The 63,244-nt window shown below is 43.2% G+C and overlaps 2 protein-coding genes across 3 annotated transcripts in view; both read right to left on the bottom strand.

Annotated features, from left to right (window-relative positions):
• Positions 1-10,104: 10,104 nt before the first annotated feature.
• LOC138742902 (T-cell leukemia homeobox protein 3-like) lies at positions 10,105-31,461 on the bottom strand. Its single transcript, XM_069897792.1, has 3 exons — positions 30,828-31,461; positions 28,769-29,006; positions 10,105-11,201 (listed from the first exon to the last, which is right to left on the bottom strand). Exons 1-3 carry the CDS (start codon positions 31,237-31,239, stop codon positions 10,991-10,993), a joined length of 861 nt encoding a protein of 286 aa, XP_069753893.1. The 5' UTR covers positions 31,240-31,461; the 3' UTR covers positions 10,105-10,990.
• Positions 31,462-50,503: 19,042 nt separating this feature from the next.
• LOC138743479 (ran-binding protein 17-like) overlaps positions 50,504-63,244 on the bottom strand; it is a 726,783-nt gene continuing 714,042 nt past the window's right edge. For both annotated transcript variants that reach the window (XM_069898924.1, XM_069898925.1), the window contains 3 exons: positions 62,557-62,655; positions 52,748-52,875; positions 50,504-50,688 (listed from right to left, as the gene is read on the bottom strand). In XM_069898924.1, the coding sequence (XP_069755025.1) occupies positions 50,586-50,688; positions 52,748-52,875; positions 62,557-62,655 (330 nt within the window). In that variant the 3' untranslated portion in view covers positions 50,504-50,585. The remainder of the gene's footprint in view (positions 50,689-52,747; positions 52,876-62,556; positions 62,656-63,244) is intronic.

Raw genomic sequence — 63,244 nt, 5'->3', positions numbered from 1 at the left:
ATTTTTCCTCCAATCTCCGTCCTGACTGGATGGACTGGCAAATCCCTTCTTCAGTGAGGTCCAGGAGGATGCATGTGCACACTTTCATAGCATTTGCACATCCCTGGGCACAGGGGCATATATAGTACACATCTGCAAAAGCCAGTTATGGAATGCATTGGATTTCTTTAATGGATTGAGACCTCCACTACCATCGCTCTTGCTCTTCTTAGAGTGATGTCTGGTGTCTAAATGTTTGGCATGGGTGGGGGGGGGAGGGGAGGTTTATATTGGAGAGGGTGCTGGTCATCCCAATGTAGCTGCAATCATTATTAAATTACCTTTGTCACTATTGGGCAGTGATGGGCTAAAGACCCATGGCAGGCTTCGTTTCAGCCCCAGCTGTTTCTTTTTCAGGTTGCTTCCTCTCCTTTTACTTTGGAGGTTGGAGTCTTTTGGTGACCTTCATCTTTTTTTAAAAACATCCTAACATGTGGCATGGTTAGTGTTGCAGTTAGCACCACGCTACTCCAGCACCAGCCACTAGGGTCTAAATCCAGCACTGTTATGTGTTTTTACATTCTCCCCGTGTCTGCGTGGGTTTCCTTCAAGGGCTCTGGCTTCCTCTTGCTGTCCAAAATGTACCAGGGTTGCAGGTCAGTTAGGTGTAATTGGTCAGCATGGGCTCATGGGCCGAAAGGGCCTGTTACCGTGCTTTATATCTACATTTAAAATGTAACCAAGATCCCATTTTAGATTAGTTTTGAATTAAAATTCCTCCCAAAGGGCCAATTCCCATGTGACCACCCATACAAATCACTACTGAATGTTACCGCCTAATGATCATCTCCAGTCTCTCATTACAGTATCAGCTGGCGATCCCAGTGGTACAGGGGCATCTCCTACCTTCTTCCTCTGCTGCATAAGCTTTCGTATCCTGTTATCCATTTTATTCATTTGGATCTTACCCTCTGATGACATCCAGTTTACCTTACAGTGAACTTTTTGTCAGCAGGACTAGATATGGCTGATCAACTGCTGTAGCTTTGCATCTTCTTTCTCCTGTAAATATTTTTCAAAGCTTTGGGGTTAGACAACTGCAGGTTATCCTATATACAAAATTACAATTGAGCACTCACTGATTTTTCCTCTTCACGAACCCCTAAATCAACTCTCTTACTCTTTCTTTTGTAGCTACTCATTTTTTTCAGTGCCCTCATTTCTCTTTTTCTTCTCTGCAGTCTTGCCTCAGTGTGGGTCACCGGCTGGATACACTAGGCTATTGGTGCTATTCCTCCTTTTAGGGATACATTGGTGCTGTCCCCCTTTCAGCTAGAACAGCCCAGAGTTCAATTTCCTCTTTCCCCTGTTTTATATAAATCTGATCCCGTTTTAATAGGGATCCTGCCGACTATGTCAAATCGTGTCATGGAAATTAACTCAAATGTAGACTTCAAGATTTACTCTCAGAGTTTATTAACATGATATTATGGAGAGACTACAGCAGCCTTCACCACCATTAGAACATGTGCCAACAAACTGGTACTTTTCCTGTACTTTTTGTTTTGCTTTCCATTACTCATGAGTATTATTTATTTGCTTTGATTTTATTATATTTTTCTCTCTTTATATCCTAATTATATTTAAATTGTTGTTTGTGTGTTTTGTGTGTCTGAGAAGCTGCAGCAAAAAAGACTTTCATTGCATCTGTTCATTCATTCATTCATTCATTCTCCAGGAAGCTATAGCCTTAATTTCCCACCTTGCTCGCTCAGTATAATGTTACTAGACCGAAACATCTCCACCTTCAAGCCCTCCCATTGCTCAATGACAGTTTCGCCTGCCAAACTTTTGTTTCCGTTTACATGGACCATTTCCAACATATGGGACAAAAAGGAAAACGGATTGAAATTGGTCCCTCTCTTTCTCCGGTATGTTAATGCTATCCCAGTCTGTATTTGGATTATTACTTCAGCACACTTCTGCATTTTTCCTGTAGAAATGTGCAAAGACTGGTTGCCAGTCCACAGAATATTCCCATGGTGTATTCAGATTTCTATTGTTGCTTATTACTAATCAGCATTGATCATTTGAAGACATCAATACCCACCACTGCAGTTATATTTTTTCTTAATCAAAATTGCCAGTCCTCTCAGTAGACACCTCAGGAGAGAATAACAGAGTTAATTAGGAAAACTGGAAATTGCAGGAAGCTGAAGAGATGGTGTGAAGTCAGGTCATGCTAATACCTGACACCTGGTTGGTGTTAGTGGGGGAATGTAGGTGCAGTCATTTTCCAGCTAAGACATTTATGTAGTGCTAGGAACATTCCCACTATTCCCAACACTGAGACACTGTGTACCGGATACAGTCTGGTAAACAAATAAATGTGGTTAAAGTGATAATGAAAACCAGCAAAAATGTGAAAGAATCAAAAGAAGCAAATTTAGTAGATGGGACATGTGGGAATACCTCAAGGTTCAAGAATAGTTTCTTTCCAACATCTATCAGGCTCTTAAACCTCTCCTTGATACACCTATCATGGACTGTTTGTACTATTGCAGGACATTTATTCTGCGCTAGGATTACTATGAACATATCTATCTTAAATGTTCACTCTCTCATTTCATTTCATTCAGTTAGTTTACTGTTATAGCTCTTCTTTACAAGCATCTGTTCAGCTGCACCAAGTAAGAATTTCTGTGCATTTGTACATTGTACAATGTGTTTGACAATTTTAAAATCCCACAAATGGATCTAGGAGAGGTAAATCTAGCCCTGATTTTACTTATATATTAATGAAATCATATTGTATGTTTCTGCCTTTATATAAAAAAAAACAAATGTAAGAGGAGAGTTTTTTTATTTGTGTGGGACTGTCACTTTAAGAGAATAAATTCTGCACAGCCCTCCAGGCTTTTGGAAAATGACTATAAACTGACAGCAGGCTTTGAACAGTATTTTCCTAAATTAGATACAATTGTAGAGTGAGGAAAGAAGCTCTGGAAATCCCAAGTACAGAGACAATGTGACCAGCAAATTAAAGTAGTGTACAGTTTGCTCAGGGGGCCATTTTAAGGATACAGCCCAGGAGCAAGGAACTCTTGGATGAAGTACTGTGCTGGATTGGCTTCATATGTGGCAATATATAATCTGTCTGATTTCCTCCTTTTGTTATAGAGGAATGAGACATCCAATCTGTGACCAAAAGAGTGAAGGTCACTTTTGTTCAGTTATTCCATGAAAAGGGTTCTGAAAGCAGAAGAAATACTGCATTTGGATAGTGACCAGAGTGAGGACCGCTTGAGTTTTGGCTGACCCATGAAAAAGGTTCTGGAAACTTTGTGTCCATCACTTGCTTTGTGTCCCCTTTGCCAAAGAAGAGGGGAGTTTTGGTTGTAACTCATCTATAAAGAACATTTCGTTGGAAGCACCCAAACAAGGGTTTTGTGAGTTATAAACTCCCCCAGTCTCTTTCACCCACCTCATGAAATGCTAATTTCATCTAAGGCCTGTGTATCGCCTCCATCTAAAGCCTGTGTATCGCCTCCATCTAAGGCCTGTGTATCGCCTCCATCTAAGGCCTGTGTATCGCCTCCATCTAAGGCATGTGTATCGCCTCCATCTAAAGCCTGTGTATCGCCTCCATCTAAGGCCTGTTATTGCCTCCATCTAAAGCCTGTGTATCACCTCCATCTAAGGCCTGCATGTTCCATCAATTTCGAGCCTATGTGACATCACTGAATTTCTGAAACTGAACTTTGAACTGCCTTCTGAGATGTCATCTTTCTTCAGAAAACATGGATTTTCTTCCACCACCATCAACTTGGCCCTCAGCTGCATATCCTCCATCTACCCCCATGCACAACAAGCACAAGGACAAGATTTCCCTTGTCCTCACCTACCACCCTAACAGCTTCTGCATCCAACATATCCTCCTGTCACTTCTGCCACCTACTGCATTAGGTGATCCCACCACAAGACACATATTCCCCTCTCCTCCTCTCTCAGCCTTCCACAGGGACCACATCATCCATGAGCCCCTTGTCCACTCCTCTCTTCCCACCAATTGCCCCTTTAGTACCGACCCCAATGACCACAAGAAATGCTACACTTGCGACCACACATAGGAACATAGGAAGTAGGAACAGGAGTAGGCCAAAAATGGCCCATCGAGTCTGCTCCGCCATTCAACACGATCATGGCTGATCTAATTTATGACCTAACTCCACCTACCTGCCTTCTCCCCATATCCCCTAATTCCTCTATCATGTAAAAATTTATCAAACCGAATTTTAAATATGTTTAATGAAGCAGCCTCAACCACTTCCCTGGTTAGAGAATTCCAAACATTCACTGCTCTCTGGGAAAAACTATTTTTTCTCATCTCTGTCCTAAATCTACTCCCCTGAATCTTGAGACTGTGTCCTCTGGTTTTAGTTTCCCCGGCCAGCTCAGAAAACCTTCCTACATCTATCCTATCCATACCCTTCATAATCCCATATGTTTCTATAAGATTTCCTCTCATTCTTCTGAACTTGAGCGAATACAATCCTAGATGATTTAATCTTTCATCATAAGTCAACCCCTTCATCCCAGGGATCAACCTAGTAAACCTCCTCTGGACCGTCTCCAAAGCCAGTATATCCTTCCTCAAATATGGAGACCAGAACTGGATACAGTACTCCAGGTGCAGTCTCACCAGTACCTTGTACAGTTGCAACTTGACCTCCCTACTCCTGAATTCAATTCCTCTAGCGATGAAGGCCAACATTCAATTTGCCTTCTTAATAACCTGCTGCACCTACAACCTAACTTTTTGCGATTCATGCACAAGCACTCCCAAGTCCCTCTGCACAACAGCATGCTGTAGTTTTTCACCCTTTAAATAATATTCAGCTCTTTTATTTTTCTTGCCAAAGTGGATAACCTCACACTTACTAACATTGTACTCCATCTGCCAGACCTTTGCCCACTCATCCAGCTTAACTATATCCCTCTGCAGACTGTCCACATCCTCATTACAATTTGCTCTTCCACTCAATTTGGTGTCATCCACAAACTTGGCTACACCACATTTTGTCCCCTCCTCCAAGTCATCAATGTAAATGATAAACAGTTGTGGGCCTAACACCGACCCCTGCGGCACCCCACTTACCACTCTCTGCCAACCTGAAAAACTCCCATTTATCCTGACTCTCTACCTCCTGTCAGACAACCAATTTTCAATTTGCTGTAACTTACTGATAAGTTAGTGGCACCTTATCAAACGCTTTCTGGAAATCCAAATATACAACATCAACCTGTTCCCCTCTATCCAACGCATCCATTATATCCTCAAAGAATCCTAACAAGTTTGTCAAACAAGATCTTCCCTTTCTAAAACCATGCTGGGTCTGCCTGATTGAACCCTTACGTTCCAAAAGTTTAACTATTTCATCTTTAATGACGGCTTCAAGCATTTTTCCAACTACAGATGCATATCATCAGGACCAGGTGATTTTTCTGGCTTTAGTCCCATTAGTTTCTCCATCACTACTTCCTTTGTAACTCCTCCTCCCTCACTACCATTCGGCGCTCTAAATAGTCCTTCTAAGTGAAGCCACACCATGTAAATCTGCAGGGGTCATCTCCAGTGCCCCATTGTGGCCGGAGAGACTAGATGCAGACTGTGAGATTGCTTCGTTGAGCATCTTCACTCTGTCCACAGCAACAGTGCAAATCTCCCAGTGGTCACCCATTTCAGTTCCCTGCCCCATTCCCAAGCCAACATGTCTGTTCATGTTCTCATGCACTGCCAGACTGAGACCACCTGCAAATTGGAGGAACAACATCTCGTATACCATCTCGATTATCTTCCATCCAAATGATATTGATAGTATTAACATCAACTTCTCCGGTTTTCGTTAGCACCCCCTACCCTTCCTTTTTCTCCCCTTCCCCTCTCCCTGTATTTCCTCCAGCTGTCTCTCTCTCTTTCCCTATCCCTATGTCTCATTCCTCCAACTCTGCATTGGCAGAGCCAACTCCCTCCCTGATCAATTCTCACTTTTCCTCTCATGTCTTCATATCCATGTCCAATGATGGCCTTTTTCCTGTTGGCCTGTGTTCATTCCACCCCCCCCCCTCCTTTTTTCCCCCTACTCCCACAGTCTTTTTATTCAGGCACCCATACCTTGAAGAAGGGCTCAGGCCTTCTTTACCTTCTATGGGCCAGCTAAGTTCCTCCAGCAATTTTTTTGTTTAATGTGATATAGCAACTCTCGTGGTGTATCTGTTGCTTTGGCGGCTGAATCCCACCAGAGGGCAGTATTTAGCTGGATTTTCGACCTGACGCCCAGAACCTTGTTACCACTTCAGCAACACAGACCAGGGGGGGGGGGGGGGGGGGGGGAACTAAACTCACTCATGTTATCTTGGAGTTTCCCTGTCACTGTAACCCGGGAGAAATTTTTAAAAGAGGTATGCTGAAGAATTGGAAATGTGCTAACATGATGAATAAAAATTGAACAAAGAGGTGATAATGTTCAGGACAGATTGAAAGAGGAGTCCTCCACACCCAGAAAGGAAGGGTGGCCTGACAGATGTTCATACATTTATAAAGGTCAACACAGACAAGACTATAAAACTTTAGGGAGGCCCAAAATATAGTTATTAAAAGGTCAGAGAGCGAACACAAGAACATAATAGTAGAAATAGGGCCAGGAGTCGGCCATCTGCTCCGTTGAGCCTGCTACACCATTCATAAAATCATAGTTCATCTGGCTGTGGATTCAGCCTTTTCTCCCCAAACCGTAATTCCCCTACTGTGCAAAATTGACCGAACTGTGTCTTAAATATATTTAATGAGTCAGCCTCTCCTGCTTCCTTGGGCAGAGAATTGCCCGGGTTCACCACTCTCTGGGAAAAGCAGTTACCCTTCATCTCTGCCCTAAATTTACTCCCCCAAATCTTGAGGCTGTTGTTCCTTAGTTCTAGTCTCACCTGCCAGTGGAAACATCTTTCCATCCCTTTCATAATTTTATGTTTCTATAAGAGCCCTTGTCATTCTTTGAATTCCAGTGAGTATAGACCCAAGTGACTCAATTTCTCCTCATAGGGCAATCACCCCCAAATCTGGAATCAACCTGGTGAACCATTTGTTTGGTTATGGAGCCCATAGGACTCTGATCAGTTTATGGGTCCCCTTCCCTGTGAAGCAGTCAAGCTTAGTTGTTCTCTACTGTACTCTTCTACTGACTACATAAAAAACAAAAATAAATTTAGGATTTCAGTCCATGCCCCCACCCACCCTATTTTTTTGAATATTTTATTTATGATTTTCCAGTCTCGAACTCAGTTATCAACATTATGTATCAATATTAACATGGTCAGCACTGACGATAATTTACAATTGTCCATTTCATACAGTTTCTGCAGAGTTCAAGCTTTTTTTTAATCTCCCTACCTCCCCAACCCCTTAGTAATCACACTTAACACAGGACAAGTTCACAACAAAGGGATGAAACATACTCTCAGGAACTTGTGGGTTTCTCACAGCACGAAGGCCACCCCACCTCCTCACCTTTAAATGTATTGTGGCCCCCCCAGGGAGTTGAGAATGCCAGTTCCAGAGCAGACTAAGAAAAAGGAAAAGGTGTTAAGTGTTTCAGAGGCAGTTAAGTCCCCAGGGCCTGATGAGATGCACTTTCTGCTGCTACAGGAGAGGGAGAAGATAGCTAGAGGGTTGGAGATTTTAAAGGATTTATTGGCTACAGTTGAGGTGCCAGTAAAAACAAACTTGCTCACTGCACCTTGAGTGTTGAAACCACATCTTTATTCAAGGGAGGCAGGTACCATTTTGGAGGAAAATTATTGGGAAAAAAAATCCCTGAAAAGCAGGATCAAACTACAATGGAAAGGTAGAGATTGATCAAGGTTCAGACTTGTTGGTGAGTGATCCCCTCCGACTGTCTGTTGAAAAGGTAATAAATATGTAGATGATGGCAATGCAATTGATATGGTATATGTGGACTTTATCAAGGGCTTTTACAAAGTCCCACAAAAGTCATAGCCCATGGAACCCAAAGCAAGTTAGTAAATTGTATCCAAAATTGGCTTTCAGATATGAGAATAAGGACGATGGTGAGTAATTTCTAGTATGACTGGAAGTCTGTGATTATTGTGTACTGTCAAGAAAAGGTCCTATTAAGACCCTTGTTGGCTTTTTTTTAATGTATACAGTATTAACAACTTGGGTGTGACTGCAGAAGTTCAGGCTAGAAAACTTGCAGAATACTTGAAATAAGAGTATTGGGGGGAGGGGGGAGGGGAATGTTCTCAGTCAGCACAATATCGGACAGCTGGTGAGTTGGGTAAGGCAATGCAGGTGGAATTTAATTCAAATAATCTGGAGCTGATACATTTTTGGAGTCTAAAAACAATTAAAAAATCATACCCTCAATATCACTTGAATTCAAACAAAAGAGGACACATTAAACATTTTGACCCTTCTCTTGACAAGATCAGATGACAGTTCTCAGATTCCTTTTCTAATTTACCCCTTGAGCAGGACCCTACAACATACCTATCCCCCTGCCATACTAGTTGAAATTCTCACAACAGCACTAACAAACAATTAGTCCAAGACATTGATTCCAGTCCAGTCCAGGTGGAGACCCTTCAGTTTGTACTGTCCCACAGGTTCCAGCACACTGGTCAGGAAACATGCTCATCCTTGTTATTCTGCTTTTCCTACTCAGACCAGCACATGGCACAGGTAGTAATATGAAATGACCAACTTTGAGGTCCTTTTTAACTTGAGCTCCCAAGGTTCAGGTTGTAGAACCTCATCCCATTCATTCCCCAAATCAGTGGTGTAAACCCCACTCCTCCCCTGGTGTAACATCCTCTAGGTGTGACCCCCTTTCCCGATGCTGCCCCACCCCTAGTGTAACCCCTCCCCTCACCCCCAGTGTTGAGCTCCGTACGGGTGAGGGAGCGCCTGCGGGTTACGGTGAAGGGTGAACAGGTTCAGGGTATGTTCGGACCGAAATCAGTTCCGATTCTAACCGGCGACGGATTGGAACAAACCCGGGTGGCAAACGAAGATAATTGACCCTACCTCTGCTGCCGCCAGGAGTTGTGTCCACAGGTGACAGGGGTCGGGCCAAAAAGCGGTCATTCACACTTCGCAGGGTCATTGGCCTCGGACTCTCCTCCCTCAGGTTGCGCCGTTTCTGTGAACTTGCGGGACCATTCGGTCACGTGGGTCGTGGCTGGAGTCGGGGCGCCGGGGTCAGGGCCGGTGTCGGGGCACCGGGGTCAGGGCTGGAGTAAGGGAGCCGGTGTTAGGATCGGGGCTGGAGTCGGGATGCCCTGAGGTCGGGTTCAGCGAAGGGCGCCCTGGGGTCGGGATCAGGTGTGGGGTCGGGTTGCCCTGGGGATGGTGGTCGGGTCGCCAGAGGGTCAGGGTCAGAGCTGGGGTCGGGATGCCCTGGGGTTGGGGGCCGGGTCGCCAGGGGTCAAGGTCAGAGCTGGGGTCGGGATGCCCTGGGGTCGGGTCGCGGGGGGTCAGGGCTGAGATCGGGAGCCTGGTGTCAGGGTCAAGCCGCAAGCCTTCACGTAGAGCCAGGCCACGACAGTATTCCTTGAACTCAGGAGAATCATTGAAATGAGTTCGGATGGTGTCGACTGCTTCATTTGACGAGACGCCGCTCAGTGGGGCGGATGAGGATTGGCCCGCATTGGACTCGTTAAAGCGTCCGTGTCAAGCACACTGCTGTTCTCTCAACGTCTGAACATCTGGGCTCGTTTGCTGAACAAACGAGACGGCGACGAAGCCAAGGATCATGCCCCAGTCAACATCTGGAAAGAGGGCGATCTGTTGGTGGGATGTGGCTCTCTCCAAACATATTCATTATTATTTTTGAGATCTCCCAACACCCGAAATTATTTTATCCTGTGTATTGTTTTGGTGTCAATTCAACGAGGGGAGTGATGGGTGCAATGTTGCAGTTATTTGGTTTAACATCCGTGGAGACAGATGCCGGGGTCGGGAGAGAGCCGCAGAGCACATTGGGGGAGAGTAGATATGGAGCAAGTTTCGAAAAGTAAAACCATTGCGTTTTTTTAATGAAAACAGACTTTTATTTACATATTTGTAGGTACAAAGTAATAGTGTACAATGCTTGCTATATACATTATATTCACCGTCACAAACCTATAGCCGATGGCGTTATATGTACCCATACATTTAAAAAACGCTCTGGCGCATGCTTCTCATTACACAAAGGTAGAGAATGCCCCCCTGCCGCAGTTGGGATTGAAGCCGGTTAACAGTGAACAAGAGGGCGTCCAAATAAAGGCGATCACTCCAGTCGTTAACTAAACTGGAGGACGGCTGTGGTTCTGCTCGCGGATTAAGGTACGATAATAAAGTCCATTGAATTCTCACATTTTCCAGTAATATCTAGTTCAGGGTTCCTTCCCAATTTGCTTAAGGGTCGGAGGGAACTGGCGGCTCCGCCGATCCCCACAGTGGCGGGACCGGAATGAACAGCGTTGAGACCGTTCAGCCCTTGTGGCCCCCAGGGTGGGAGGACACAGTCACGCCACACGCAGGCCGGCACCCAACCAGACCAGCCACGCCCAGGGGCAGAGGTTAACCCTTCCAGAATTAGTCTTCGAGTGCATCGAGGGAGCATTTTTTAAAATATTTGCTTTTTAATGGTTCTTTAAAAATATAAGTATTAACGAAAGGGAGCTGTTAAAATTGCCGGGAAGTTTCAATGAATCGAGTATGGAAAGAATCTCTGAACGCGCTTTCCCGTCCTTTGGCCGTCTGAGAGGGATTGGCCTTTCGCGTCTCTAGGATAATCCGGGCGGCTGGTTCAGTGAGAGCCCTCGATCCCCGTCCGTAATTCGTCCAATGGTCCTATTCTCTTTCCACCTCGTGATTTAAAGAAAACAAAAAAAAAACACGAATGAACGTCCTGGAGAATCCCGTCTGTCGTGGAGCCCCCTCGCAGTCTCACACTAAAGACGTGACAACTGGGATCTTGCTGTTCTCCTCGGCCCAGGGTTGCAGATTCTGCAGCGCGTAGAGCGACGAGTTGTGGAGGCAGAGGGGGTCAGGCTGGATGGAGTCGTTGAGGGATTTGTGGAAGGCATCGTGCTGAAGCTGTAACATCAGTCTGTTGGCCTGTTGTCTCTCGGCTTCTCTCTCTTCCGCCGTCTGCCGTCTGCGTGGATAAAGACACAACAACGCCGTTAGATCAGAAACCTTGCACTCAGTCGAAAGCAGTGGTTCTCGCCCTTTCCTTTCCACTCGTATGCCACCGTAGGTAATCTCACAGAGCATAGAGACATCTTCTAAAAGGGCTTGGTTCATGCAATAGCTGTTCTGTGGTGAGGAAGAGATGACTTAAAGCGGTATGTGAGTGGGAGAACGAAGTTTGAGAACCACTGGCCTAAGGAAGGGAAGGGATGGAACCTCCCCTGAGTCCACTCACTGAGCTCCCGGCTTCGCCCCAGATTAGCTCCGGCAATAGATTCTGCTAAATCTCAACGTGGCCGAAAACAATTTCCCCTCGCGGACGTGTTTAACAGTCCAAGCGAGGTGGGGGGGGGGGGGGGGGTAGGAAGGAAGGTTCGGGCGTTGCTGACCCATGTGGGATCTGGTGGGGCCCCGGGATCAATGATGGCGCTCTGCATCCCTTTAAATCCCGTCATTGGCCAGCGCCCCACGGCCACGCATTAAAACTCCAAGTTGCTCTTTTCCTGAACAACGTTTCGTCAACACGGAGCGGACTGCAGCAGTTTCCGGGGGTCTGCGACTTGGGTCGACGGCCCGCTCCCTGATACCAACGTCGGAGCTGACAGGGAGGGAGACTTGGCACGATTTTGCCTTAGTTGTTGAATGAGCTACGAACAATAAGAAGCGATTCCCGTTGTCAGGCGTTATCAGCTCCCACATCAATGAGTAACGGGGATTCCTATTGAAACTTCAAATGCGAGGGTGTGGACATTGGGGGGGGGGGGGGGGGTATATCGTGAAATGCCCAGGTTCACTCACTTCAGTTGGCGGTCTCTTCCAACTGCTCGAGTTAGACACCCCGGGAGGAACCATGCGGGCGTGAAACACGGCAATCTGCAGACGCTGTGATTGTAACTAATACACAAACGTGCTGGAGAACCTCAGCAGGTCCCGCAGCCTCCATGGAAGCCAGATACCTTGGCGAAGCGGGCTCACCCCGAAACGTGCCTCCTGCGGGACTTGCTGAGGTTCTCCAGCACCTTTTGAGCATTAACCATGATCAGCGAGTTTCCAGCCGGTGCCGTCTGCAAGGAGTTTGTACGCTCTTCCCGTGACCCGCTGCGTCTTCTCCGGGTGGCTCCGCTCGCCAAAACGAACGGGGTTGGGAGGTTAATTGGGCGGCATGGGTTTCGTGGACTGGAAGGGCCCTCTGCCGTGCGATATATCTCGTTAAAATTAAGAAAACTAAAACGAATCTCGAGACTTTCTTGTCTGTTGTCCCTTGCCTCCAATACAAATAGTTTTCTCTGAAGATGTTTGTCCTTGACTCAATCTCACGGTCCGGAAGTCCATCCCTTGCCCTCTGTCCCTTTCTTCATCCCCACTTCAGCGTTCCGCTCTCCGGCAACTTCCCACCCTCACGGGTACCTGCTCAAGTCTTCCAAACACACAGCAAGCTGGGGAAAGAGCTCCGCGCCGGCTCACGTTCACAGATTCAGGGTCAAACGCCCCCAGAACCCTCCCCCCCCCAAACTACAAAAGCAGGAAGACTCCAGAAATAAGGACAACACGAAAGTCTGCAGACACCGTGGTTGGAGTCAACAAAGAACGCTGGAGAAATTCAGGCACATAAAAGGGCATAGATGCCCTTTTAAAGGAAGTGGACCTTCTCTCGAAAATTTTCAAAACACTGAATTCCAGGAGGGAACCAGGATACAAGAAAACAGCCACTGGGACTCCTGCTCTTAATAATTCAAATGCATCAGTCCCAGCCACAGCCTTGTTCAACAAGGAAGGTAGACAGAAGGCAGGAAACTACAGGCCAGTTAGTTTATCAACTATTATTGGCAAGGTGTTCGAGTCAATAATCAAAACGGAATTAGTGAGTCATTGAGGAAAAAATATAAATCAAATCTGGTTAAAATGTTTTATGGAAGGTAAATCACTTTTAACAAATTTGCCCAAATTCATTGAAAATGTTACAATGGAGATCGATAGAGGGGAGTCTGTAGATGTCCAATGTCTTTTGGAACTCTAAATCATTACAAGACCACCCAGGTTTGACCTTAAAAAAAGAGTTTACATTCTCTCTGTGACTATGTTGCTTTCCTTACATTTCCTAACCGTTTTCTGGATGGTACGTTCATTGGCCACTAAATTGCACATGGTGTTGTGGGTGAATAGTAGCAGATCTTTCCTGGAACCAACACACCAATGGCATCATGAAGAAAGCCTCTACTTCCTCAGGAGTTTGCGGAGGAGCTACTAGAGTTGTTCAAGTGAACCGGTACAGACTTGAAGGGCCGACGTGGCCTGTTTTCATGCTGTAAACGGTTATATGGTTATGTTACTTGGTGCATAAGTTATTGAAGGAAGCATGTCAGTGTGGACTGAAACTGACTGTCACATTTGTAAACAGAGTTAGAATAAATGCGTCCCTCTCAGTCTGGAGAGGAGTATCCCAGGGATTAATTCATGGCACTCAGTTGTTCAATATTTCCATCAATGACCTGCAGGAGGGAATGAATAAAAAGTTTCCAAATGCAGCAATGATCCAACATATGGTGAGGGCATTGTGATTCTGTGACAGGATGTGGAAAGATTGGGGTGAAAACCTGGAAAATGGAATTTAATGTGTAAGAGGAATCAAAGGGTGGATTATTGTGTCAATGGAGAAAGAGAGTGAAAATGGGTGAAGTTCAGAGGGGTCAAAAGCATCTAGTGCATTAATCACAAGGTCAGCAGGCAGGACCAACAGTAATGAAGAGGGTACTTTGTGCCTCATTATGAAGGGATTGGAGCTGGAGTGGTCTTGTTACAGTTGTACAGGATGTTGGTGAAGCCTCACCCAGAGTAGTGGGCACATTGCTGGTCCCTTTACCTGAAAAAGGGCATATTGACATTAGAGACAGTCCAGAGGAGAGACACCAGGTTAATTCTAAGGATAAGAGGATGATCTCATTAAGACAGTCTATATTACTTTATGTTGAGAAGAATGAGGGGTGATCTTATTGAAACAAATAAGAGGGGTAGACAGGGGAGATTGGATCACTAGCAGGAGAGTCATGAACAAGTGGGGGGAGGGCAAAGTTACAATGAGCAGGTCATTTAAAACCAATGTGCCCAGAAATTGCTTCAGGTATAGGGCAGTAAGTCTCTGGAATGGTCCGCTCCTGAGGGTGGTGGACTGTTATTTGATAGATCAAAAATGGGGGAAGAGTGGAAAAATGGTAGTTGAAGTCTAGGGCAGATAAATTATGGTCACACTCAATGAGAAGACAAATGACTTTTTTTGTATTAGTGGGCATCCAATTATAGAGATAAGACAGAATTGAGGAGATTGCCCCACCACCACCCAATAGCCAGGATAAAAAGAAAATGAGCCTCCTGATTCCCAGTGTGATCTGGGTACATTTGGTTGGAGAGCACTTACAATGGCCTTTGAAGGAGGGGTGACAACTGCCCATGTAACCAGTTCAGCCATGTTGGCAATTTCTCTTCTGAGCCTTCCGGCTCAGGTAAGTAACTGGAGACAAAAAACTGCTGGGTAAAAATCAGGCATCGGCGAATTTCTAAGATGCAATCTACTTTTATATAATCTATTATTAAACATATATTTCTATTTCCGCATGTTTCCCTGGCCTTGCCTTTCCTCTAATTACATCGATTAAAAGAGAATGCTCTGTCCAGGGTCTGCTTTTGCTCATGCCTTGACAACACTATTGAAAGCTTCTCAGTCGATTGATTCAGATTTATTAAATCATAAATACCACACTGAAAATGCACAGATATATTTCTGTTTGGGTTGGGAGACTTGAAAGATTATTTTCAAGAAGCATGTTAGGACACCGCCGAGATGTGAGAAGCTCTCGGAAAACAGTGAGGTAACTGCACTGAAAGGCGATGACTTTACCCCATCTTCATGGCAAAACATAGGCGGAGACAGCGGTGAAGTTCAGGGAACAAAGATAGATTGTTCCCCCCCCCCCCCCCACCTCCATGCCCTTGGGACACTCAAATTCAGCCTATTCACTCTGAAATGTTCCCCAAGAACCCCATTTTTCAGGCAGTAAGGTATGGATCACAGTAACTCGTGAGGTAAATAAAATCCTTAGCAGCCCTTTATGATTCTGTCACCAATGACTAAATCAGAAATTCTGTCACTGCAATCGGAGTTTATTCATTCCATCAAAACCAGACATTATTGAGAAAGCCTCCATAAAACCATGTGTTGATCCTCTAAAATCTGACAGATGCAATCTCTCCCTGTAACTGAGGGACTTCCACACCTCATTTACTGAAACCTCCACACACTTCCTGAAGCGTGTGACCCCCCACCCCCAAGAACTGAACAAGACATCACAACTCACAGCTTAGCGAGCTTTTATTGAGGTTCGAACCCTGTAACTTTTACTAAATTCCAAACTAATTATTTTAAAATATATTTAAAATCTTTACATCTCCAGAAAAAGGTGTGCACAAATGCACCTGAAGGTCTCCTTTCCAAACCACCATTTAGAATTATGCTATTTAGTTTATATTGTTTCTAGTTAAATTCATTGGCCAACATTTTGCTGTTTTGGTGATCAATGTGTTCATCAGTCTGGGCCCCCTGAAGCCTGTTACTATCATCTGCTTTATTGAGTACATTTTTTCTCATCGTTTGCAACTATTGCAAGTATGCCCTGCATACCCAAGTACATTGATATTGTACATAAATATATATAAAAAATAGTAGAGGTCCCAATAACCATTCCTCCAGATAGCACTTATCAAAACTAATCTCTTCTTTCTGCCTCTTGGCCATTTTTTTTGTTCCAATTGTCCATTCTATTTCATGCCCTTTCATTTTGCTAACAGGTCTGTTGTGAGGTCCTTCATCAAATCCTTTTGAAAGTTCGTATTCATAACATTATCTGCACCTCTAATCAACTCTGTCCATTATATCATCAACGCTCAAGCAGTCTCTTCATTTAACCACTACTGAACTTTTTGCATCCGTAACAATCCCCTTTCTGGTGAAAACATAATTCTAAAAGCACATAGACTATGACTCCTGGCTCCACAAACACATTTCTTTAGGTTCTTTTTGGCCTCCTCTTCCTCAAACTACACGTGTACATTGGGTGCTGATGTATGTCCGTACTCGTTGTACAGGTCATCACCGCCTTATTTCAATCTGCTCCCAATTTCAGAGCTCATCTCTTTTTATATCCAGCTTGTTTTTTTACTGTAGTTCTGATCTTTATTATGACTATGAGACTTTTTTTTAACTGCTATTTCTTCAATTACATTGGACACAAAGGTTTTGCTTCCTGACTATTTTGAGTGTATGTAATGGATTTTGGGCTACTGATCATGAAATTCACCTCAAAACTTTCCTACCACATACCTTTGTTTAGACATAACCTGTTTTTGTGATTTCCTATCACATTTTAAGTCTACTTCAAGCGTACAAAACCATGGTATCCAACATGTAATTGAAAATTCACTTTTCTGCATTTCCACTTGGACAACTTCCCTGCTGACCTTAGTGCACTCAGTGATGAACAAGGTGAAAGGTTTCACCAGGATATTGCAGGATATTGCAACCAGGAAAAGTGGTACTAGGGCAATTGGAATCCATCAATGCTGGCCAAGTATTGTTGGACACTGAGACGGGAGGCATCAGATGCTGAGTACAAATGAAAATCAGCAGCAAAAATTTTTTATGTCAGTTGAACCAATGGATGTCCACATCATTATGTGATCAAACATTCTAAATTCAATAAAAGTTAATTTAATGTTTCTTCAGCTTTCTTTGTGATACAGCAAATCTGAAATTATCTTTGTGTTCAGCTTGAAGTTATCTATCATAATCCCCTTTTTTTTTCAGGAAAAAAAATTGTCCAATGTTATCTGGAGAGCTCTTGCTTTGGATGCATTTCCTTCCAACTTCATCTTGACAAAGGGCCCAGACCTGAAGTCTTCACCGGGTCTTTGACCTGATGAGTTCCTCCAGCAATTCTTTGCTCAAGACTTCATTATCTGCAGGATTTGAGTTTCTCTGTAACTGATCAATGCTGGCCTCAACTCTCCAACCCCCTCTGTTCCTCGATCTGTGAAATATTTATCCACCTCCACTTTAAGTATTTCTAATGATCCAGCTTCCACCACCCACTGGGGCAGAGGATTCCAGGCATTCACCAGCCTCTGCAAGAAGTAAGTTCCATGTGCCTCAGATTTTAAAGAATGGCTCTTATCCTGTGGTTCTGTCCCATTTGTTTTGAGAGTTTCCCACTAGTGAAAACATCCCAACATCTTCCCTTTCAATTTTCCTTGGAATCTTAACCAAGTTGGTGTTGACTCCCAAGGGAAGGAAGTTTTGAGTGCCTTTGGGTTGGCTTTTCAGACAGCTGTGGCTGAGCTGAGCAGGGAAATGGCAATTCTGGATTGCAGGCTGAGTAATGAAGGCAGCTGAAAATAAAGGGCAGCACGGTAGCGGTTAGCACAACACTGTTACAGTGTAGCAATCGGGACCTAGGTTCGAATCCCTTGCTGTCTGTAAGGTGTTTGTACATTCTCTCCATGTCTGTGTGGGTTTTCTCTGGGTGCTCGTGTTTCCTCCCACCATTTAAAACATACTGGGGGTTGCAGGTCAATTGGGTGAAACTGGGCAGCATGGGGGTCATGGGTCAAAAGGACCTGTTATTGTGCTATATGTCAAAATCAAAAATTAAATTAAATTTACATTTAAAAAATTACATGTAAGGAACCCCTCGGAGACAGTCATCATAATGTGGTAGAATTCACCCTGCAATTTGAGAGGGAGAAACTAAAATGAGAAGTGTCGGTAGAATTAAGGGGACTAGAGAGATATGAGAAAGGAACTGGCCAAAGTTGATTGGAAGCAAACACTAGAGCAGCAGTAGCTGGAGTTTCTGAGATTAACTCAGAAGGGTCAGGACAAATTCAACCCAAAGGTGAAGATGAGGCAACCATGGCTGACAAGAGAGGTCAAAGCCAGCATAAAAGCCTAAGAGAGAGCATACATTATGCCAAAAATTAGTGGGAAGCAAGAGGATTGGGAAGTTTTTAAAATTTCAACAGAATGCACTAAAAAAGCATGAAGGAGAGAAAAGATGAAATACTGAGGTAAATTAGCCAGCAGGATAAAAGAGGATTTGGTTTCTTCAGATACCTAAAGAGCAAAAGAGAGGTGAGGGTGGAAATTGAACCACTGGAAAATGACACTGGAGAGATAGCAAAGGGGATGAAGAAATGGCAGACAAACTTATTAAGTATTTTGCATCTGTCTTCACTGTGGAAGACACCAGCAGCGTGTCAGAAGATCAAGAGAATGAGGGAGCAGAAATGTGTGTAGATGGTAACTGAGGAGGTTGAAAGGTGTGAAGGTGAATAAATCACCCTGAACAGATAAATTACACACCAGGGTTTTGAAGGAGGTAGCTGAAGGAATTGTGCAGGCATTGGCAGTGAATTTTCAGGAACGGTTCCAGAGGATTGGAAATTGCAAATGTGACTCCACTCTTCAAGAAAGGAGAGAGCAAAAGACAGGAAATTATAGACCAGTTAGCCTGACTTCTGTAGTTGGTAAGATGGCAGAATGTATTATTAAGGAACTTGGAAAAATAAGTTGAAGTCAGCATGTTTCCTGAAGGGGAAATCTTGCTGACAAACCTGTTGAAATTCTTGTTGAAATAACAGGAAGGACAGATAAATGAGCATCAGTAGATGTAGTTTACCTGGATTTTCAAAGGGCCTTTGACAAGGTGCCACACATGAGGCTGTTAAGCATGATGAGGGCCCATGGTATTACAGGAAAGATATTAGCATGGATAGAATTAAACAGGAATGTCTGCAGATGCTGTGATTGTAGTATTCACAAAATTGCTGGAGAAATACAGCAAGTCATGCAACTTTTTTATGTAGCAAGATAAAGAAACAAGCAACATTTTGGGCCTAAGTCCTTTATGAGCAAAAAAACAGCCAGGCACCTGAATAAAATGGTGTGGGGGTGGGGGGAGGTGCAGGTGGAGAAACACAGGCCCATAAGCGAGGTCATATGGGTGGGAGGGCACAAGAGAAAAAAAGATGACAAGTGATAGGGGAAGAGATGGCTCTCTGAATGGATAGGGAAGGGGTGGAGAGCTGGAGGAAAGGAAACAGAGGCATGGAAAGAGAAGGAAACATGTAAAGAAGATTGGGTAAACAGCAGGAGGCAGATAGTGAGGATAAAAGGGGACTTTTTTGTTTGGTTGCCAGTGACCAGTGGTATTCCACAGGGCCCTGGGCTGGGGTCACTTCTTTTCACCTTATATATCTATGATTTGGATGATGGATTAGATAGGTTTATGGCCAAGTTATCAGATGATATGGCAATGGTCAGAAATCGGGTTCAGAAACTTGGGAGCCCTCGTGCAAGTCTCCATAAAGGCCAACTTACACATAGAGTCACTAGTAAGGAAGGCAGATGGAATGCTGGCATTAATTTTGAGAGGGATGGAATATAAAAGCAGGGATATGATGTTGAGTCTTTATAAGGTATTAGTCAGACCACTCAGAATATTGTGAGCCTTGTTGGGCTCAATATCTAAGGAAGGATATGTAGGGATTGGAGATGGTCCAGAGGAGGTTTACAAAAATGATTCCCAGAGGGAAAAGGTTTTCATATGAAGAGTTTTCTTTAGCCCTGGGACTGTCTCGCTGGAGTCTAAAAGAATGAGGGGAGATGTAATTGAAAACTGTCAAACACTGAAAGGCCTGGATAGACTGAATGTGGAGACTAGTTTGCATGACGTGTCACTTACCGCATCATCGCAGGGGCGGGTTCCCCCTTAAATCGCCGGGTTGGCAATTTAATGGGTCTGTCTGCCCTCAGCTTAAGTCCTGGCAGCATCTTTGCCCCACTAAGCGCACCTGAGTCCCAGGAGGGCTACCCAGGTGCTGCAGTTTAAAAACGCCTGGTGCTGCACTATACTAATTGTGCCAATCCACAGTGGGTGCTACCTCTGAATCTTCAATAACATGATCTCTCAGAGGTGCTACAATTATTATGTAATTGAAAGATCACTTTCTTTTCATAATATTTGGTACCAGAAATGTAATATTATTTGTTCTCTCCTTTTTTGACTGATTGTCACTGTATCTTAGACACATGCAAGTGGCTATGGAGTGTTTGATTTTCCTCTTTATGTCCATTTATATATGTTTCAAACATACCTTGGAATGCTTTCTAATTCTCTAATCCGCTGTTTACGAGTTCTGAATTATCCCCTGCTCCTTTGCTATTTTCCTTTCACTGTCAACTTAGAGCCTTGCTTTTTCTCTCTAACATTCAACCATGTTTCCATCCACTTGGTTAACATGATAAATCCTCTCTCGGAACATCCACTGAGATACCAGACAGACATTTTGGTCAGGTTCCCTCTCCTCTAAAGTAAGTCTCCATAGCGCGGGGATCCGAATCCTCCACTTTGTTCTCTCGCCAAACAAGAACTTGCTTCATCCAATAATTTCTCCGCTCCTTAGCCCTTTTCTGCCCCCGAGGACTTCCTTTAAAAACTTGTATCCAACTCTTGAAAATATGACTGCAGGAACTCAAACCATTTCTCACCCTGGTTCCCAAAAGGGCCACATTATCTGATGGCCCTTTACCACATTTCAGTGACATTATTTTCTCATAGAGCAGGAGGGAGGGGACTCTTGCAGTAGTGGCAGTATTGCCCATCTGAAGCTCCATCTAGCAGATTTCCAGTGACTACTGCACCTTTCTGAGTATTATTGTGCAGTCATTTGGTCAACAGGGATGGAAATATACTCTTTAGAGCTTTCCCTAGTGCTACCATCCTCGCTGGCATTTAGTAGTAGAGTGGGAAAAGGAAGGTTGGCTGTGGGACTCTTCAGCCGTGAGATGAAGGTGGAGGAGGAGAATAGAGGGTCTGTGGTTGGAGTGTGTGTGGGATGAGCAGTCAGTAATTGAGATGATGGGAGGAGGTGTGGGTAGGAGATGCAGGTTCAGAATCTTGATTCGAGTTAAAGGGTCAGTGTTATTGAACAGTGGGCAGGGAGCTTGGGTATGGATTTGTCAGTAAGAGGGTGAAAGCAGGGAAGGAGATAGAAGGACAGTGCTCAGGATAAACAGGGTGGGGATAGATCATAGAACAGTACACCCCAAAAAATAGGCCATTTGGCCCTTCTAGTCTGTGCCAAAATATCATTCTACTAGTCTCATTGACCTGCCCCAGACCTCTCCCATCCATGTATCTATCCATGTACCCATCAATCCAGCTCATTCCTCACTCCCACCACTCCCTAAGTGAAGAAATTCCCTGAATGTTTGCCCTAAACCTTTCCCCTTTCACCCTAAAGCCATTTCCTCTCGCACTTATCTCTCCTAATCTAAGTGAAAAGAGCCTACTTGCATTTACTCTGTCTATACCCCTCATAATTTTGTAAATCTCTATCAAATCTCCCCTCATTCTTCTATGTTCCAAGGAATAAAGTCCTAATCTGTTTAATCGTTCCCTGTAACTCAACTCCTGAAGAGGTGATCAATAATTTGGGAGAAGATGGAGTGTTAATATTTGGGCTGGATATTTGTGAGCAGATGGAAAAGCAGTAAGTACTTAAGCTGGATTATGGGGAGGTCCACAAAGTCAGTGGTGTGAGGATAGTTGGTCTCTAATGGGGTAAAGAGGGATCAGTAATGGGATGGAGGAGGAGTGGGGTGGGTCAGAAATGAGGTGGAGTGAGGACTGAGTGCAGTGAGGACTGAGTGCAGTTAGTGGTGTGTATGTGTGTGTGTGTCCATCTGGCTATCTTGAGGATGAAAGACTAATAATAAGTAGTCGCTTTTAGAATTATATAGTGGAAAATGTTGGTTAAAGTGAAAGAAGGTTCCTTGGAAGATGAGAAGAAAAGAAGGATTTAAGTTTGGGTAATGTAGAAATTGCAAAAGATTTAAAGAACTCTTTTATGTCAGTCTTCACACTGGATGACATGTTTAACATGCCAAACCAAGATGCTAAGGCTGTGATGGGAGGTGAAGACTTCAATACAATCTCTATTACTAAAGAGGCAGTCCCAAGATAATTAGTGGGTTAAATGTAGATAAGTCCCCTGGTCCTGATGGAATGCATCCCAGAGTACTGAAAGAAAAAGGTGGAGGTTATAGCAGAGGCATTAGTGATAATTTACCAAACTTCCAGGGACTCTGGGCAGGTCCCAGCAGATTGTAAAAAACACCTTTTTTAAAAAAAGGATGTAGGCAAAAAATAGGTAACTATAGACCATATAGTTGGGAAAATGCTTGAAGCTATCATTAAGGATGAAATGGTGAGATATTTGGATGGAAATTGTTCCATCAGAGAGATACAGCGTGGATTTAGGAAGGCCAGATCATGTCTAACAAATTTACTAGAATTCTTTGAGGATATAATAGACGCAGTGGATAAAGGGAAAAGGGTGGATTTTGCACACTTTCAGTTCCAGAAGCCATTCAATAAGGTGCTGCATGAAAGATTTATCCATTAGATAAAAATGCATGGAGTCGGGGTCAAGTATTAGCATGGATAGAGGATTGGTTAACCAACAGAAGACAGATTTGGAATCAATAGGTGTTTCTCTGGTTGGTAATCAATGGTGAATGAGTGCCTGAGGGGTCGGTGTTGGGCCTGCAACTGTTCACAATGGACATTAATGATTTGGAAGAGTGGACCAAGTGTAATGTACCTAAGTTTTCTGATGACGCTAAATTGAGTGGAAACCCAAATTTTACAGAGGCTGCAGAGTCTGCAGGTTAAATGAATGGGCAATGGTCTGGCAGATGGAGTTCCGTGTTGATAAATGTGGGGTCATCCACGTTGGAAGGAAAAATAGAAGATCAGATTATTATTTAAAAGTCTAAAGATTGCAGCATGTTGTTGCATAGAGGGGCTTGGGAGTGCTTGTGCATGAATCGTAAAAAAATGGTTTACAAGTGCAACAGATAATCAAGAAGGCAAATGGAATGTTGGGTTTCATTGCCAGAGGGACTGAATTGAAGAGCAGGATGGTCCTGCTCCCCCTGAAGATAGGCACCCTGAATTGCCACAGATGAGAATCCTATCTCATGCAAAGCAGCAGGACAACATACATGGCCGGGTGCTGAAGGACCGTGCAGCCCAGCTGATGGAGGTCCTCACAGACATCTTTAACCATTTACTGCAGCAGTCCAGTGTCCTGGCAAGATTCAAGACAGCCACCTTCATCTTGGTGCCCATGATAGTGTCAGTAACTGTAATAAATGATAACCGCCCAGTGACATCTACCTCGACAAACATGAAGTGCTTTGAGTGATTGGCAATGGAATGCATCATATTGCACCTTCTCATGTCATTGGGCATATTCCTGTTTCCCTACTGTCCAAACTGTTCTACAAATGATGCTATAGCCTGACGCTCCTCTCCATCTGATCCACCAGGCTGTTGTTTATTGACCAGCTTGGCATTCATCATGATCATACCTCAGAGGCTGATGGATAAACTGTTCTCGCTTTCTCTCAATACCCCTCTTGGCAACTGGATCCTGGACTTCTTGACCTAAAGACCACAGTCAGTCCAGTTTGGCTGCAGTATCTCAAACCACACCATGCTGGACACTGGCACCCCTCAAGGCTATGTGCTCAGTTCATGCTGTTGACTCACGACTGGAGTGCCAGACTCAGTTCAATCAGAATCATCCAGATTGCAGATGATAAAAGGATAGTTGGTCTAATCGGCAACAACGATCAAGAAACAATGAGGAGGCTCGTTAAAACTACAAGATGTGTCTTAACATGGACAAGACAAAGGAGATTGTGGACTTCAGGAGGATGAAGGACAACCATTCTCCATAACACATCAATGACTCTATTGTGAAGAGTGCGGGGAGCATAAAATTCCTTGGTGTGTTTATAAAGAACCCACAACACCTCATTAATCAGGAAGGCACCACCTTCCTGAAGGCACCATTCCTTGTTTTTACAGGAGTCAAACAAGAAATGTCTGCAGAAGACAGGAGTCTGCAGACACTGGGATTGTAGATGAGGACACAAAAGTTCGAGAAGCTCAGCAGATTAGGCATAGTTTATTTTTATGTAGTAAAGAAATATAACAAACGTTTCATCAGGATATCCTTTTACAGGGGCACAAGTGAGAGTTTTCTGTCACTTCGATCAGGAAGTCTATATTGAGGATCGTCTCAGACGCTTGGTTGCTTTTTCCTTATTACTTGAAGAAGGGCTCAGTCCCTAAACGTCGGAAAAATATCTATCTTATGGACGGTGCCAGAGCGGCTGAGTTTCTCCAGCATCTCTGTGAGCTTTTACTACAATCAAAGCGTCTGCAGACGTTCGTGTTTCACCCCTGTAAATAACAGCAGGGGACTGAAGATCTCAGCGAGCAGGATGGTGGGGCAAAGTGGCCCCAGTGATTATCAACGACGCACGGTCATGATGAACGCCTCCCAATTCTTGTGCAGCCGGAGAAATATTTTGTGGCCAGACTCTCGGGGGAGCTTGCGGTTGTGGCAGAATATTTCTCGGCCAGTGCCCGGTTCACCGTCTCACCCTGGAGCCTGAGCCTCCGGATGCAGAACAATTCCACCCCCACCCCACACATCACATTGTTCAACATCGGGCGCTGGGGATTTAACAGCGTCCGTGGATGGGGAAATGCCAGATAGTTGGATGGCGACGATGTTTCCCAATCCACTTGCAACGTTACACCTGATCCTCCCAACACAGGAGCTGCCTGACCCGCCGAGGGGTTGTTTGGATTCGGTTTTCCAACATCTGCCGTCTAAATCCGTTTACCTCCCAACCTCTCCTTCCGTTCAGAGACTAAAATCGGCGGTAAAAATCACCACTATGTTGAACAGTGAAGGATGAACAAGGCGACCTTGGCACAGCGACACACAGTTCAGTGCAAGTAGCGGCCATTCCCGTCGTTGAAAGGCCGGGAGACGGAAACTACATGCTCCGAATCAAGGTCTCGATCCGATCTTCCCCACAGATGCTGCTCGACCGCCGAGCCCTTCCAGCAGATTGGGGGAAACTCGCATGTTCAAGTCAGCTTATGGAGAATGTACATGAGAAACGTGTGTCAAATAAATGCGTTAAATCAATAATACAGCGATTATACTTTTACTATTTCATGTCGGCGAGTATCTTCTATTTGAGAAAATATTTCTTCTTGGACAAGGCAGAGAGTGAAGTTTAATTTTCCTTCGAATGCGGTGAGGTGTGAAAGATGGCCTTTACTTGCCCGGAATTGTGCCGCCGTTTTAGTGGCCACACCCGAACGCAGATACACTCACACACACACACACACACGGGCACAGACACCGACACGCAAAGTAGATTCGCACACGAACACAAGGAGTCACAATAAACACGGATGCACTCGCACACAAACGCAGGCGAAGGCTCATAAATTCAAACACACTTAATTTAACACATATTTTCTCACATGCCCAACCTTAAACAGTCTCGTTTTCGTTGGAAACACCCCCCCCCCACCACGTCTCAAACACGTTCTAATAATCACATTAACACAATTTCACACACTAAGTTCTAACACTCACACAAACACTTCTCAGCAAGTTCCTCTTTCTCAGACAGAAATAGATTATTTCATATAAATTCAACATTCCTTCATACACAATTTAAAGCGCAGAGCACCCCCACAAAACACACTCATATACTCACACACAACACCCACATACATACACACAAGCAAAGTCTCTCACACACACGAGCAAAATCTCTCTCTCTCACACACAAAGTCTCTCACACACACACAAGCAAAGTCTCTCACACACATTAGCAAAATCTCTCTCTCTCACACACGCAAGCAAAGTCTCTCTCTCACACACACACAAGCAAACTCTCTCTCTCACACACAAGCAAAATCTCTCTCACACAAGCAGTCTCTCTCACACACACAGTCTCTCACACGCACACACAAGCAAAATCTCTCTCACACACGCAAGCAAAGTCTCTCTCACACACACAAGCAAACTCTCTCTCTCACACACACACAAGCAAAGTCTCTCTCTCACACACAAGCAAAGTCTCTCTCACACACACACACAAGCAAAGTCTCTCTCTCACACACACAAGCAAAGTCTCTCTCTCGCACACACAAGCAAAGTCTCTCTCTCACACACACAAGCAAAGTCTCTCTCACACACACACACAAGCAAAGTCTCTCTCACACACACACACAAGCAAATTCTCTCTCACACACATACACAAGCAAAGTCTCTCTCTCTCACACACACACCTACACACACACGAAGACATGTTCCCACTCAGTTTCTCTAAAGTATCATCTGGTGCAAAATCACATGCACGCGCATATTAACGATGCCTTTTTAATAATGAGTCCCAATCTGTGATATTTTCACGACAGAGCGGGTTAAAATCGTTAGCTAACCGTGTGCGGCACCAAATTCCATCACCATTTACTGCAGGCGACGGTGCCAGAGAGGAAAACATTGTAAAAGTGCACTTTGTGGTCATCCATCCTTGCAGTGGCCCAACTCGTCACATTTACAACTGTGGGACACGGAGAAATAAACACAATCCTTTTTTTAAAAAAATCACGGTTCACTGTTTGGCGTTCGAGAAGCCAGTCAGTTTCGATAACAGATTGTTCAATAACATTGTTGCTGATGTTTGCTGGTGTTATTACAAATCCTGTCATCATGTCCAGAATCTATTATGTTTGACAGAGAGCTGTAAGTCCCCACTACCTATATAAATACCTTCTTTATGTCGAAGTATGGTCCTTTTTCTCAATAAACAAAATCTTGAAAAAAAAATCACTTTGCGGATCTCACGTAGGGTCCGTTAAGAGATAGACAGCAATTGTTCCTTCCCTGACCTGATGTTCAACGCCTGCCAACATCCGATGACTTCGTTGTATTATTCAATCAATAACACATTCCCACCAGAAACGAATCCAAAAAATGGGTAAAACGAGTCATACAGACATGGCAAGCATATTTTTTACCAATTGAATGGAGTTTAAAGATAGAGCTGAGAGCGGGGTTATAATTTAAATAACCTTTCCTTAATTTGTCTGATTTATTTATCTCTTAATTGGAACGCCCCTCCTCTTCTCGGAGCCCTTGTTTACAGATTTACCCGATTGTTCAGCCTATTCTTTCTTACATTCTTATTCCAGTTCTCGGAAAGTAATTGTTCCCCATCAAAGAGGTCTTATTACTGGTGGGAAAGTTAATTAAAACAGCCCCTACGGTACAAAGCTAGATTTTACAGACAGTTGGGTCTTATTTAATTATTAAATAAAATGAAAATTGCATACATAAAAAACATGCTGCAGAAAAACACAGCCAAATGGCAGCGACAGTTTGATGCGACATTAATCTTATCCCGAAAAATATGAGCGATAGGGAATCTTTATCGATCTGCCCAGTGGGGGACTTCGCCACGTTTCTCTCCCCTCCCCACAGGAAAAATCCGCCTTGCTTCGGATTAGTCACAGGTTGCCTGGTGATTCGCAGATCACTCCCAACACATTCTCTTCATCTCACAGAGTTGAATGGAATTATATCGCACAACGAACTTTATTGACCTCAGGCCTGGTTAGTAACAAACATGGATTCGACAAAACGAATGTATTCACTTCAACCTTGACAGGTCATAACGGCGCCAATTTAACAGGTTAAAATCCATGTTGGGAAACTATTCGAAGAATATCGGTACCATCTCAATTCTTTGAATTATGAGTTTTATCCCCAACCCTCCAGTAAAATGGTATCTGATACCGTCGCTCTGCCTTGCGGACACAACGCTTCTCCTCACTCATTGGCCATGATATTTTACTGCCCGTCTTCCTCTCCCTGCTCACTCCCAGTGCTTCCCCTCCCAAGTCGTTCGTATTAGAAGGTTTCTCTTCTCTTTACTGGACTGCTAAATATAGCCGCCTTCGCGTTTCCCCCGTGTGCTCTACACGTTCGTCGCGCTTCTGCCCCTGAAGAACGTTTGTAACTCACTTTACGAGATCATTATTGATTTCACCCTCTCGCTGCTTTTTGAATCTACTTATTTCCTTGCCGGTTCCTAGGGTCTCCCTTCACCTGAAGGGTAATGCAGAACTCTCCCTCCCTGCCCCCTCCCACCCCGCGTTATAATTCTATCTGTTTGACCCTCTGACTCCAACTAAACTTCGTCTTCAATCCTTGAGCCCAAGTTCGCTGCCAGTCGCCGACCTGGTCCCTCAGGGGGATGACAACCCGGACCAGGACCGAACCGTTGGCAGCTTTGACCGGCTTGGGTCTGAATGTCATCAAGGCTTCCAATCGACGGGCTACAGGGTCAACGGGTGGAATTAAAACGGAGAGGGGAGCCTATCGTGTGATCTCCAACCCTAAGCGATGTTTCCTTTCTCACCCTTCCTTATCCAGATCCAACATCTTCCCGTTCCAAAGTGCTTGGCCCTCCCCCGTGTCTGTTCGCGTTCGCTCTCCGGCCCCCTGTAGTATTTCGGTCTGCCCCTCACTCACCTCCATTTAGTTCTTCTGTTCTGGAACCAGGTTTTGACTTGAGCGTCCGTCATTTTGAGGGATTTGGCGAGCGCCGCTCTCTCCGCCGATGCCAGGTACTTCTGGCGGTGGAACCTCTTCTCCAGTTCACAGATCTGGATCCTGGTGAAGGACGTGCGCGGTTTCTTTCGTTTGGGAGGTGTCCTGTTCTGGTAAGGGTGACCGATCCGCCGTGTCACCGTGAAAGGCGTCAAGGCGGCTGTCAGAAGGAAACAGAACATCTGAGTGACCTGTCACAAATGGCTCACCGAAATCTAGCGTCGGGAATAGCCCCCATGACTCTCACTCGCGTTGCTTCCCCTTCCTTCCTCTGCGAGGATAAGGAGCATGGCCTTAAACCCCAACATTCAGGAAGTAACAACGTGAACTCGTCGCACGTAACGCAGACACTAAGAAGCCCACACTCAGCACACCGGGGTTCATGGACACACAGGCACCTCACCTTACCAAACATTACAGTTCTTGGCATTAAAATTTGAACCCATAACTAGGCATAAAGAAATATCTGGTACTCTACACCGTCCTTGCAATAAGTTGGAGTTAATGTCATCGGCAGGGCGGACAGCAACTTTGGGCTCTCGTTCTACCAAGGCCTGGGACCCAGGTCCCTGGACAGCTACCAACGTTCTCGCTTTTATTTCTTGATTTTATCCCCACAGGGTGAAGATTTCAGTTCCAGGCCACGGATATAATTTTTTGACTGGTTAAAATTTTTGGTTTTAGTCAGAACGCCACGGCTGGGCAGCAAGGGAGGCTGTTTCCAGCGGGTCATTGCCCCCCCCCCCCCCCCCCCGAGCGGCATGAGGGGCCCGGTCACAGCTCCTTCCCTTCCCCCATACCGAACAATATCCAGGGCTTCAATAGTCTGGTTTCTCCAAGAGTATCACAGACTAATATCAAACAAACCCTATCGAAAATACTCGGTGTGCGTTAACTGCTCGCCATTAACGGAAATCCAGAAGTGAAAGGAAATTCATTAAATTAATCCGGAACTGAAATGAGAGAACTCTGAGCCGGGACCTGTTCTCCCTGGACTGAGACCCGCTCTCCACGAAGACTTAAGACCCAATCTCTCTGGGCCCAAACCTCTTCAGCTTTGTACCTGGTCTCTGTGTTGTTCCATCTGAGCTGCGTCCAGCTCTCTTCTCTTGACCTGGGACCTTTTTTTTTGTTTGGGGACGGCTCCCAAACTCTGGGATAGGAGCAACGACAACAACAAAAAAAAACATCCAAGCCTGCTGGAGGAACTCAGCAGCAATTGATGATCCGGGTTGAGACCGGCTCCGCAACGTTCTTCTAGCAGGGCGAGTTTTGCTCCAGATTCCAGTATTTGGAGTCTCTGACGGGACCCGGACTTTGGGACGCGACCGGACCGGTGTGTGGGACAGGATCTGGTTTCTGGGATGAGGCCTGATCTCTGGGACGGATTCAGAGTTTGGGACGGCGCTCTCTCGGGCTGATCCTATTCTTTTTGTGAGGGGGATGTGTTCGCTTTGAATGTTTGTCAACTTTAACTTCAACAGAAACTTTTACTTTTAATTTGTTTTGATTTGATCTTATTTTTAATCCGAATCGCATGTTCAACAGACGACCCTCTCTTAATTGTCACCTTCGTTCTCAGGGGTAAATACAATCCAGTCAACTGTTCTCATTGTGTGAATCTGAGTAACTGATTATTTCTTGATCAGGTTCAACGGTACTTTGATTCGATTCCTGAATACAAATCTGTTCCCAAATCGCCAAGTCTTTAAACTCGGTTTTCCTACACAACGAGGCCCAATCCACAGCAAAAGACAAGTTCGTTAAAACAACTAGCACCGACTTTAAAGTGTTTCAACGGTGTTTGGGAAGTTTCCCGGTTGTTTGGATTGTTGCTTGAGGCTAAAATTAAACCATATTCTTACCAATAACCTTATCTTCTTCAGAGTGAACGACAATGCAGAGGTAATGTAAGGTTAAGCGGAGAGTTGAACGCGTTCCTCCCACCCCCAGCGCGGGTTTGACCTGAAAACCGACTTACCTGTGAGCCTGTCCTTGGCAAATCTCCGGCTGCTCTCCATCCAGGGGAAGTTCAAGCCTCCCAAGCCAGCCACGCTACCAATACTGGGCACGTTGGCCATTCCAGCCTGCGGGATAGGCCGATGCGCCGGCACTCTGATCACCCCGGCAGAAGCCAAGCCATTAACGTTCATGCTCAGATTAACACTGTAAGATCCGGACAAGCTGTCCTCGTACGTAGCTCCCATGGCGGGGTAGGTAGGGGCGAGGGCGGGGTAGGCGCTGCCGGCCGGATTGGTCAAGTAACCGGTCTCAGACACCCTGGCGCTGGTCTGCAGGCAGCTCTCCTGGTCGGAGCCGCTGAGGATCTGATCGATGCCGAAACTAATGGTTTCGTGTTGAGGTTGAGTCTGTGTGTTTCCCGACTGATCCATTGTCCCGCCCCCAACCAAGCAATGTGTATCCCCCAAGAAGAAAAAAAAGACCTTTTCAGGTGAAGCGCCTCGCCACCACCGCAGATCCACAAAGCATGCTCCTGGTTGGACTGTGCGAGGTTTGGACGGAGCAGGTGGGCTTTGAGCGGGAGCTTGGAGAGGGAGCTCTCATCACTCTAGGACGCTCCCGACTACATGCCCCGGTTCTGCTCTTTCACCACTCACCGCCCCTCACTGGCTGAGAGCGACGAGGGCTTCACCTGCTATTGGCCAACGCTTGGCAAATCCACAGGAAGGGGGAGCCAAGGGGCCGTGTGGATTTGTCAGGAGCCTTAACTAGAGATCTCAATGCAAAATCATTGATAAGGAAGACTATTAACATGAAACGATTTATTCAGCGACGAGTGTTAAATGCAGCAATATTTAAGACTCGGAGCAATCGACGGCCGCGGCCCAGACGGTGTTTGAGCCACGGATCTTTCCCGACTGCAGCGAACTTTTGAATTGGATTGAATAAGCCCCGATCAGTACAACCTCCTCCATTGAAACGGCAGAGTGGCATTTATTGCATGTTGTTTAAAAGTGGACACGCTGACACTCAGCTCGCCCCTCGCCTGATTATATCCTTCTCTTAAAAAAAGACACGGCCGGCAGATGGTTTGAGAAGTCAAATTAGGATTTAAATTCCTGTTCTTCAAACATGTGTACATTATTTACAGAGACAGCGAGGGAAATTAACGATTTTAATAAGTTCAAAGTCTTCCATTATTAGTCCCTATAATCGTTAGTGAATAGACATCGAAATCGGCCGTTTGTCAGGTTTAACTTTCAGGTTACATTTGCATGAATCTGCCGTTGTCCGGTCACATCCAACACACAAGGTCAGCAGAGCAAACTCTTAAAGAGTGAAGTGTACATTCTCGTTTTATTTTGTAATTTGAACACCCGGAGTTTTCTTTTGGAAGAAAGAAAACATGCAATCGCGGATCAGGAAGGAACCCCTTCTCTTCAGGAACCGTGTGGTGGTCGCAACGAATTATGAAGGAGTTGAAAAGCTCCGATTAAGATCAAGTTCGACCCACCTCGAAAACTAATTTACTACGATTCTCTACATATTCTACAAGTTTAAAAATCATAATTTGGTATTTGGCTACGCTCCCTAGCCACGCCCAGTCCAATAAAATATATTAAGTGTAAGGAATCAAACGAGGTTAACCTGCCACGGTCTCGCCATGTAGTCACTTATCTCTCCATAACAGAAATGAAAAGAGGGAATACAATTTTACATTAATAAAATCAGCATTTTATCAGCGTTTGTTAGGAACCATTCCGTGATTTTATAAAAACAGTTACAAGGCGGGGGTTATTAGTTTTTGCAAAGCCTTCATATTCAATTACACAAACATGCTGAATAATTTAAATCACTGCAATAAAACAGCCCAAAACAGCCGGCTTCAGAAGCGATCTTTCTAATTTGCTGATTGCTGTTAGAAGATGCAGTGGAACTGGATAAGTGGTCCTGAAATGTAAGGGCGAGTCCTTTCCAATAGTTTTTTTTTAATCAGCTGGATGAAATGTTGGGCACTTAACAAAGATCGAAACAGATTGTGGGCTCCTCTGCCAGAGAGGCAGCGCCCAGCCCACAATTGGAAAGTCTCGTCTTGACAAAAAAAATAATTTCCTTGCAAGGAATTTTAAATTGCGATTTTTTTCCATTACACATCTTACTAAATTAATTAGGGCGTTTAGTGTTTATTTTTTTCAGAAATGGATCTATATTTGCCTCGAATCTTTTCGAACTCTTTTCAGCACAACGTACATTTCATATAACTTGCTGTGAGGCTCTTTATTTAAAGCGATTTGCACTCCCGATCACATTAATTTAAATAGAATTTGGGCGATTAACGTCAATGAAAAATCCACAAACGAAAGAGATAAATTCCAACATTCAGTTCCTACCAACTGTGCTATAAATGTTCTGGATCAGGTATTAGGACGGATCCGACAGAGAAGCATTGAAGAAGGATGAAACCTGGTTTACCAATGAGGAACGCCATCATTTTATTTTCTGTGGCAGAATCAAACACACAGTTTGTTTGTTTATATGCAAGACTAAGTATCTGCACACAAGATACAAAATGCACACCAACTTATTCAAAATTAACATGTAAACCAAAATTAACGGCCACATGACATTTTATATCCCATCTCTGTCCATTTCTCATTTAAAATGGGCTTCTATTGATAATATTAAACATACACTAACTGTAGTGTTCACTTACATTTACAATATTACATTTGCACTACTCTTGGCTACAAAATTATATAAGAATTAAATCAACCGTTTTCTTCTTATTTTCCAATGTTGCATTTTTTGGGGTAGAATTGCAACTTCACTGAGACGAATGCGGAAGGATTATGGACGAAATCGTGCTTTTCTATACACACAGAGTGAAATAAGGCGGTGATCTTTAGATGAACAATTCGCCCAGTTTCTGATCTAAACTATCTCACTCCTCTAAAGATTTTTCAGACAGGTGATATTTGAGGGGCTGAATATTTTCTGCCGCAGAGATGCGAGCGGCTGCCAGCGAGAAGGCGAAAGGCTTCGGCCGTGGAAGCAACCCCCTCACAGCTTTATATTCATTTTCACAAATGTTCAGGAAATACCCCGAAAACGAACACATATAAATGCGCGCTACTTCAGTCGCGGCGGCCTGAGCCCAATCCAAGAGAAGCAGACACAGCCCCCGGGGTTTTAATAAAAGACTTGAGCGCAGCCACTGAGAAAAACAGTTTAATTTCGTTCGAAAGCAGAATGCAGACTAAAATAAAAGCAGCCGCCCGCCCTTCATCCGTGCCCGATTCCAGGAATCTTCGCTCGGTGTGTCAAAAAAATGGAAATCACTGTTGAACATTTGATGGATTTCTCGCCGGGAGACAGGGATCGCTTATTGTCGGAAGAAAGAATGGATCTCTCTCTCTCTCCCCCCTCCCTCTTCCCTTCCTCTTTCTTCTCATTTCCGATGGACTTTTGCTGTAAATAATACCCACATTGAGTGGCCACGGACCATTCACGGAGGGAGTTTTGTTTGAATACAGAAAGTTCCTCCAGTTCGCTAAATATAGTAGTCACATTAAAATGTGAAACTGTAGCCACAGATTGAGCATTTATTGAGAGGAAACCCCTTACCCTTTCCGATCAGTGAAGGATACCTCAAGGCAGCCAGTGAAGGAAGATTCATTAAAATGGCTAAATAGCCCGCACCGTAATCAGATCACTCAACATTCGGGTTAAACGTTGATTAAAAAGCGGCACCTCGTCTTGGTGGTGATCGACAAGATCACGGTCGAAGACGCTACGAAATTTGGGATAAAAATCCTTCCACCCGACAGATGTTTCACTTTATATAAACCCGTACATTAAATACACACAAAAATTGTGTTCAACATTTTACAAATGCATATAAAAATTTGAAATTCTTGCCAGAAATTATTTTATACATGAAATAATTATTTGTATTCTGTACACACATGAGCATATTTTGTGTTAAACAGAATATAAGAATTTCTACTCATGCCGGTGTGTATACCCAAATATTTGGCGCCCTTTAACATTAGCTTTAGTTTTATTTGTCCCTTTTAACAATTAGGGACGAAAATTTGTTGTATTGTACATTTATCTTAATTATATGCTATGTATATGTTATCATCCTGCTTCGCTTTATCAATATAACTTGTATATGGATTATTATGTTAAACTCAATAAAAAATATTTTTAAAAGAAAGACCGTTTCTTCGTCACAAAATACCCAATAAAGCGAGAAAGATTCTTCTGTGAACAGACTAACATACTTTCTCTCACATTCAAGCAGCCGCGTGAAGAACACAGTTACAGAGGACAGGATTTCAATGAAAAGACACAGTAATTAGCACCAAGCATGAGAGGACGTTATGGGTTTCAATCAGGAACAAATTTTAAAAATCTGGGAATTACAGAAACGACATATTATGCAAATTTTTAATTTAACTCGTGTCTTGAGTTTTCTCTTTGTATATGTTTTGAACATTAATACGCAAACATTATTTGTAATCATTCATTTTAAAAAATTACATACTCTATTTATGATCGTTAATACAGACAGCCAACACCTAATCCACTTTAGACGTGTTGAAATTGTTATATATAGCGTATCTTAATTTTTCCACATTTAAATAAACTCTAGTTAAATCATGTGTAAATTTGCAGGGCATACACGTATTCTGTGTGAATATTCCATATATTTATGGTGCAAGCTAGAAAATGTTGTCTGTATCATTGGTTTTAAATATTATAGATACACTATATCTCTCCTTATGTAAACTGCGCTTCTTCAGAGATTTGACTAGTTTCATCCATTGCGTTCTATTCATTTAATGCGGTTATGATTTGGACAGAACATTCCTGAGAATTGTAACTTCCTAATCCCAGAATATCTAGGTGGTATTAAAACTGTTTTCTTCCTGTTGATCTATAAGGATGAATCTGAGTTTTCTGCACATTATTCTCCCTTAGCTGTCCCAGCCGTACCATAATATTTAACATATATTAAATATATTCAGTCAGCAGTGGCAGCTGCTGTATAAGAACGAAGTTATTTACCGAACGCTTGACGCTACTGTTTTAAAAAAAAATTATAGAACTGAACTGCTCAGAAATTGGCTTCATTTATAAATGAACTGAGGCGCGGAGCGGGAAAATAATTGTCGACCGCTTTAAGGCGGAAAGATTCCTGAGGTTAGGCACGAGAGAATCATCGCCTTGATATGTTTTAATATTTAGTAGTAAAAACGTTTTAAAGAATCAAAAACGAAATAGGGTTTCGTGAATTGGATTGCCTGGGTGGCGGCAAATGAAAATGAAACTTCCGCCATTGTTGCGTGGAATATTAAACAATTTAATTGTTACCGTGACCGGGTGCAGCCAGGGAGAGAGAACAATCAGAGGCGTTTTACTTCCTTCGCTGGATCATTGTCAAATTACATTGTATTTCAGATGATCTCCCTCATATTGGTGCATGTTTGAACGTTTTGTCCATGTTTTGATTACAATTTGACACCGGGCGCCGTGGCGGGTTCCCTGGGCAGCGGGAAAGGGAGAGAGGGAGTGTGAACCGGAGGGCGACCCGCGCTCACAGAACCCATTGGTCCTTTCGGACATTGGTTGAGAGGTTGTGCATTTCCCCGCACAAACTTCGGAACAAACTCGGTCTTCTCGATCAAGAGTGGTAGACGTGGCAGGTGTCGGGAACCGGGAAGATGCCGACTGTGGGATCAGAAAGATCGGCGTGGCGGACTGGCAGCTTGTCGTGTATGAGGGAGGGCGAGCGCGGGAGAAGGGCCAGGGCGAGCCCCGGCTCGGCTCGGGGGCAGGTTCTCGTCATTGTCGCTGGAGTTGGAACACATCTCTGAAAGACAAGGCTGCCTTCTGGGTCTCTTAGGAGGGGAAAAGAGGAAAGCGGGGACCATGCCAACAGGACAGGGCAAGAAAGGGATAGGTAGATAGATAAATAGAGAGAGCGAAAGAAATAAAAAGAGAAGGAATAAACCAATCCGAGGGTACACAGGATTGGCAGCTCCTCAACCGAGAGCTACTGAGTGAGTGAGAGAGGAATGAGTGTGAGTGATATATGATGAATGTCTGAATGAAGAATTGGTGAATAAGGGGGGGGGGTGAGAGAGCGAGGGGGAAAGTGGCTCTTCCCGTTACTATGGAACAGAGTGAATGACCGAGCCGTGGACAAGGAATTCACCGGCACAGGAGAAAGTGAGGGGTGAGGGGGCGAGGGAGAGGCCGAGGACAAACGAGCGGTCAATATGGGAGAACGGAAAATGAGCGAGATTGAGGATTAATTGAGGGTTAATTGAAGGGATGAATTTGGGGAAAATGGGTGAAAGAGGGGTTGGGAGAAGGGATGTCAGCAATAAGTTGATGGGGTGAGTGAGGAATTGAGGGACTGAATGAGGGTGCAACAAGAGTGAGTGTACGACGGGTGAATTAGAGGGCAAAGCAGTAAAATGGAGAGTGGGAGGGAGGTGTGGATGAACGCGAGACAGGGAACGGAAAGACGGTTAATGGGTGGAGCACGAAAGGAAATTAAGTAAGAGGTTAGTGACGCTGAATGAGAGTCGAGGGGAAGCAAACGAGGGAATGAATCGGGGAGGTGGATCAGCGAAAATTTACAAGGATGTTGCATGGACTTGAGAAGTTGAGTTCTCGTGAAAAGTTGAATAAGTGAGAACTTTATTCGCTGGAGCTTTGGAAAATGAGGGGAGATTTGATAGAGATGTGCAGACATATGAGGGGTATAGACAGGGTAAAAGCAAACAGGCTTTTTCCATTGAGATTAGGCAAAACCAGAAATAGAGGTCATGTGTAAAGGGTGAGATATTTAAAGAGAACATTAGGAGGAAAATTTTCACGCAGAGAGTGATGAACGAGCCACCAGCGTAGGTGGTGAATCAACATTTAAGAGAAGATTGGTCAGGTACATGTATGGGAGAGATATGGAGAGCTATGGTCCGGGTGCAAGTGAATGGGACTGGGCAGAATAATCGTTCAGGACAGGCTGAAGGGTCTGGTTCTGTGCTGTGGTGTTCCAAGGGGTGAGAGGCTTTGAATGATGGGTCATTTTAGTCTCTCTACCCATTGCCTTCATCCACACTCTCTCCGAGCTGAACTTCATGTATTCCCTTAACCCCCCTCCTTCTCTCCTATCATTCTCCTCTCCTCTCTTTCCATCTCTCCTTTCCCATTTGTCTCCTTCCTCTCTCCTCCCCTTTCTCCATTACTCTCACCCTTTCCTCTTCCATCTCTCTCTGCTCTCTCCTGTCCTTTCTTTTCTCCTTCCTCTCCCTCTTTCATCTCCTGTCCCTTCCTTTCTCCTTTACTTTCATAGAACATTGAATATAACAGCACAGTACAGGCCCTTCAGCCCTCAATATTGTGCCGACCTACACATTCCGAACAAAAAAAAACTAATTTGCTTTCATCTATGTCCCTGTCTGAGTCTTTTAAATGCCCCTCATGTTTCAGCCTCTTCCACCACCATCTCCAACGAGGCATTCCAGGCACCCACAATTCTTTGTGTAAAAGACATACTCCTGGTGTCTCCCCTAAACCTTCCTCCCTTCATTTTGTGAAGATGTCCTGTTTGTGATTCCTGACCTGGGAAACAGGTGCTGGCTGTCCACCTTACCTATGCCTCTCAGAATCTTGTGGACCTCTATTAAATCTCCTCTCATCCACTGCACTCCAAAGAGAAAAGCCCCACCTCTGCTAACCTTGCTTCATAAGACTTATTTTCAAATCCAGCAACATCCTGGTGACCAGAACTGAACACAATACTTGAAGTGTGGTCTCACCAGATATTTTTAAAAATTACAACATGACTTCTTGACTCTTGAACTCAATCCACCTATTAATGAAGCCCAAAATCCCATAGGCCTTCTTAACTATCCTATCAAGCTGTGCAGCAACCTTGAAAGATGGACGAATTTGGACCCCAAGGCCCCTCTGTTTCTCCACACTGTTAAGTATCCGACCATTAACCTTGTACTCAGCCTTCTGGTTTGACCTTCCAAAATGCATCTCCTTGCACTTATCCAGATTGAACTCCACCTGCCACTTTTCCTTCCCACTCTGCATCCTGTCGCTATCCCTTTGTAACCTACCACAACTCCTCCAACCTCATATCACTGGCAAACGTACTGACCCATCCTTCTGCTTCTTCATTTATGTCATTTATACAAATCACAAAGAGCAGGAGTCCACAACAGATACCTGTGGAACTCCACTAGTCACTGACCTACTTCCAGGCAGAATACATTCCTTCAACGACTCCTTTCTGCTTTCTACATGCAAGCCAATTTTTAGTTGGCACAGCAAAGGCTCCATGACTTTCTGAATCTCTCATGGGCAACCTTGACAAATGCCTTACTAATATCCATATACACCACATCTATCACCGTTCATCAACTTCTTTCCTTACCTCCTCAAAAAACTCAAATTATGCTCGTGAGGCATGACCTTTCCTTCACAAATCCATGCTATCCTTGAGTAGACTGTACTTCTCCAAATGATTAGAGATCCTTTTCTCTCCATTACTTTGCACACCACTGATGAAAGACACACCGGTCCTCTTCCCCCTCTCTTCTCTGACTCTCTGTGTCTCCTCTCACATCTGCCCCTTTCCCCCACTCTCTCTCTGTTGCAAGTCCAATATATTTTCATGAAATTCCTGCCATAAAACCTAACATTCACTCCGGACCGAAATGTATCACCGTTTCCAAGACCATCTGAAGAGACAAATTGCCAGGAGCCCTGCTGCAACGAAGTTAGGAAACCCGGACCCGTTTAAAGTAGTCGCCGGGTGTCGTCAAGCTTCTAATTCGATTTCCTCGCCTGCCGATTGTGTGTGATCGTCCGGATCATTAGTTTTTAGTTACCACGGGTCGCAGCTAATTGGATTGCCTGGATGCAGGCAACCTGGCGCGGAGCAGCCGGTGTCTTGCTCGGAACGAAGCTCCGGGCTCCCGAACCAGGCAGCGCCGAGCGACCTGAGGTTTTGTTAGACATAATTGGAGCGAGCACAGGCGTGCCCATGTATAACGGTGGATGTGTGCCCGCGGCCCTGTTTTTATTGCGTGTGTCTGTTGATATTAATTTTCACTGTGTAAGATTTCACACTGGCCGCACAAACGGTACGAGCGATATGCAAAGAGGGATTTGAATTATAAATGAGATGCTTTTAAAACGAATCTTAAACTGTCAGCTATAGGACAATATTACAAAAACAGCGGTAAGTAATAGTATATTTAAGTGACTTTAGTGTGTTTATATTAGAATATATTTAAACTGATATCTGTATTATTCTGTAAATGGGTTGAAAGTGTCGACAGGAAGCAGCCAACAGAGAGAGAGAGAGAGAGAGTCTGCAAAAGATAATCCCAGCTCCAAAAGGACCAGTAACAGCTCACCGTCCCACTCAACCAGTTCTGGGGGCTTCAGGTGACCCCAACGTTCAGGTCTGGGCGTTAATAAAACTCACTATTCCAGTCCTCCGAAATAATTCTCACCATCACGCCTTCAGTTCTAGTCAGATGTGGAAGCTTTGGAGAGGGTGCAGAGGAAATTTAGCAGAATTGGAGAACCTGTCTTATGAAGCAAGGCTGACAGAGCTTGGGCTTTTCTCTTTGGAGCGACATAATTATATAAGAAAACGAGGGGCTCAGATAGGGTGTACTTCCAGCACTTTTTTCCCCCCTGGGACGCCAATAGCAAATACCAGAGGATATCTGCTTAAGGTGAGTGGAGGACAGTTTGAGGGGGTTGTCAGAGGTATTTTTTTAACGCAGATGGGTAGTGGGTGTTTGGAATACATTGGGAGGATGGTACCATCGGGACATTAAAACAAAACTCGTAGGCAAATGGATATAAAAATAGAGAGAGTTATGGTGTCAGGTAGGGAAAAGGTAAATTATTGAGGAGAAGGTTTCCATAGGTCGGCAGAATATTGTGGGCCGTAGGGCCTGTACTGAGCTGTAATGTTCTATGTTCACCACCACAGGTAGCCGTGTCCACACCATCAGGAACTCCCACAATCTCTTTCATCCACCACAAACTTCAGGGTAAATAATTATGGTGATTTCTGATAACTAGAGAAAAATATAAAATTCTGACAGGACTGGATAGGTTAGATGCAAGAAGAATGAGGGGGAAGCTATTTTAGACTGAGATGAGGAGAGATATCTTCACTCAGAGAGTTGTGAACTTGTGAAACTCCCAGCCACATTAGAAATATTCAAAAGGAGATGGATGTGGTCCATTTGGCCAAAGTGTTCAAGGGGTATGGAGAGAAAGCAGGAATAGGGTACTAAAGTCACTGGATTAGCCATGATTGTGTTAATTGTGAAGCAGACTGGAAGGGCTAAATAGACTTCAGCTCCTGTTTTCCATGATTCTACCCATAGACTACCTGAGATAGAAGCCAGCATCACAGAGGAAAGGTGACTCCCATAACCTGACCCATCACCTATTCCCAATGTGGACAATAGCATGATAAGGGATATCCACAATATTAAGCTGTGCTGACATGTAACCCCCATCACCACCTATTTGGATGCACTCCAAGTAATAGGTAACATCCCAACATATTTCAACCAACCATCCTCCTCTGTGTTGGGCAGGGCTTAATTTAATGAAGAAGCCTCCCCCAATTCTGAATGACTTACTCAGGTTGTGATGCTTGATGTCAAAACAAAAAGCCTATTACTCATCTAGTCAATTTCCTTTCTTCTTACCACCATCTACTGGAGCCTCAGAGCAAACAGGAAGGAGAGAGCTTAATCGTAGAGCTTGAATCTGAGTGGGATTAAGACTGTTGTAGGGTACACCCAGTGCTGTGTCACTCACAGTGGTCACGGAGATAGAGACTGGGATGGTGTACACCCGGTGCTCTGTCATCCACAGTGGTCATGAGGATACAGACGGTGGAGATGTACAACTGGTGCTGTGTAACCTCCACTGGTCATGGGGTTATACATCTAATGTCTGACACCCCCAGTAGTTATAGGGATACAGATAGTGGAGATGTACATCCAGTGCTGTGTCTTTCCAGTTGTCTTGCTGAGTTTCTCCATTTGTGTATTGCACAATGAACCAGTGATATCTTGAATCCTGTGCAGTGACATTCTGAGGAGTGGGAGCTAGGAGCCCTATGGAGCAGGTGATCATGTTTCAAAGGCACTATGAAAGGTGGCTCTTAGTGAAATAATTGTGTGCTATCCTATGGAAAGTGACACTGTGATGACCTGCCCTGCAGAGGGGGTGCTTGTGCAGAGTGAACCTGAGTAGTTCCTCTATGGACAGTATCCACAGGCAGCGACCATGGGAATGGCTCTGAGGAGAGCATGTGTGTGGGGAACCTGAGATGTTAATCTCAAATGGGGAAGTTATTCCTTAACTTCACTGCCACTATACAGTAGTTTGTATATCAAGCCATTAGATTGGCTGGTTAAATGGTTCCTTGTTCCCTCCAATTGATTTTTGCAACTGGACTGCTAATGTTCTCCTTCTCAGACATTATTTTGGACACCAAACACATGGTCTCTGATCTCCCAAAACAAAATGCCACCCTGTCCTCAGATCTGATGAGTGAATGCAAAGATGGGGGATCTTGATCTTGCTCAGAGCTGGTCTGCTGGGATGGAATGAGATATCTCAGTCTGGTGGGTGGAAATGGGCCACATTCACCTCTATTCCTCACTTAAATATCTATGAACCAAAAGCACAGACCAGAAGTGAAGTGAGTGTTGTCAATAATTAATCAGTGAAATGATTGGGTTGTTCAAGTGATACGAAAACTTCACTGAGTAAGTGACAAATCCAATCCCACCAGCAATGCTTCCTTAAAACAACATTCCTAGTGTGCAGGAGAATATCTCAGCACTGCAGAGGATGAGGATGTCTTGAGTATTGAGGGAAGTTAAAGGGGAAGGTCGCTGGGACTTGGATGTCATCTGGAAAATTAACTGTTTGGAGAAGCACATGGATGTGCACACACACACACAGACCCCCACCCCCCCATATAAAATAACCAGATATCTAAACAAGATATTCAACAGAAATACATGTAAATAGACTAGCAAAAAATGTTCATCTCAAGCATAAACACAGTCACTTACATGCAGACATAAATATGATCTATACAAATATACTATGAGATGGCTATAAATTCAAGCAGACTAAAATGCACATACAGTCACATATACAGTACATAGAAATGAAAACATAAAGGAGTTGAACACAGACCCTCAAGTATAGAGGCACACGCGTGCGCACACGTGTACACACACACACAACACAGACAATCATGTTGATACAGAGAAGTAGGGACACTAAAACCAAACACTGACATGGACAAATACAGATATGGCCACTTGACTATATCCTCTTAGATCCATCTGTTACAGATGAAACTGTTCATGATAATATTGATAGTTCTTGTAGAGATAATGCTTCATCTTTTTCCCCCCTAAATGTTATTCACAATAGAAAAATACATTACAAAGGAAAACAGTGCAGTCTTTTGGCATTATAGCGTGTTATCTTGATATATATGTTTCATTATTATATATTGTAGTGTACCACAAAGCACTGATGCCACTATTATTGGCCCTTTGGATTACTCCCCCTCCATTTATTGAGGGGCTGCTCCACCGGACTCAGCCTCTCAATGCTAGCCGAAAGACCCTGGACTGTGGTCCTTCCCCACAAAGCCGTCGTGTTGGCTGGACCACTCCTCAGTGCGTTCAACTACACATATCCCTGCAGCTAACATCTCAGTGTGCTGGAAGATCAACAAGTTTCGGCCAGACAAAAGGACATCTTTCACTGAGCTGATGATCTTCCAGATTTAGTCTGAGTGGATCACCTGACCCAGAATAGACTTGACCCGATTGCTGATGGTCTTGGACAGGATTTTGTTGTCAGAGTTTAACAATGATGTCCTCCTTCTTCCATTCTTTTTATAGATGTGGGTGATGCCCTTCCTCATGGAGCCTGATATGCACCCAGCCAGCATAGTTCCTGCAGGACTGGACCCACTTTGTCCCACAGAGGCATGTACAACTCAGCTGGTATCCCATCACTCCCAGGAGTTTTAAATTAAATAAAGTTTAGACATACAACACTGTATCAGGCCCTTCCGGCCCACAAGTTCATACAGTCCAAATACCCCAACTAACTTACAACCCTCATATATTTTGAAAGGTGGGAAGAAACCATAGTACCCAGAGGAAACCCACACAGAAACGGGAAGAAATTACAAACTCCTTACAGACTGTGTTGGATTTGGATCTGGGACCCTGGCACTGTAATAGCATGTGCTAACCGTGCCACCAAGAACAGATAAAGTCCGTTAGTTCCCCCAAGGTCAGTGGCTGGTCTAGACTCTCCCACTAGCTGTCTTCTAAGACTTCTGTGATAGAGGATGGGAATTTCTAGGAGGCGATACTCTTTCTGGCCTACAAACTAGCATAAAAGGATCTACTGTTCCTCAGAACGTCTATCTGAGAGCATGTGACTGAGTTGTCCTCTTCCTTATGGCTGAGGATCACAGAGTTCCTTTTGGAAGAAATGTGAGCACATCCTATCATGCTCCACTATGCAGTCTCTGAATGCAGCTGAAACTAAGTTCCTTGATTTCTTCATCACATATAAGACCAACTCCTAATCCAGTGATTAGAGCAATTATGCTTCTGGTCATGTCTTCCATCTGAACAAATTGTCATAATCATCCTTCACCATTAGTGGACACTTCATTCATTATTGAATGACTCAACCAGATGGAGTGTAAGCAGAAATAACTCTCTGATCATTTCCAAGGGGAAAGTTAAATAGAAACATTTCCAGCTCAATATTTAAAAAACCCACAGAATTAATAATGTTATTCTTTTTGTCTGTATGACATTAAACAATAAAAATATCTTTCTACCACCCCCAGAACACATGCACATGCATGGACACTTTGTCTAGTGACTTTGTGCTGAGAATCGAACATTTATTGATAAATATTCAAATAAAATAATTTCCATTTATGAACTGCAAGATTGGGTTTGTTTTCTGAAAACATTCCCAAATCTTTGCAGTGGTTATATTTTTGTCTGTAAACCTTAAATTGGACAGAAAGGCATAGTTAGAATGTATCTTTAACTCTGTTCTGCATTTGACTGCAAATATATCAATGTTAAATGGAAACGTTCATGGGTCCCAAGATGAATTGATTCTCTTGTTTCACAGAAAATTGTCCTTTCATCCTGAGACCCAGCCTTTTCCCAACAATGGAAACTACCAACAGGATTGATGGCAGGGGTGTGGCTTTATCTGAAAGTGACTGCCTTATTGCTGTTTACACTTGAGGTAATTTAAAAATTCTAACAGATCAGTGCTCTCTCCATTTTTAACTACTGCTTCTCACTTAAGTCAGAACAGGGTGAAAGAGAATACTTTTAAGAGGCATAACGAAAAAGATAAATAGAAAAGCAACTTAATCTGTGAGGTGCCAGCGTCAGAATCTCTGATCTTGTCTTGCCTGACTTTTCTCCACCTTTCCTGAAGCCATGGTGCCTTGTTGAAAGTGCTAGTGACTTTCCCCAGTTCTGGGTCGAGGCAGAGAGGTGTAGAGGCTTCCTGCATATCAGCAAGTCCCAACACACAGAATGAGTGACTGCTTCATTGAACACCAGCTCTTTTTGGGTATGAGCTGGAGCTCTCTGTTACCAGCCATTTTAGTTTCCCATGCCATTCCCACAGAGATCTGTCTGACCTCAGCCTCATCCATTGATAGAACAAGGACAAACATAAAATTGAGGAACAACACATCATATTCCTCCTAGACAGCATAGAATGATTGTTAGGTTTTCCAGTTTTAGGGAAGCCCCTCCCTGATCTAGATCCAGTTTCCATCAGTCTGTTATCTGCTCCCATTCTCCTGTCGCACCCCCAGTGATCTCCTCTCCATCTGTCTCCCCTCTCCATCTCTTCCACCTTCATATCACCAATCTCCTATCACCCCTTGGCCCCTCAAACCCCCTTTTATGCTGGTTATTTCCTCTTCCCACTTTAGTCTCAATAAAAGGTCCCAACCTGAAATATAGACTGTCCATTACTAACCATGGATGCTGCTGACCCAATGACACCCTCCAGCTTCTTGTTCACCAGGGCAAAGCTGGGTGATATACAGGGTTCCGGACCTGAGCAGAGTCTCCGATTTCACATTCAGACTCTACTCTGCATTTGCATTTATTGTGTTTTGCTAGGTTGAGACCATTATTGAACGATGGAACTGTGAAATGCAGAGAAATAGTGTTTGCTAGAAGTCCACTCTTTCAAGCAGGAGTCATGGTGAATGGAAATAGGAAATAAATCAGGAGCTTGAACATGCTGGAGAACCAGAGCAATGTACAAAAGTACTGCAGGAACCCAGCAGGTTAAGCAGCATCTATGGAAAACAATAAGCAGTCAATGTTTCAGAACTGGGCCCTTCTTCGGGATTAATCAGGATGCTGAAGAAGGGCTCAGGCCCAAAATATTGAATGCACATGCTTTCTGTAGTTCCTGCTGGACCTGCTGAGTTCCGGAAGCACTTTTGTGTACTTCTTTGGAAAAGAAAGCTGGTTTTAACACCTTCCTGGTGCCATTGATGAGGTTACGCTAAGATACTGATAATGTTAAAAAAAGTCATCAAATGATATGAGGAAAGATATGGCATATTCCAAAATCTGAAATAAAACAAAAAAAATGGAAGAATGTGTGGAATGAGAAGGTTATTTAACTGCAACATTTCATTGGAAAATAAGAGACTAAAATAAAGTTAAAGAAAGAGAAAAGATGAGGTGAGAAAAAAACTAAAAGAAGATCAGTGGGACTAGGCAAACAAAAAAAAAAATGGTTTGGCACAGTCTATAAGGGTTGAAGGGGCCTGTTTCTGTGCTGTAGTATTCTAATGGTTCTATGACTGAGAAAGCGGGAGCGATTAAACAAAATGTATGGCCCAGTTTTTAGCTCCAGCACAATTGATAAATTGGCTGAATAATGGATAGAGATAAGTCAGAGTACAGGATGAGATCAAACATATGACTGGATCATGCAGAACAACAGTCTTGGTCTCAACATTAAAAAGAACAAGGAGCTTATTATGGACTTTAGGAAGGAGAGGCCAAGGACAACACACCTGTCTTCATTGATGGGATGGTGGTGGAGAAGGTTAGTACCTTCAAGTTCCTGGGAGTCCACATATCAGAGGTCCTCTCCTGGAACCAGCATATCAAGGCAACTGTGAAGAAGGCACAGCAATGTCTTATTTCCTAAGGAGTGTGAGGAGATATGGCATGTCATAACACTCTATCAAACTTCCCTAGGTGCACTGAGGAAAGCATACTGACTGGTAGCATCATGGCTTGGTTTGGAAACTTGCATGTCCAGGAAGGCAGAATTCTGCAAAAAGTGTCAAACCTGGTCATCCATCACATGATCCAATCTCCTCTCCACTGAAGACATTTCACCAACGAGGAACACAGGATCTCATCCCACCTTCAATTCCATCTAGTCCAATTTGTCCTTCATCTCTCCCCAAATAGCTCCCACTGTTACCTTCTCTAGTCACAAGATTGCTGCAATAGCACCCTTTGCTCCACTCTCATCCCCTCTAGTTATCTTCAACTTCACCCTTTGTGACTTATCTTTCTCCACCTGACCCTTTCTTTTTCTCCACCTGACCCTTTCTTTTTCCTCCCTTAGTCTAGTACCTGCCAATCAACTGCCGCATGCCTCTTTATCTCTCTGTCATCCTTCATCCCACCCTGGTCCACCAATCCCTGACTGGCTCCTGTCCAATTTATTGCGAAGGTTGGCTTGGTTGAGAATGGTGTAAAAGGAAAGCTGGTTGGGAGAATAACGGGTAACACTCTGGATAGCAGAATTGTGATAAATGGATATAAAAGGTAGTGACATCAAAACAGATATGACAGGGTCTGAGGTGGCAGGAAGTGTAAGCCAGGTTGTCAGGGGATCTATGCTGGATACAGTGGTTAGTGCAGCACTATTACAGCGCCAGTGAAATGGCTCGAATCTGCTGCTGTCCACAAGGACTTATCCACTGTGATCTGTGTGGGGTTTCTCCTGGTGCTCCATGTTCCTCCAACTTGGTTAATTGGGCAGCACAGCTTTCATGGCTGTATTGTTAAAATCAAAATGAAATTAAAATATTGTTGGACAGCTTATTCCCAGAACTAAAGATAGAGAATTTGATGAAGGGAAGCGAACAAAATGGACAAAGCTCTTGTGAAGTTATGGAAAAGGCGGCAAAGCTCTCCCTCAAGATAAGAGCAGACCCTTTCACAAGATACAGTCACCAGTGTCACAAAGGTGAGAGGAAGCACCACAGGAGAATGAGAACATATCCCCAGAAAAGTTAGATCAGAATCTCCATAGCTCAACTTGGAATGGAGTCCAATGAAGCTGTTCAATTCAGTGAAGATAATTGCGGCTGGCGGATTTTGTCTGACTTTTATAAACTTATTTACCATGTGAATTTTTCAATCTCAGTTTTAATTTCAGCTGCCAATGGCAGCATTAACTTCTCCCAGGTTAGGAAACATTTAATAAGATGCAGAATGCAACTCCAGCTGCCTTGTTTCACGAGTTAAACATGGAAGTCTGACAATGTTGGGGTCAAGAACAATACACAAACATGCTGGAGAAATTCAGCAGGTCACACATCCATAGGAAGGAAAAGATAATCATTGAGTGGAATGGTTAAGTCAAGGCAGTTAATTGGAAATAAAATTATCTTGTCCTCTCCCTCCTCCCACCTGCTTGTTTTTGCTTATTCCTGATGAAAAGCCCAGACCTGGCACATTGGTCACCCTTTACTTCCCATGTGAAACCTGCTGAGTTTCACCAGTATGCTTGTAATTGCACCCAGAGTGACTGCTATGTCACTGAGTGTGGCCCACATCCTGTCACCAGGGGTTGGGAAGAGTAGGGGACATAATATTGTTCAGGTCAGTGGTTTTATCGTGCTGCCAGCGAGTGATATCATGTAGCTGGGGATGTTCAGGCTGAAGATCTCCCCAGGTACTTGAGGGGATGTTGAGTAAAACCACGAGTTATTCATGGTTGGTGAATTAATAGGAATGGGGAAAACATCTTAAAATTTGAGAGTTGGTAAGGCTGCAATGTTATGTACTTCCCTGAGCTCATTTGTTTGAGCTGCTCTGATGTGGATTTCATTAACACATGATAAGCATATCATGGTTATTGTAGCAGTTAGTGCGACATTATTATAGCTCTAGTGACCTGGGTTCAAATCTGTTGCTGTCTGTAAGGAGTTTGTACATTCTCCCCTTGACCTATGTAGGTGTTCCCAGGGTGCTACTATTTCTTCCCATCCTCCAAAAGGTAAGAAGTTGTAGGTTAATTGGGTGAAACTGGGAGGCATGAGTTTCAATGGCTGGAATCGGCTTCTACCATGTTGTAAAAAAAACCTCCCAAGCTGCTCCCTGGGGAAAGGAGAGGAATGTAAAAAAAAATGGAGAAGCTCAGCAGGTCAAACAGCGTACTTTATGTAATAAAAATAAAAATGCATGACCAACATTTCAGGCTTGAGGCCTTCGTAAAGATGAGGAAACATGGGTTGGAGGGACAGGGTGGGGAGCAGCTGGCAGCTTCCTAGCAGAGATACCTTGATGAAGAGCTCAAGTTCATATCACTGGCTATGTATCTTTAGCTTTGCTAAAGTACACTGTTGAGTTTCTCCAGCATTGTGTTTTTACAGGTACCTAGTGGAGTGTTTCTGAGGGAGAAGGTTGATTAGCCCATCCCAGATAGGTAGAATGCTAGAATTGTGTGTGTGTGAGAGAGAGTAAGAACTTGTATCTGTATGTGAGTAGATATGAGTGCAAATTCATGTGTGAGTTTGGATGTGTATTAGTGAATGTGTAAGAGTGGACATGTTTGTCAACATGCATGAATGTGTGTGTGTGCAGATCTCTGTATATGCTGGCATATTGGTGTGTGTATGTACTAGTAATTGTGATGTACCTAGATGTTTGTATTTGAGTATATGTTTGCAAGATGCAAACATCTGCATATAGGCACACAAATGTATGTGCATAATTCATGAGTGGAAATGCCTTATGCATATTTGGATGTATATGTATCTGAGTAAAGTATGTTTGTTGTGTATATATGTTGTGTATGTATATGTGCGTGTGTATGTGTTCAATTCACTATTTATTGAGATAAGAACTATAAGCTTCAGGGTCAGAAAGGTCATTACACATCTCATCATGGACAGCCTCATGGCAATGGTGACTGATGAATGCTAGTAGGTCCCTACTGATAATTCAGAGGGGCACACTGTTATAAATAAAAGGGCCATGACAAGCAGGGATGGTGATTTATATGCCACAAAACAGGTAGCTTGGATGAAAATTTTCAGCAATGGGATGCTGATGTGGGGCTGACAAGTTACTGGAATAATGAACCCATTCTCCTAGAATCCAAAACCTGCCCATTGAGAAGGGTATTGCATTGTACCCAACCCTAGCAAAGGCACTGTACTTGGACCAGCGAGGAACAAGCAACAGATGAGACATTAGCTCAGATACAAATCCATCTGAACTTCGGATATTTTTCGCACTTTCCAATCTCTAGAGATCATTATTGCCACACAATGAAAAAGACATTTATTTTGTAGGTGGTCAGAGACAAACTGTCTTAACGCTCACTGCAACTCTTCCCATCAGTTCATCATATCGACAGATCTCACAGGGCAACCGGCTGGTGAGCAAATGCGCAAAGTCTCACTCACTTCACGTTTAAACACTGACACATTCTGTGTAAACCTGAAAAAGGAAAGAGGGCAAGATGGGTTCTTCATACTTCCGTTGAGTAGGAACACATTTCAATATTTAAAGTTGGAAATTTAATTGGGGGATCGACAATTTCAGTGGCATCAGATAGGAACTTAATAAGGGTTGATTGGTAGACGCTGTTGGAAGGTAAAGGACCTCTCCAAGTGGGAGACTTTTTAAAGTGAGGTGGGAAGAGCATGTTCCTGTTAGATTGAAGGGCAGTTATGTACACTTGGGTGACGAATTGAGCAAGAAAGAAAGAGGCAGACACAAGGTATCGGCAACTAGGAATATGTGAGACACTTGAGGAAAGTATAAGTATGGTTTAGAAGGAGATTAGGAGGGCAAAAAAAAAGGGCCATGAGATATTTCCGCTGGGCTCTCCTGATCCCAGAAGATAAAATAAAGGAGAGCCCAGATGATTCTTTAAGTATTTAAAACTAAAAATAAAGCTGGGGAGAGAGTGGGTCCCCTCAAGGATCACTGGAGTTATCTATATGTGGTGCCTTGGGAAATGAGAGAGATCTTAATGAACATTTTTTGCCTGTATTTAGTGTGGAGTAGGACAGAGAACTTAGTGGGCTCAGGGATGGCATAGTGATATCCTGGAACATATCAACTTTACAAAGGAGGTGGTGCCAGAGGTCTGGAAATGCATGAAGGACCTGAACAAGTGTATCCTAGGATGTTATGGGAAGCAAGGGAAGAGATTGCTGGAGTATTGTGTTCAGTTTTGGTCACCATTATACAGGAAAGATGTTATCAAACTGGAGAGAGTGCAGAGAAGATTTCCAAGGATGTTGCCAGGACTCGGGGGCCTGAGCTATAGGGATAAGTTGAGCAGGCCAGGCTTTATACAGAGCTATCCAAAATCATGATGGGAATAGATCAGGTGGACACAAAAACTCTTGTCCTGAGTAGGGGAATCAGTAATCAAAGAACATACGTTTAAAGTGAGGGAGGTAACTTTTTTACACAGTGGGTGGCGGGTGTATGAAACAGGCTGCTGGTATTATAGCAATGTTTCATAGAAAAATGGACAGATACATGGATAGGATGGCTTTAGAGCAGAGGTTTTCAAACTTTTTCTTTCTACTCACATACCACCTTAAGCAATCCCTATGCCATAGATGCACTGTGATTAGTAAGGGATTACTTAAGGTACTATGTGACTGGAAAGAAAAAGTTTGAAAACCACTGTTTTAATTGTACCTAACTGACTCGTTATGTGCACAGTTTCATAACTCCAAAGGAAATGGGTCAATGACAATTTTTCTCAAGCAAAATATTTTGGTCACAATTGGGTCTAGAGAAGTGGTTTAGAAGAATAAGGGCCAAATCCAGAACAGGTGGGACTAGTGGTATATTTAAGTTGGTGTGGGCAAGTTGGACCAAAGGAGCAGTTTCCACCCTGTCTGAGTCTGACACTAAGAGAGAGAGAGAGAGAGAGAGAGAGAGAGAGAGAGAGAGAGAGAGAGAGAGAGAGAGAGAGAGAGAGAGAAAAAAAACTAGAATAGATTTGATGGGGCAAACGAGCTCCTTTGTTGTCAAAAGAAAACAAAAGAACTATGAAAAATCTTGCCTAGTTATCCCTTTATGCCAGTGACCACTCATATAAGATCATGGCAAGGTAATGATCATGCATTAGTGGTATATTAGCCTCTGGGTTAATGGTCATAGAATTTTACCAAATTGAAACAGGCCCTTCAGCCCAACATATCCATGCTGTCCAGGTTGAGTTCCCAATCCAGTCCCATATGTCTGCAGTTGGCCCATATCCCTTTAAACCTTTCCTATCCATGTACATATCTAAATGCCTTTTAAACATTAAGATTCCTTTAGCAGGGTGCTCCATGCACCCACCACCCTTAATCTTTTTTAAATCTCCTCTAGGTTTATCCAGTGCTCCTTGGGTAATTACAGAACATGTTTTGTGGTATTTGGTCTTCAGATAGGGATATAGATGTGCAGATTCATAAATGTTGATTATAAGTGAATTGAGAGGTCCATCCAGATTATGTAAAGATACCACATCAATATTGCTTGTTACCTGTCTCTGTTCTTGATGAGCAAGCTCTGATCCACTCCTTCCATTAGCTTCCCGAAGCATGCATTTAGTGCTTCCTGCTGTTCAGGGTCCTGGCTGGTTATCAGGTTGCTTCTGAATTCATCAAAATACTGCAACCAGAGGGACAAAGTGATCAATGTGAAATGAGTTTGACTGCATTAAAATGGTAACTGTCTTTACTGAATCAACTCAGTGCCCATACCTATATAAAGTCACAGAATTTACAGAAGTTTAATGAAAATCATTGTAAAAAATTTGCTGAAAGTAGCTTCTAATTCTTATTGACTCATTCCTCCAAGTCCAGAATGTCTTCCATAGTCATTGAACAAAACTCTGTATGATCACACAGAATTTCCTCAAAATATCACCTTGGTACTGTTACGAGTCCAGAGGACCCCAAAACCCAGCAGTAATAGAAAATCAACAAGACAATGGTTGCATAAACAAAAGTTGCTTTTAATTTTCTTTAAACATAAAAACAAGATCAAACTTTAACTTATTACTATTACCTTGACTTAACTTATCTTAACCCCTTCTAATTCTCAGTGGATGTGTATATAATGTGTATATGATCAGGAAAGTTCTTTGTTTCACAGACCGATTATTCATGTCTCACTTCTCCAAGTTCACCGACATCAGGCAATTCTTATACTGTACACAGAGTTTAACATTTATAATTTCCACCAGGTTTTGGTCCTTAAAGTTGAATGGTTACCACTCAGGAAGGTTCTTGTTGGTTTCGGGGAGAGATTCACTGCTCTTTGGACACACACAAATTGATTTCCTCCAATCAGTCACTTCAATGTCTTTCTGAAGAAACTTGGCCCATCACGGGTTTTCCAAATGATAACCTCTTCTTCTAGATCACCACAGAGTTCCTCTTGTTTCCCTTATTTCAGGAGAAACACTCTCACCAGCCATTTCCTCTTGTAAGGACTATAAGGGGTTTGAACAGGCTGAACTCAGAACTCACAACCCATCTTCAAAATGGGGTTTTCAACAAGCCTGTTAGCTTGGCATGTTGCAGCCTCATTCCTACTATGGAACTGATTTTTTTCTCTCTCTCTAAGACAGTGGTTCCCAACCTTTTACTTTCCACTCACATACCACTTTAAGTATTCCCTATGCCATAAGTGTTCTGTGATTAGTAAGGGATTGCTTAAGGTGGTATGTGAGTAGGAAGGGAAGGTTGAGAATCACTGCTCTAGACCCAATTATTACTGAAATATTTTGCTTGAGAAAAATTGTCATTGGCCCATTTCCTTTGGAGTTATGAAACTGTGCACATAACAAATCAATTTGGAATGATTAAAACAGTGGTTTTCAAACTTTTTCTTTCCACCCACATACCACCTTAAGCAATCCCTTATTAATCACAGAACACTTATGGCATGGGGAATACTTAAAGTGGTATGTGAGTGGAAAGTAAAAGGTTGGGAACCACTGCTCTAAGAGAAGAATCCTGTTTGTTTTTTTTTTCTCTCTCTCTGCTTGTAAAAACCAGAACCAGCACTCCCAAGGCTCCAGACCCAAGCTTTGAAAGATCTTTATCAGCACTTTGAGCCCAGACTTTTCATTTGCACCTGCTTTTGAAGTTCTTTCCAAAGCAGTTCCATTGTCTTTGTAAAATCACTGATGCCTGAATGTGTAGGTTCAGCAAAGCTCTTGCATTTTAAATGAGATGTGAAGTGTATCTGTTAGTGAAGTGACCAACACTAAACTGCCACAATCTATCTCTATTAAAGACATATTTATGTATAATATAATATAATATAACCCATAACAGTACCAAAGAATTGAGATTAGAAATCACTAAAAATAACATTCTGTTCAATCAAAGTTCCATTGAAATTTGGCATAGTAGAGTGGAAAACTTCATCGCCCAGTATTTCTGCATTGCATTATAAAGATTCTTTGACCATGAAATGTTGAGTCTTTTATTGTGATCTCAAATGCTACTTGCCATGTTGAGTGTTTCTCCTCAGTTTCTGTTTTTAAATTTAATTTAAATTTAGATACAGCACGGTTACAGACCCTTTTGGCCCAAGAGCGTGAGCCACCTAATTACACCCTTGTGATCAATGAACCTACCAACCCCATATGACTTTGGAGAGTGGGAGGAAACAGGAGCACCTGGAAGAAACCAATGCAGACTCAGGGAGAATATATAGACTCCATCCAGATGACAGTGGATTTGAACCCGAGTTGCTGGGGCTGCAATGACTGCTTTTCTAATGATGGTGGCTAATTTTGTTCCAGCATCTAAAGGCTTTTGACTTTCATGTCCATCCCTCTATCTTTACCAAAGGAACCTGAGATGTTTTATGAGTGTAGGAGCAGCATATGAAATATTCCCGTCTTGAGTAAAGTTAGAACCAGCGTATGGTAGTTAAAGACAAGGTGGAAACATTCAGTCAGTCAGTAGTACTAGTGGTCCACCTTGGCTTCCTCCTGAGTTTCCCATCGTCATAGATGCCACTCTCCAGCCAATTCAATTCATGCCACTTGACACAAAGTTGAGAGTACCGGATATAACAATGGCCATGCAACCAAACAATACTGAAGATCCGTGCACCACAAATTACTGTGCCTTTATCTGTGCCACTCCAGTACAGTTACAATGTGACAAAAAAGTAAAGCCAACCAAATTTGGCTAAATGCACCCTCTTCCCCCCCCCCCCCCCCCCCACCCCCATCATCTCTTCTCAGTCAACAGCAAAGTGCTGTAAGGGATCATATTCCAGAGGTGAGGTGAGAGTGACTGACTGCCTTGATATGAATGGAACCACTGACCAACATCAGTAACTGAAGACAATGGGCATCAAGGGGAAAACATTCCAATGGCGAAGACTGTACTCTCAGAGAGGAAGATGGATGACAGATGAATCATCCCTTATTATCTGAATTTTGAAAATTAATTGTTCATAACATTGGGCTGTAGACTGCCCAGGCAGAATATGAGGTGTTGTTCTTTCAGTTTACGTTATGTTGGGCCTCATTCTGGCAGTGGGGCAGGCCCTGGATAGACAGGTCAGTGTGGGAAATGGGAAGGGGAATTTTAACAAGACAACATAGTAGAAGCCCATTCCAGTCATTTAAAACCCATGCCACCCAATTATTTTAAATTAACCTAAAAACCCTGTACGTTTTTGATGGGTGGGAGGAAACTGAAGCACCAGGAGAAACCCCACGCAGGTCATGGGGAGAACTCCTTAGAGAGAGCGCAGATCACTGGCATTGTAATGGTGTTGCACTAACCGCTACACTAACCATACTGCACAAAGGTTATTTGGAAGCTGAGCTCAGAGTTACAACAAGCACGGTAACATTCCTGTGGGCATGGAGATGCTCAGAAAAGAGGATCAGGCTCCAGGGACAATAGAACGCTAATAGGTTGCAGGTGTTTCCCTGGACAAGCTGTGATGCTTGACTGCTCAATAAACAATATGATAGTATTCATCATTTATAATTTAAAAAAAATTTAGACATACAGCATGGTGGCAGGCCATTTCGGCTCATGAGCTTGTGCCGCCCAATTACACCAATTAACCTATACCCCTGGTATGTTTTGAAGGGTGGAAGGAAACCAGAGTCCCTGGGGAAAACCCATGCAGACTTGGGGAGAATGTACAAACTCATTACAGACAGCACGGGATTTGAATCCCGGTCCCGATCGCTAGCGCTGTAATAGTGTTGTGCTAGCCACTATGCCAAACAAGCTGTGACCCAGCAAGGGGTTGACATTCTCATGAGATGTCCTGGGGAACAGACAGAGAAAAAAAGTAGAAATTGTGGATTCATTCTTGTGAATTTTGGGAGTTGCCTTATTACAAAATTGAAATATAAAGCTTCACTGCTCTGACACTATCTGTAATATATAGTGTCGTCAGTCAAATTAATTTCTAATGCTGCACTTATTTTTCAATACTCCCCCATGAATTGTGGTGAGAGGACCTATGATAGTTTATAGAGAAGGAACAGAACATAGGCAGGTGCAATCGGACAATTGGTTGTTTCACTTTTATTAAGACAAGGAAAGCATCTAATACTGTCCTTCAATTTCTAAGGAGAAAACTGTGGCTTTATTAAAAACTTAATCATTGTGGCAACCTTGCTGCAAACGTCAAAAAAATACTTGGAATTGGAAAAGGAATGCCTAGTAATCTGCTGCTTGTAATGGGTAGATCAATAAAATGGTACCTCTTGTCACAAAGCAATACCAGAGCTTGTACTACTTGCATTTATTAAAAGTACTCTTTCCAACATTCTTAATTGCTTATATAAAATATCCTGGAATTCATCAGAGGGGTAATCTGCAAATGTAAGCCACTAATTAAAAAGGGAATAAACAATTTTATTGTTTTGTTAAATACTTATGAAAAGTACCTTAATCATTATTATAACAATACATTCAGGATAACGTTTTAAAAATGTTGTGTTCCTAAATAGTTTCTCCTGCATCTTAAATTTGCAAAGACAAAATGAAATATTTATCCCTTCTGCAAAACTGAGATTCAATGGGATTTCTACAATAAAACTGCAATGTAACCAACTGAAAAAATTGCCAGATTAAAGCCTGTTATAATAATTTCCAATTAAGTGCAAGAATTATTAATCATTTGGGGGGCTCTAGATGTTTATTTATATTATTAAATGTATTCATTTCTCCACAAAAAACACTTTTGCATATACCTCAATAGGTTTGTATAAATGTGACCTTAAGATTGGTCTCATCATGAAACAGAACAAGTTTTTAGATCAATGAAAAGAATTGTACCAAACTTGTAAAGGTGAGTGCCAAAACTAGAGGGATACAAAGGTTAAAAAGCTGAATAGCTCATCAATATTGATGAGCATTATAAAACTATTTTTAAGTAAGGCTGTATCATCTACAGCTCATGACAAATTAAATTGATAATGATGAGTTTATTGTCATACAGATTGTACAAGGTATAGATGAACCAAAATTCTCACTTATAGCAGCCGAACAGGTACTAGTAAAGAAAATTTATGAGCAAACTAATTGAAAGAAATTAAAGACAAAAAAATACATAACAAAGATAATAAATATTCACAGTAATTCTAGTGCAAAAATGACTTGCAATTTAATAGATACCAAAAAAGAATTAATGCAAAATTGATCAACATTCCAAGAGGAATTCTAGATAAGGAAACCTTAGATTTGTGCAGGATTTAGAGAGATTTCCTTGCATGTGGAAGGACCTTTACTGCCCAATTCAAACTCAATGTCCACACACAAATACTTTCCCATGGAGGTCATTGGATAGTAATGCAATTGGTTTTGTGAATATGACAATTTCTTAGGTGAAATCAGCAAACGTAGAACTAACCAAGAATTTAACAGATGCTTGGTTTTAATCCGCACATCTCAGTCTCATATTTGAGAAGGTACCGATACTGGGATGGTCCAGAAGGCTATTTTAAATGGGATTTGGTTTGAGTTAGTCAATTGGATACAAAGTTGGCAGAAGACAGGGGGCGGTAATGGAGAGTGGTTTTTCAAATTGGATGTCTGTGACCAATGACCAATGGTGTGCTACAGGGATCAGTCATGGCCTATTGCTGTTTATTTTATAGTAATAATTTGGATGAGAATGTAGGTGGTGCCAAAATTGGAGGTGAAGTGGGCAAAGATTACAACAGAATTTTCATCAATTGAGTCAGTGAGCCAGAGAAATGCAGATGGAGTTTAATTCAGGTAAGTGTGACAAGTTGCATTTTGGTAAGTCCAAACAAGACAGTACATATACTGTAAATGGTAAGGCCCTGAAGGGTATTGTAGAATAGAGGTACATAATTAGAAAGGTGGTGAAGAAGGAGCTTCATCGGCCAGCACATGAAGTACAAGATGTGGGTATGGACGTATTTGGAGTATTGTGCACAGTTCAGCTCACCTGACTTTTGCAAGGATATTATTAAGCTACAAATGCTGCAAAAAAAACAAACAAACAGGAGGATATTATTGGGATTAGAGGGTTTGAGTTAGGAGAGATAGGTTAGGGGTATTTTTCTAGCAGCTTAGGAGGCTAAGGGGTGTATAAAATCAGGAAGGGCATGGATGTGGTGCAGAGTCAAAGCCTTTTCTCAGTTTGGCAATGTAAAAGTAAAGAGCATAGATCCAAGGTGAGAGGAGAAAGACTTAAAAGGAATCACACAGAGCTGCCAGAGGAAGTTGTGGAGTTTGGTGCCTTTACAATACACACAGACAGGGAAATTCAGAGGGGATATGGGTCAAACACAAGGAACTGGGATTGGTTTAGATGGGGAATGGAAGTATAGAGGCTTGGGCTGAAGGATCTGTTTCTGTGCTGGATAGCTTTGGACTCTGATTCTCTTCATAAACCTCACAATGAAGAGAGTGATATGCTTCTATTTCATTAACCCACTGATTTTAACTTTGAGCATATCCATGAAGACAGGTAATCAGTGGTAGGCTGGGGTGATGAGGCTAGCAGAGTTTTTTTTTAATGAGGAGCTCCCTGCAATAAATGAAGATTGGAAGTTGTTTTGTGCAATTTCTGAGCAGTATCGACTGCTTAACACCTTTTTTCAGAGATTCAGTGAATAAAGGCTGGTAGGCATGTGAAATAATATTTCTGCCAATGGTCTGCGTGGTTATAAGTGTCTGTTTGGTGCATTTCCATTCCCACTGGTTTCTACCAGTTAGCATCTAGAATAGATGAATACAGTGCTCTGAAAAGTTTTATTGAAGAAAAAAACTTCATACCAAGATGAAAAGACCAATTTTCTGGTGTGGATTCAAGCTTGTGGCTGAACCATGGTTAACTCTCACATTAACCTTTGACCTTTTGGCACCTGGTTCAGGCATGGGGAAGCACCTGGTACCTTGTGAGAAACACCAGCAACTTCAAACAGTTTTGTTAATCGGAATGGATTGTTTTTTTTAGAAAAGGGAAAATATTACAGCCTATTTTATTTATATCCAATGAAGGATGTTGGCAAAGCATGGAAATCAGATATTTTTTATGCTGTAGACAGGGGATGATTCATTGGTTTATGCAGGTTGGAAATTATTATGCCACCAAATATGTGAAAGATTGCAGTGATCCATAAAGTATGATAATGCAATGTCACCTACTATTGGGAAACACTGTCTATTCTCTGTCTCTCACTTAATCATTTTAAAAGTAGTGCTATCTTTCATTGCACTTGGGTGCAAATCACCATAAAGCAGATAATGTTAAAGATACTGAATCCACCATGACAAAACTGGGTCATTTGAAGGAGGTGAATGATGAGCCATCTCACATCGCATTTACATTTATTCTCCTTCTCTTCTATCATAATCTTTTCCTTTTGCTTCTTTTGGCTGAAGAAAAAGAGTTTATCTGAAAGTCATTTACATTTCAATCTCTGTATTTAGCTGTACCATGCATGGCTCTTTGCTTCTTCTGGCCATAAAGAATGGACTGTGAATATTCCTTAAAAACAGCATTTGACAGTGAATGGAGGAATTATACAGATGTTAGTTCTATGATCAGTATTCTATTTTATCCTTTGCCAACACACAGGCTCACAAATAGGTAGGGTTCCCTGAATGCAATCTTAAAGAAACTCACCAGGGGGGCATTCATTCATGAGACAGATGGTTATGATTATGGAGGGAACCTCAGTCAAACTAGGTTTTATTCACGTCCGCATTCACTACAAGGTGTCACAGAATAGTTGGATAAAGATCAGGGTCAACTGTGGTGAGGTGGAGATAGTATGCTACTTTAAGCTCCCAGGGGCAAACATCTCCATTGACCTGTACTGGTCCACTAATGGATAAGAAAATGCACCAATGCCTCTACTTCCTCAGAAGCCTGAGGAAATTCAGCATGTCACCAGCATCCCTTAGTAACTTCAAGAGGTGCACCCATGAGGGTGCATCACTGTGTGGGACTGCTCCATCCAAGACCACAAGAAACTGGAGAGGGTTATGAAAGTGTCTCAATCATCACACAATTTCCCTCCCTCCATTGACTCCATCTACACTTACCGTTGCCTTGGAAAAGCCGGCAACAAATTAAAGGACTCATCCACCCCATCCGTACACTCTTCAACTGCCTCCCTCAGGTAGAAGATTCACAAGTATGAAATCAGATTAGGTTATTTTCCTGCCATTATCAGACTTGTATATGATTCTCTAAACAGTAAAGTTATGTTGCCTTTCATTGCAAGGTGGAAGGGACCTTCAATGTATGCCTTCTTCAGACAATGATCCCGGTAGATTATTGGTGGTGGGGTGGGGGGGGGGGGAGAGAGGTTGTTTCCATGGTGGGGAGAGAGGTCGCTTCTGTGGCGGGTTGAGAGGGGAATGAGATTGGGGGGGAGAGAGGTCGGTGCTGCCATCAGGGGGAGAGTGGGGGGCCACAAGATGCTACTGCAGCTAATGCCGCTCTGGTTCCTCTCTCTATTCTGTCCATTGGGCTTTCTTACTTTAATTTCTATATTTGCCTCAACTTTCCCACTTGCAACAGTACCAGTATGGGCCCAAATCCATTCAATAACAAATCTCCCTGCCAGAATATTGTTCCCCCTTCAGTTCAGGTGCAATCTATTCCACTAAAACAGCTCATCTCTGCCCCAGAATAGATCCCAATGTTTCTAGAATATGAATCCTTCCCTCCTGTCCCATCTCCTCAACCACACATTCATTTGCCCAATTCTCCTAGTCTATTCTCACTAGTGTATGGCGCCGGGAGTAATCCAGAGATTACAACATTGGAGGTTTTGCTTTTTCATTTTCAGTTGAATTCTGTGCATTCATTCTGCAGGTCCTTATCCCTTTTTTTTACTGTGTCATTGGGACCAATGTGCACCATCACCTTTGACTGCTCCCTCTCCCACTTGACAACATTCTGTAGCCTCTTGGAGAACCAAAGACTCCAGCACCTGAGTGGAAATACATACCATCGTGGAGTCTCATTCACAACCACAGAACCTCCTGTCCATTCCTCCAACTATTGAGTCTCTTCAAACTCAGTCTTCTCAATTCATTAAAAGAAATAACGACACAGTATGATAGAAACCAATTCGAGCCTATGAAAATGATGTTGCCCAATTACACTCAATTAACCTATCAACCATGTACGTTTTTTTGGAAGATGGAGGAAACCGGAACAGTCAGAGAAAACCCATGCCGGTCAAAGAAATAATGTACAAACTCCTGACAGCCAGCCCCGGATTCGAACCCAGGTCGCAAGTGCTGTAATAGCGTGGCACCAACTGCTAGGCTAACCGTACAAGCTCAAGCTTTGGAAGAAGATGAGAAGAATCTTTATACATAACTCTTGATGAAAGTGTAACAAAAAAACCCACGAGGGACACTATGGATGTTGGAGACCTGATAATTGAACAAGTTAGGTGGATGTGATGATTGTGAAACAGGCCGAATAGAATGGATGCTGAAGATCTCAAAAGTGAGACAGAATTTTTTGTTTTGCACTACCAATAAGTGGTAATTTTGCCTCACCCGCAGAAAAAAAGAATCTCAGGGTTGTATGTGATGTCATGTATGTACTCTGACATATCTGAAATCTGAAAATGCTGGAAATATTTAACAGTTTAAGCAAAAACAGTCATTTTTTAAGTTAATTTCATCAAAATGGTTATATTTTCTAGATTTTGAGAGTTCCTGACTGGAATGCAATGATCATTTGAATCCTGAATGCCATCATGAGATTGTAAATAAATGTTTGCAAAATTAAAGAAGGAAATGCCAACAGCAGTCCTTATCTGAGTGTAACTCTAGAGTGAAGCCTTACCTTCTTGTTGAGAAGAATCAGTCCTAACAATGGACGTGACATTGACCACTGATTCCTACAGTCTTCAAATATAATGCAATTCATTAAAATGGACAGCATCTGAAAGGAGAAAGAACCATGGTTAGAAGGCCGAGTTGGCTGATCTTGCAGCAGTCTCACCATTGTTTCACTTTGGAGGGGACGAGACTTGCCATGAGAGTGGAAGCCCTTAAAAGAACTGGTAAAGGGAGGTGCTCAGTATGAGAATGGTCAATTAACTATAGCCAATAGAAGGAAGGGAAGCTCGTGGAGTGGCCATTATGGGAGTGGCCCAATACGGAAAGTGGGACTTGGACACTTTGACTGGAGGCTTTGGCGAGAAGAGGCAAAGGGAGTGGCACTGGTTTGGCAGTGACAGGCAAGATATTTGGGTGCCAAGGCATTGGTTTGAGAGATTATGATGAGGACAGGTAAGGTGTTTCCTTATCCAATAGTAAGAATAGTGGGAATGGCAGCCAGGGCAATGATATGCTCCTTTTGTAGGATGTGGGAAATCAAGGAGATCTCAGTGTCCCTGATGACTTTAACTGTGAAAAGTGCATCCAGATGTAGCTCCTTACAGAATGCATTAGAGAACTGGAGCTGTATGAATTCCAGATCATTCGGGAGACAGAAGGAATGATACGAGTTACCACCTAATCTTGGAGGC

This window comes from Narcine bancroftii, chromosome 9 (assembly GCF_036971445.1).
Source record: "Narcine bancroftii isolate sNarBan1 chromosome 9, sNarBan1.hap1, whole genome shotgun sequence".
Taxonomy (NCBI): domain Eukaryota; kingdom Metazoa; phylum Chordata; class Chondrichthyes; order Torpediniformes; family Narcinidae; genus Narcine; species Narcine bancroftii.
This window is presented reverse-complemented; position numbering and strand designations above follow the sequence as displayed.

What these genes read in the sequence shown, in the direction of transcription:
- LOC138742902 (XM_069897792.1), bottom strand. Translation starts at nt 31,239, where the DNA reads ATGGATCAGTCGGGAAACACACAGACTCAACCTCAACACGAAACCATT. An exon ending in TGCCAAGGACAGGCTCACAG is followed by an intron (nt 29,007 to 30,827) that starts GTAAGTCGGTTT and finishes TCCTTCTGACAG; the next exon opens with CCGCCTTGACGCCTTTCACG. An exon ending in AACAGAAGAACTAAATGGAG is followed by an intron (nt 11,202 to 28,768) that starts GTGAGTGAGGGG and finishes TTATCCACGCAG; the next exon opens with ACGGCAGACGGCGGAAGAGA.